Below are 72,089 nucleotides of genomic sequence, written 5' to 3'. Positions count from 1 at the left end.
TCTCTCTCTCTCTCTCTCTCTCTCTCTCTCTCTCCTCTCTCTCTCTCTCTCTCTCTCTCTCCTCCTCTCTCTCTCTCTCTCTCTCTCCTCTCTCTCTCTCTCTCTCTCTCTTTGTCTCCACTCTCCATTTATTTCTTCATTCTCCAGGCCATTCTCCGAGGAACAGTTACTACAGTGCTCATTTCGTTTGATTGTTTTTTAGCTCGATCAATCTCGAGAAACAGCGACACACATTGCATAGAGCCTCGCTTAGCAATTCACGCCATAACCGACCCTGAACGCTGGTCTAGCCGACTCGACAGAAGAATGAAAACACGGCACACTTTCCACCCTGCCACACGATGGAGAGCCATTTTCGTGACAAGTGTTCTCACTTGAGCCCTGCTGCGTCCCTGTGTATCTACGAGCGGGGATGTCGCGTCGACATGCGCCTCGCGATCACCGCTGCTTGACCGATGTTGACGCGGACAAACAGATCGAGGTGGGGGCTTCGCGCAATGTTTTTTTTAACAACTTGTCCTATAATACGTGAAAAAATGTGGTCACCTAATGTAGCATATACGCGGAAGACCTTACCTGACTGGATACTTAATCTTGCAACCTGATCCAGCCTGAGTCCCCAGGCAAGCTGGCTCCTAGGGAAAGCAGAGGTCGGAGCGGATTCCCCGCGTTTACCTGTCCTTATCGTCAGGGTGAAAGGCAGGTGACACCATATAGCTGCAGCATCTGAGCGCGGCGTAGGACCCCATTGACATGCCACTGATATGGCACACGGGAAATACCTTGACAGGCTGACGTCCTTCGTGCTTATTTTAGGAGCTTCTATAGATGGTTTGATTTGTTCCCGTCCACCCACAAATACGACAGTTACTTTTTCTTCTTACCCCGTGTTGTCCTCGTTCCCACCACCCTTACGCCTTGCACCACCTTCCATCTTCCCAATCTAGCCGAACCACCGAAACGAACGATTCAAGACGTGAAACCAAAATGCCAATGGACTCCGCCGACTCTGATTCAATTTGCCGCTAAAGCATCACGTGACAAACCCTCTCACGTTGGATTAAATGTTGCATGTAGCTTACTGTTTCCAGACATGTTGAAGCCCTTTGGCAGTTCAACACAGTAAAGTGAAATCCACATAACATATTCAGTTTGGAACGCATGTTCTTACCTATCCATGCATTCCATTTATGCTATTGCCGCGGAATTATCCTTTGAGATTTTCATATGTTATACCTGGGTTGCTCTAAATATTTTGTTGGGTTTACCACATCAATCCTTTCACTACCAAAGCATATCACGTCACTAAAAAGCCTGCACACCAAACTAAAACGTAGCCATTTATTTGTTACCAAATCATTCATTCCTATGAAAGTTCCAGGCAAACTGTCGTAAACGTTACACTCGCCATTATTTTCATTTTTCGTGATGTCCCCAATACCAACATTTCTCACAGCGTTTGCCATGTTACTATCGACCACGAGGCCATGGCAAGGACAACAGCCGGCCTCAGCCAACCCCTGCAGGGTGCGCACCCACGGCCTTGGCACAGGTGGTGCGGAGGTGGTGCAGGTGCAGACTCCACGAGAGTCTGCGCAAGCATCCGTGTACCACTAAAGCCCTCATTGCATTCCGCATGCACGTATATTTCAACTGTCTAACCCAGACTATGGCGATCCCCAAAGATGATCGATCGACGTGTGATGGAACATGGTGATGATGAACGCGATGCCCGGTGCATCGGGTTGTCCGCGATGGGACATGATGTCGGCATCGGTACACCGCGCCTGCAATCAGCCCGCGTTGTGACGCGCTACTTCGCGATGTTTCCCCGTCCAAGCGCGATGCAGCGGCGAGATGACATGTCTGTGGTTTGCTGCCGGACCTGCGGTAAAACCAGTGGCGCCGCGCCAGATTCGTCTCGGTGCTGTGCTACAGGGGCGCGGCATCCGCATCGTACATGACGCTGGCACGCGGCGTACGCGGTCTGATGACGTGGTGAGATGTTCGCGACGTTTGCAATATCAAGTGCATGATAGAATAGGGGTCACGTGCGTGAGCGTAGGGGCTGCGCTGAGGCTGGGAGGACTTCACGGGGTGGCAGGCGGTTTATCATGGACGCAAAAGTCGAACGGCGTATCTTGGATGGAAACTGTTAACGGTTTACATAATTTATCGTAAACCTAAGGGTGCTTTAATGAAATAGGCAACGGGCCGGGCTGGTTATGGATTTGGGGTTAACTTATGAGCATGGATTGGGGTATGTGTAAGACGTCCGCCAAATGTTGAGTGTATACTCCCAGAAATATGAAACAATGGTAGAGGTTACGCTTCTTTTGGTCATAACTGCCTCTACTCACACTGCTTTTGCAATTATGAACGCAAATCAGCAGACGGTGTAAACTTCCCTGGCACTCCTCAACAATTTACAACTGAAGTGCTGCGAAATGCGAACGGATGGGTAACCGGTGGGTACAAATGATTAGAAATGGGTAGCGGATGGTCGAGGGCCCCATGGGTAGCTGGTGGACTGTGTGGAGGAAATCTTGCCCGTTCAAGCCTCTAGCATGTTCATGGAGAAAACCTGATGTATGTCAAAATCTACGTTTTATTTTGAACCTTTTCGCTTAGAAGTTCAGATTAGCTGGTCCGAAGTTTTTCAGCTGATGTGCTATTCTTATGTCTCATATGATACAGGTGTGAGAGGCCGAAGTGCATCACCAGTAATGCTTTGAAACAGATTGTAAAACGGGAGGGTGATTTCCTAAAGAATCGCGGAAAACACGAAATATTTTCGCTGGAAATTGGTCGCAGCCAGCTGGTCTAAGCGCCTCCCTGTTTTTTTCTGCCGCACACCCCCTACCGGTATAGGTTGCAGGGTCTCGCATTCGAGCCCGTTTCCGAAAAAGGCAGACCGCTGACCGCTTACCAGTCGGTTCGTGCAGCACCCTTGGCGCCCCAATCGGTCCGACAGTGTTTCTGCAGCACCCATGGCTCCCTGATGGGTCCGGCAGTGTTCCTGCCGCATCCATAGCGCCCGATGGACCCGACAGAGTTGAGATCCGTCAGTGATTGGTAGGCAGTCCAGTCACCGCGCTACGAGTTCCACGTCTTACTCTGCTCTGGTCACAAAGGTCTTCATCAAGCTTCAAAAAGGCTGTAAAGGATTGGAACACCAGTGGCTCGTGCTTGGTCGCACGTGACGGGCCGCGGAGACCGGCCGACACGTTTGCCCGCGCGATAGTCTGTTGTCTGCTCCGAGGACCGGTGTCGGTCTCGCGTGTTCGGCTGTCCATGATCTCCTGATGCTCGCCGGCCTGTTGCGATCAGGGTCGGTTGCAACTCGCGTTGTGCAACCTTTTAACAGTTATAAAATGTTGCGCCCCCGATATGAGTAGAATAGGAAGGACTGCCCCGTTCACATTGCACTGTTGTGGTGAAATCCACCGTACGAAACAGGATGTATTCAAGTGTTGTTTTTTTTGCAGCAAAAAACTTTCCAAGCATTTGTATTTATGAACCTCGGTCATAAAATCACGCGTCCGTTGACGAAAACAGCATGGGTATGTGATCAACGGTTGCGAGGCCTCTAGAAAGCGTGACGGACGGGCAGGACCGGATCGGCCTGGCAGGGCCGCGAAGTTGTGAAAATGTCCTCACTGCCAAGCTGGCTCGGTCTGTAGCGTAAACCCGTGATCGTGTGACCATTGCTCACCCGAGTGATTGTGTGCGATCACCTGAGAATTCGAGACCGCCACCCGAGTGGTTGTGTGATCACCTGAGAATCCCAGACCGTCGCTCGAGTGGGTCGTAAGATCACCCGAGAATGAGAGACCGTTGCTCGAGTGGTCGTATGATCACCCGAGAGAATCATTGGTCATCTGAGCGGTCACCCGTCAGTGCAGCAACAGTGCAGCGGAGATTGAGGTGAAAGCGAGAAAGCTAAAAATAAGCCCATTGAAATGCCAAGGAGTCGACCAATGCATGACTGCATATCAGACGATAAGGGAAGAAAAGCACGCCATGCACCACTCTAGGATTGCCCAGCGGTCGCCGTCTCAGCAGAAGTAAAAGGTTTATAGAATCGGGCCACGGTGCCGGGAAAAGTGGGTGCCCGCTCAGGTCCATATGTTGGGAAGAGTTGATGGATGGATTCTCACAGTAGGTCGTTGTATGTGATCAGTCTCCCCTGCTTTGCTCCTTAAGAGGCGAGAGTTGATACCTTCCCATGTGCCAGGCCTGGTTGGCAGAAGGAGGGCGATACGGCGGCGGATGCTTGTAGAAGGCGGAAAAGGAAGGATACCTCCCCCTGTCTCAGACCTGGCTAGCAGAAGGTTATTATCTGTGAGCGAACAGATACTTTTAATACGGACGGGCAGATGCTTTTACACCGGACAGACAGATGTTTGAACACCGGGACGGCAGATGCTTTTAAACACCAGACAGGCAGATGTTTTAACACCGGGACGAACAGATGTTTTAATACCGGACAGGCAGATGTTTTAACACCGGACGGAGATATGTTTGAACAGCCGGACGGGCAGATGTTTTAACATCGGACAGGCGGATGTTTTAACACCGGACGGGCCAGATGCTTTAACACCGGACGTACAGATGTTTGAACACCGGACGGACAGACTGTTTGAACACCGGACGGGCAGATGCTTTACACACCGGGACGGGGCAGATGTTTTAACACCGGACGGAGATATGTTTTGAACACCGGACGGACAGATGTTTGAACAACCGAACGGGCAGATGCTTTAACATCGGACAGGCGGATGCTTTATCACCGGAAGGCAGATGTTTTTTTCCAGCATCTCCTGGTCGCTCATTGGCTTACCTTAAAAGCTGAGAGCACTGGATGCGCAGGCAGGGACATGGGTGCGCTGATCGATGTGAGGGGGCACTATATTTGTGCCGTTTTACACCTTTGTGTGATTTGATTGGCAGCATTACGCACTCGGGCTGAACTTAATGCATTTGCTTCTCTTCGCTCATCTCAAGACACTGTGTCTTTTGATATCGGTAAAATTAGGGCTTTAGGGTTGAATTATTGCATTAGTTTCTCCTCTTGCATCCCAAAACGGTGTTCTGTGACAAAGGGGAAGGGGCAAGATATCAGGTAGTTCTTGGTTGACCGTAACATGTGTTCGAACGAGTCGATTGGTCGATGCGACTTGCGGTAAGCCAAATGGGGTCATGTAAGTCAATCGAAGTGCGCACATATCATTTCTGGCCTGTGTCCGCTGGGCCACGCCACACAGATGAGCTGCACACATTGTCACGGACATTGGATTCATCCTCTCTTTCAACCGCTTTGTAAATATGTAGGACAAGAACTTGCCGAAGAACGCGTTTCAATCTTAGGAAGGGCATATTACATCATCAAATATGTTTCAAAACCCAGGAAAGTCTGGGCTAAATGCAAAAAAAAATGTTCAAGTTGGCTGATCCTGATTTCACGGTAGGTCTATGTCATCTCGAGGGTTTTACATGATGCAAAAGCAAGCGATCCGAAACAAACATTATTCACCATCAAAATTTAGACTTACGCAGGCGCTTGAAACAACCTAGTTTCTCTGAGGTACAGGATTTAAGAAGTTGAATAGATCACCTGCCATGTAATACGGGCCTGATTAGATATTTTAACCTATCAACGCCTAGCGTCCCCGCATGAGGACCGATCAAACCGGTGGCGTATCGCTGTGTGAGGGGCAGTGGTGCACCACGGCGCGGCACGGCGTGGCGGCGATCCACTTGACACGGTTCCAGTAACGCTTAGCCTTCTCTGGACGCAACACAGCCTTCACTAGGAAATAAGTAAATAACAAATAGTCGCTCGAGTGGTTCACGGGTCCAATCGTCATGAAGCTGCCCTCCGAGACGCCGAAGGAGTGCAGCGTCCGACCGCCGTACTTGAGCACAGCCACATCACCGCTGGTGACCTCACCTGCCTGCGGTCACGCCGCCCTTGCCCGTCGCTGACTCTGTAGCTTGTCCGCAGATGCAGGAGCACAGTGGTTTAAGGAAGGGGTGGGGTCTGTTGGGAGGGGAGGGGGGATGGGGCACTGCTGTCATCGCCCCCGATATTTGTGATATGGCAACTTGAATGGCCTGGCGTCCCTGCCCGGGATAACGCTGGTGTAGCTGACCGTCGTCGGAGCACAGACGCCTGCTGCCGGATAACGCTGGTATAGCCGACCGTCGTCGGGGCACAGACGCTTGCTGCCGGATAACGCTGGTGTAGCTGACCGTCGTCGGAGCACAGACGCTGCTGCCGGATAACGCTGGTATAGCCGACCGTCGTCGGAGCACAGACGCTGCTGCCGGATAACGCTGGTATAGCCGACCGTCGTCGGGGCACAGACGCTTGCTGCCGGATAACGCTGGTGTAGCTGACCGTCGTCGGGGGACAGACGCCTGCTGCCGGATAACGCTGGTGTAGCCGACCGTCGCCGGAGGGCAGGCGCCTGCTGCCTCGGCTGACCGCCGATACTGCGGGTCACGATCTGCCCCGACCCGAGACTGCTGACGAGGATAATCAATGTCTGCAACATTCTGATGTTGGAACGGGTGCGTTAATATGACTGCTAATGATGTGTGCGATGATCAGATGACCGCTGACGTAGGTGTCCTCAGCTGGATAGGTAAAACTATCCGCACTTCGAAACGTGTAGGAATTGACTCCCACACGCCCAAATTTATTTAAACCTTGGCGCGGGTCTCATGGGCGCTGTTAGGGCATACCTGGTCTGAATGCCTGCGCTCCTCTGTGATACTCATACTATAATAGCTATGTTACTCTCTGATAGCCCTTACCCGCCTCCATGAGTTCTTTTCATAAAAGTTGCGCTTTTGAGGTGGTGTCTACCTAAAATAACGATGACGACAATGGTAACGACAAATCATGCATGTCACGGAGATGATCAATTGCTGATGGCGATGGCAAATGGCCCAGTTGAGACATGGAAAGCGATAGAAAACGGACTGGCCCCAGCCGTTTTGAGATGATGCAGCCGGATGCATTGAACTCAGGCCAAAACCCAGTTTATGCCCTGTTCGGAGCTAAGTAGCAACACCGGTACTGTCTTATGGATGACTCTCAGCGTTATCTGTAAGTTCCATCAGGGGCGTAATTTCGCAACACATGTAGAAGGGCTGAGCGAGATAAGTTCGATAGATATAACCTCCAAATGCGACCCCAAAACGGATAAGCCCCAGGATTTGGCCCCACTTTTTCACAGTCGGGGATGGGGGGGGGGCTTGAGTCCCCCAGGCCCAGTCCCCAGCCCAACTGAATAGGGAACTATGTCCCCTGAATTATTTAGGAAGTAAGCTGTAGCATTTCTTTTCATTTCCATGCATATTTTGTCAGGTGCTAATTTTAACGTCGCAATATTTATGCAATGGCTCGTCTGCAACGTAGCACTATGAGAGCCCAGCACATTTAAATCAACCGAAGATCACAAGCTCAAATTGGATTTGTTTTGCTTTACAAATAGACCTTGAGTGGAAGGCTGCTGCCATGGATCACATTTTCTCCAGTTCATGTATGGCATTGATAGGAAGCCAAATCGCTCCCTAGGTTTCGATTTGGTGTTGAGTTTTGTTTTGAGTTATATTCGTGTCCGTTCGATCCTCATTGGAATACTCCTGAGCACTCAAATCTATGGTTGGTGTTGCATGCTACATGCTGCAACATGACTCAAAAACCAGGCACGAGGTGTACAAAGAAACAGACGGGCGCTTGAAGCCATCTCGTCTTTGCACGGTCCCGGAGTGGGACATCTGCGTCAGACAGGCCGATGCGACCCCATTGCCCCCCGCCGCGGCCGGCGCCACCCGCTGAGTCAGGCGGGCCCGCCGAAGCCCTTCCGAAATGTCAGCTGGCGGTTCCAGGAGGGCTCGTGACTCAGCCGACGCGTCACGCCCGCTGCAATGGCCGCTGGCTGAATCACCGACCGGCGTCGACGCGTCGAGCGCCGCGTCGGCATCTGACGCCGCCCCCCCCCCCCCCCCCGCACAGCTGCCTCCACCGACCTGCCCGCCCCGCACACGGCAGCTTGCTGCTGCCCCGCTCCGTTGTCCCGTGCCGCTGCTGGCCACTCCTCACCCCGTCACGTCAGTCATATGGTAATCAGCCTCGCCCAACCGGAGTAAGACACACATTATTTGAGAATATGTAAAAAGAGCACGGTGGCTGATTTAAGCCAATCTTCCTGTGTCATTCAACTCGGTCAGCTGCTGCATTCGTAGCAGACGACAGTAAGAGACAATCGACACTTGCTGAAGCATCCAGCAAACCGCTGAACAGGAGTGATTTATCGCCAGCGGCGTCAAGACATGCTGCAGTACATGAGGCTGCTGTTCACCAAAGCTCGATCAGCGGAGCACAGAAGATAACATGACAGATTAGCTTTCTGACCCATGCCCCCCAAAAAATAAAATGCACCGGAGAATGGGCACATCGGCCTCTACAACCAGGGATCAAGATAATTTTATCAACTAGCAGTTAAGGCTGCTTGAGGTGAGTTAGGTAACATATGCATCCATGAAAATTGTGGTATAACGCATTCTGTGGTATGTTTTCTATCTATACCACCTTCACACCTATTGCCCTTGCGCACATTGGACGCCAACAATGAAGTTGCATACCTGTGTTCTCCTGTAGTCATTTAAAAGGCCCAAGATACCCAACACAGAAATCCAGCAAACTAAACATGGATGGACACGGTACCATTCATTCATTTGCACCATCCATTCACACCTCAAATGAGGATTTGATAAAATCTGGAGTAGCCTGTGTGATCGCCAGAGCGTTTGGCACGTGACTAATACGTTTATGAGTCACATGAATATGTAAAGAGAGTCGATGCGAGAGTAAGATAGCATGCATGTAGAAGTCGTGTCAGATGTCGGATGAATTGAGTCGTACGCTATATATATATATATATATATATATATATATATATATATATATATATATATATATATATATATACTTATACATCTGTCTACCTTGGCAATATGTTCTCAATAAGGCAAGTTTTGCTAAACGCAAGGGCAAATGTACATTTAGTTAGTTTGTTGTGTGTTCTCGTTCGATTGCTCGAATAAAATATTTCGTTGTTTTCGGTAAGTCATAAATCAACTCGCCTTCAGTCATGCTTGTTAGTTTCAGCTAGCTAACGTTTCGAAGACATTAATGCCCCATTCCCAAAACAATGTAAGACAGTCGGACGGAAAACATTAGGAATTGTAAAATACGAGGCATCGTCTACGAGACATAATCATTGGTGAACCATCATCTGACAGATTATACATCCCATTGTCTAGTCAAATTACAAAACACACAAAAATACACCCACATCACTTTTCCAGCAAGTTAAGCGCCATGAAAAGGTAAAGACATCAAATCACCCTACTGTCACTGGGTGAGTGAATAGCTACAAAGTAATGCATGACTTAAGTTTTTTGTTAAGTCAGGCATTCTTTCTCTTGTGCGGATGGTTTCAAGAACCTGTAGATGGCGTTTGTTCAAACATGATTTTGTAATCAGCGTGTTTTTAGTCAGGTCAGAGCGTAGGAGTTTTTGCTCGTGGGTTTTGCGCATATGCGCGAAAGAAAGAAAGAATGCCTGGCTTAAACAAACGGCTTAAGTCATGCATTACTTTGTGTCTGTTCTGTCACCCAATGGCAGCAGGGTGGTTCGATGTCTTTACCTTTCCATGCTGTTAAGCTGGCTGGAAAAGTGATGTGCATGTGTTTCGACGTGTTTTGTAATTTGACGAGATATTCGGATGCATAATCTGTTATTTGATGGTTCATCAATAATTATGTCTCATAGACCACGCCTCATATTTTGCAATTTCAAGTGTTTTACGTCCAGCAGTGTTACATTGTTTTGAGAATGGGCAACAAATGTTCTTGAAACCGTAGCTAACTTAAACTAAGCTACATATATATATATATATATATATATATATATATGATTATAGGCTAGTTGATTTCTAGCTTACTGAAAACAACGAAGGATGTAATTAAAGGGATCGAACAAACGCACAAGAAACTGATCAAAGGTACATTTCCCCTTGTTTATTACAAAACTTAAATAAATATGTATATATATATATATATATACGAAAAATACTACACATACGACTAACTCTCCCATCCTGCTTTTGGAACATGTGAGAACTTTATATTTGTATGTGGGAAGCCTACGTTGCACGACACCCTACAACGAATAAATCACTGCACCTTCTAATAAAGTGTTGGGCTACCTCCATCAACGCGCTAAACACAGCAAACTGCGGATAAATTGGCTTACCATTGTCAATACATTTGACAGGAATTAGGTGTGACGCATGATTACACGTAAAAATAGCTAGCGTATTTTTTCCAGTGTGCGCAAAAGGGAGATCTGATAGAACCTGTTACTTTAGAAGTGGAATTCAAAAATGTCGCAGCTCTTTCAGTTCCTGGATGAAAGATCTGGGATCTCCAAGTGGGAAGCCGTGCACGTGGGTTACAATGTTGACGCGGCCGATAGCATATCAGGGTATAACGGCCTCAGTTATCGTTGCTTCATCAGTTGGTGCGTCCGAGAAATTAAACACACGGACGGTATCATATCTGGGGTGGCATGGTCGGTTTATTTATTCAGAAGGCGTTGTAAGTGGGCGTATCCTGCTCTTGTGAGCTGGTTCGGCTGGGGCGCTCTAGGGTTGTGCGTAAGCATATTGCACTTTAAAGGGCTGCTTCACATTTGCTTTTGAATTGGGACTGCCATTTTCAAGATTACTCCCTGCAGTTGACGCCTATGACTTTTCTTAAACTTCAAATCCTCCCCTGTGTGGGCCAGGCGTCTGTAAACTTGCGGAGGCTATTTCGCGCCGCATATATTTTCTATTTTTGCGTACTACCAAGACCTAAGAACAGGCGTCGCAATGGTTCCAGACTATCTACAGAGGCACGGGTGGGGCAGAGAGATTCTCCGGAGATAAAATCATCGCTGGTCGCGGTGGCACGCCATCTGACCGCGGACCAACAACAACACGCCGGCGCATCTGCTCTTCGGACATCCAGGCCAACAGATTGCCTTGCATTCGCGCCGCAGCGATAGCTTCCAACAGACGTGTGCGACGCGCTACCGGAGCAGGCAAATGAGACAGTTCGACTGCGCCATGCCACACCAGCGCGTCCACTGTCCCGGCCCCTACCGGGCACATGGGTTGACGACCAGGACTTCAACATTGGACGGAGATGGCACTGGCGATGTGGTGTGATCCGGTGCCGTCGGTCGGCCTGCTTCGCTAGAGGGCCAAATAACACCTCTGCTGGAGAAACAGGCGATTCCTGCGCTCGCACTGTCCGTTGGTGTCCGAGACGGCGCTGCCAACGGGACAGTCAGAGGAGCGGAGGAGGCAGGCAGCAGCGATACGGGACAGTCGGAGGGAGCAGAGGACGGCAGGCAGCAGTGATGATATCACCGTGCCGCCGTTCTGGCCCGGAGAGGGCACCGCTGAACCTTCGTCGCAGTGGGCGTCAGCGTACACCATGCCCACCTATCCCAGTGCGTGGGACTGACTCTGGCCGCGTTGGTCAGTTGAGGCGGATGGCCGCCTCTGGACGGCCACCGTCACGATGGGTTGCGGACGTCAAACAAAGAAAAGCTACGCACCGCCTGCTACACGGTTGTCCTCTGCAGCCCGTTTCCTACAGAACGCCTGCCGAGTACACTTTAAAGGTATACAAATAAAGTGTTTCTGCTCTCCTCGTTCGGAAAACTGGATGACACCTGTTCGTGTCCATGCACGTCATATGGGCACCACAAATTAACAGCGAATAGCAGCATTATGCCCGAAAATATCTGCTACTCACGTAACCTCTCCTTTGCACTGCCCAAAATGGCATATTGGCTCCGTTTACGCCATCATTTTGGCTTTCATCTGTTTTTTTCTCATAAAGTAAAGCACTTCTCCATTTGCTAGGCACAAACCCAAGAGATGTGTGCGTGGCAAACAGGTAGTAAATCCCATGTAGACAAGTTGTATTACCCCTGTTTTACATCTAGATACACTTATGAACCCTCAATTTTGATGTGTTACCGTAGTGGAATACTATCATCGAAATACCATGAACCATGCGCGTTCGCTGTTTCGAAGTCGGCTGATAAATTGGCAACTATATTGGATTAAGCATATGTTTGCGTTTTTGTCCCGTTGCTCCATTATAAACACTTGATTCTTAAACAGGTAGATGGTACCGATGGAAATCCAATAACACCTGTTTTTTTTATAATCGGCTCCGTGTCTCCCAAGATTTCTGGGGTGGGGGAGTGGGTCCGAGCCTTTCGCTCGGGATAGAGATATTAGTGTGTCCGCACAAGATAGGGTTACAGCACAGCTCTGTCGTGTATCAGCCGGTTGTGACATATAAAAGTCAAGGAAGAGAGTAGATATGTTGTATGTGATGAGATGGAGTAAAAACAAAGAATCACGGTTTTGTCTTCACTTCTTTTTAAATTCATCTATCAGCGAGTTTATCTCATGTGTCACGATGTCAGAAGTGTCACCGACGCATTGTACGCGCAACATTGGTACTTTATGACATTTAGCTAAAAAAGAGATCACGGTTACTCAATCGAATATGACTACATGATGGCAATCACGACGACATCTTAGATGACGTCCAAAATGACTAACATGCAATAAAAAATGATAACGAGACAGTGCAAGAGACGGTGCGGAAATACTTGAGCTAGGGTTGATGCACAGCGATTATTCATGACCACATATATCGTTTGCATATCGAATCGTGCGAGATGGAAGTGATCAGGATGGAGTCATCCAGACCTTTTGGCTCAGCCGTCTCTGTTCAGGGCAGCTCTCAGCGCAACATCGTGTTTCGGGCGTTCGAATATGGGAATTTGGATTGGTAATTACGTTTGTATCTTTTTATTGGTAGAATCCGAGCAGCTTTCAAGCATTTCTGTCTTTCACGCGCCTTGGGATTTTTTAACTTTAGTTCTGCTCAACCTTATTCACCCAAGACTATGAGCACTGCTTTGAAACGCGGAGTATCGTCACACCGTATGATGACGATTGCTTCATATCTTTGTCCAACCAGTGCCTCTTAGGACATTCAGGGCCTATTATTGTCAGCATAAGAACTGATAATGCCCAAACATTAGGACCGTACGAGCGTAGAAGCTAGTGGTCCTCTACATGAGCGATTTGCTGATATATAGTAAACTCTATCTACCATATAGACGCTCGTTCCAGCTTTTAATTAACGCTATTAACATGAACGAGCGACAACACGCATGGACAAGCGACGAAAGGCCAGCAGTCACTGCTTGACTTTCGTGTGCGAATTGCACTTACAAGATTAATCTAAAGCTTCTGCACATACAAATTGGCTTGCAGATAGAGTTCGACCCCAGCGTTTGAACACTGTTTCAACAACGTCGCTGAGCCCATCATGGCAGCCTCTCACTGGCTCCGACCGCCAATCTCAGTGAAAACGTGTCAGATCGGTGTAAAATGATGATAACGTTGCCTGCAGATAACAAAAACACGACTCGTTCCAGCGACTCAACGGCTGTTTTATGTAGTTGCAGGCTGTCAGTTCCGTCGTTGATGAAGCAAGCGCGCAAGCGTTTGCGCGAGCTATCTTGAATCGGCGGGAGATTCAGAACCTTGGTCTAGGAAGTAAATAACACTCCGCATTGAGCAAAGCATCATGGCGCAAAGACCTTTGCTTGCTTCTCATTTTCGTAATATGATACTCTCCGTCTAGTTCTTGCCATGCTCCAGATCAATGGCAAATGTGCGCGGAGGTGTAGCTTGTGAGGGATTTGCTGCAACGCTGGCAAATGCCGAGCTCCAATTTCCTGCACTCGCTCTATCACGTCATTTTCCCGCCACTACATCATTTCAGCACTTAAGATCCAACGTGAGGCAGGCGATAAGCCAACATCCATTGCAAGAACAGGCATATACTGATTCCGGCACCGAAACCAGCGTTGGTTAACCGAGGTATTACGTTATTGGCATCTGCTCTATATCCTTCCTGGGCAAACCAAAATGTCCGCACACACGATGAATATTTTTCAACACACGCTATGACATAAAATCCTAATTTAGCTAAACATGAAATGTGATTTCAGTTAGCCACGAAATGTGATTTCAGTTAAACGTTAAACCTGCTTTCAGGTAACCAGCAGGAGTAGTAGGTAACCTGACACTGTATGCGTCTAAAATGCCCACGATATGTCTGGGCATGCCTGTTACGACTGTGTCGTGATCTGCGCACTTCCTAGTCAAGAAAGTTGACCAAATGTCAGCGCACCTGGTCTGACGGTTTGGTGGTGAGATAAGAAAACCCTGAGGGTGTCCAGCCTGCCCCGATAAAGGGCTGAGCCAAGCACGGCAGTGTGAGACCTCTGGAACGCCCCTGGTCAGCCCAGTCTGTTATGGTTAGATCTTGGCCTAATTTGTTTTTAGTCAAAGCGCCGCCATGACGCGGGCGCTGACCTTGGCAGGCTGCTCTCTACTCCCTTGTTTGAATGTCAGCGAGTACAGCCTTTCACTCTGTGAATAATCCATCCAACTTGGGTACTCAGCTAGCCTCGACACAAAACTACTGTTCACATCCGCGATGGCATGATGTGCATTACTTTCTGTTTCAAGCATCAACTGGCAGTGCTCAGCAGGCTCCATATAGGACGTACTGGACAAGTCCTTGAACGGTCCGTCCACATCCCGTGTGCTACTGGGATGCCGAGCATGCGCCGCCAACATTCCCTCGCATGGACGTGCAGCCCAGCCCATCGGCACTTGCAGTCGAGTCCAAGGCCACGTTTCGGCGCCGCTCTGCGCACGAAGGCACACAGCTGCCTGCACTCGACGGACGGTCTTTCCCGGTCACGTCCTTGAAGCTCAATGCCACCACATCCAACGTCACCCCACTTGCCTCGCCCCGGCTGGGAACCGGGTCAACCACACGCTGCTATGACAACCATCTGCATCGCTCCCCCCTCCCCCCCCCCCGACTCAACACAATTGTGCGAAGCGAAACACGGAGGCGTGCGCACTAAGTGATGCAGAAAATAAGATATTTGCTATCTGATTTTGTAAGGTTTCCGGACTGATCTGAGTTACGTTGTTGAGTAACCAACACCACGTGAATACTGTTGGATGATGCGAGTACCCAGCCCCAGGTGGGAATTATTGTCAGAGGAAAATGCTGAGCCACACTGGCCCGATCAGGACCGCCCGGCAGCGCTATATCTAACCCACAACAGTCTCTAAATCATACTCATCACAAGTCATCTTCTAGAGGACTAAAAAAACATGTTTACCATACAACTTAGCTGTGACAAAGAAATCTTTCCTCACTTTTGAAGACTCAAACGACCTCAACCGCACGTTTTACATGTTTTGTTTTACATGTTTTACGACTCGCGCGAGGAGGTGCCTTCAACGCGGCGTGTGATACGGCGTCCACGGTAATGCTCGAGTGAGGTGCGACGCCTAAATTGCAACATCCATTGCAAATGTCTTTGGGCATGGCTGCAAGTGCACTTGCAGTTCGCAACTGCAGAATATCGTCCGCAAGGCTCGAAAAGACCCAAAAGTCATCAGCGTATCTTTAATGGCAATGACAACTCCCATTGGGCTTTCGCATGACATCTGCTGGAGATAGTAAACGTCTTATAGCACTGCAGGAAAGGCGTCCTACACTTAGTCTCATTTTGTATAAGTGCATAGGTGTCATGCGTACCTTTGATGACCACGAGCGATGGCGACCTTGCCTATACCATTGTTGGTCACGAGTAGTAGTGACATGCATGCCTTCGCACCTTGCCTATCATAAAGAGGACGTATTTCTCCGTCCATATCTGACGACACAACTTCTGACCGACGGGTACAGCCCAGGAATACCCTATTCGAAAACGTGTTGTTTTGTATCGTCAAGCATCAGCTACGAACTCTGAAGTAAGGGGAGTGTTTCACCTCTGAAGTATATTTTAAAAGCATACTCTGGTGAAACTGCAACAGCAGTTTTGCATAATAATAGCGCGAGGATAATAGCATATGATGACCAATAACAGCGTAGCGTTCGTGCCCGAAAGACATTTGGCATCTGGACATTGGCAAATGCAACGGCCAATTTCCAGTTGACGAATGAGCATATTTCGTTCTAAATCCGTCGACATAGCCAGCCCCAGCTGAAAGTGCACATGGGCACTCCCAGACATGGGCACTCCCACACATGGGCACTCCCACACATGGGCACTCCCACACATGGGCACTCCCACACATGGGTACTCCTACACTCCATGTGCTGTGTCCTAGACGGAGCGAGCTAACACCGTCAGACTTTTAGCATTATTGTTTGACCACAAATCTGAGGAAAGCGCTTGTCGGTTACTGCGGCCGGCGCATTACTCAGCTCGAGCTCCGATCTATGCTCAAGCTAACCACGACACGTCGGTTGGCATGGTCTAGGTGCGTCAGGCTGTGTTTGATAACGCTTTATAATACTCGGTGATCTTTCGCACTTGTTGGCTTAGCTCTGGTATGCGACGGTTACGTTGCTATCATGCTTTGAACCTGCGGTGGTCCTTATCTAATCGTGCAGATAAAAGCGACAGTAAGGCAGCGACAACACCATAGAACATACATACCTCCTTTGGGACGGCCCTGGCAGACAGTGCATGCTCATGCTCATGCAGACATGCTCTCCCCCATACGACACAACGCAATTGACCTATCTACCACCAGCCAAGCTCACAGAAAGCTGCAGTTTAAGGCGAAAGAGCATCCCGTTCACAGGGAAATGTGCACTTAATGGCAGATTGTCCACCCTGCTTTGGTCTGTAATGCTCGGCGTCACATTTCTCTGCGGTGGCAACTTCAGATCGGACCCCTCGCTGCGGAGAAGCTTGCGTTTTTTCTCTGATTTCTGGTCTCACCCCAGTGCTACGCATATTCTCCAACAGAGACCAGTAAAAATACTCCGCTCATCACCAGAAAGCGTTTCGTATTATTTCATATTGTCGCCTAGCGCCGATGACAACCGTGCTTCGTTGTCACATGCGTTAATTTGGGCGCTCGGGTTCACGAGGTTACGTGGCCACATGATTTGACCTCGAAGATGTATGACTATCTTTGGCTTGTTCTAACGTTTGCTATATAACACATCTTCCACCCACTGGGATCGTTGCAAACCATCGCACCAAACGTATCCTTTCCCATGAAGACGTCCCAGCGTGTTACTATCCCATTTTCATTTGATGGGAATCAAAAGTTTAAATATAGATACGACCCTCATTCCAAAAGAAGACGGCGGCAATTTGGCTCAAGGAAGTTCTCATAGTACAGCTGTGTTTACGCTTTGGCTGTTGGAAAAATATTGGTATTCATCATGCGTACCGCGCCTTGAGGCGTACAACCACTTAAAACATTTTGTTTTATAAAGTCACTGGGTTCACGGACACATCTACGGGAGCTGGGAGGACCTATGCCCAGCCAGATGACTTGATTCTGAGGATAAAGTCCGGATCTCACAGAAACATTCGATCAAAGGACGTTGCTTCTAGCAATTCCTTAGGGATCCACGCACATGATTGGAGTGGCTTTGATGATCACTGGCAACCGTGTTTCAGGGGGTTTTTCGGTGCCCGCCAGCCTCTGATCAATCGTATATTTCGGAAACTTCAAAAGTTCGATTTTCAGTGTTCCACGTCAGTCACATTTAAAGTGAGTGTTCCACATTCATATGGGGCTTTGTACTCAAATGGCCATCTTGTAGGTCATTCGGTACAGTTCTCAGTTTTGCCCTCCTTAAGGTCTAAATCCCTCTAGTTTTTGAGCTACACACCCACAAAGATGGTGGAGACTACTACCGGGGAGAGTATTTCAAGATCACCTCGGCATTCATGACGTCATAATAACGTCACTCAAACACAGCAGTTCAATAAGCCATGTGTCGGTTAAGGCAAATAAAAATATCATGGCCGAGTAGTTCTCATCTGGCGTTCAAGAGCACGATTTCCCAATATAACCGCTGTCAATTGACTCTCAATTAATGTTGTGCTAGGTACGATGACACTATCAAACAATGACGCATCGAGGGGTATATTTGCTAAACAGAAAAAAATTGTGTTGCGTAGAGCCATCTTTTTTCCTAAAAGCATATCAATAGTTACAAGTGAGCCTCTTTCATCATATCTGATGCTTGTTTCAATATCCTCCAATGTGAAACATCCACTTTAAAAGTGTGCAGCACGTGCAAATACAATATACCTAAAAACGGCATAAAGCCCAAAAAATTCGTTATGTCACGAACCTTATCTGCTTTCAGCCAGTCTTGTCTTAAAACACGAGTAAGCTCGGCGAGCACATTCCACATTTATGGACAGCCCGTTCCACGCTCGCATTGTGTGACTAAAAAATGAGCATCGACCAAACTCGACATGCGTGGGTGCAACATGCGATGCGTTGCGTGGGTATTGAGAGCAATGGACTACAATTACCATCCGGTAAATAGCACACCACCGGTAAGCTGAAGGGGTATACCAAATTGGCAAACCGTTTTGGCTAAATACTTAGCCTGTTGCGATTTAACGTAAGTGTTCACCCACCGTCCCTTTTTTTCGCCACGATTTCGCTTTTCACGCGGCAACGGTTATGCAATTTTTTGGACTTAACCTTTGCTTTAGAGGTACGTTCGAAGTATTGGCATTAACAATATCACGAGCAAGGCCGCAAACAGTGCGAGCCTTAGCACGCGTCCTGTTGGTGGATTAAATGCCCTTCGCTCGGGTGGCTGCGAATTTGACCCGCTGAGATTTCAAAATTTGTGAAAGTTAGGGACACCAAATTTACCGATTGGGTTTGCACATATGTGTGCTCACTTTTGTCAACATTTGCGGTCTCTAAATTAGGATCTTTGGATCAAATGAGGTCAAACAATGTGAAAATTCACCTTGGCTTTCTGAGTACTCAGAGACGTCCTCATGCAGTCGTCTTGAACCTAGATACCTGTTCTAAGCATAGGGCCGCTGTTTTTCATTTAAGGTCGGTGATGTGCCTTATCTTAAGTAGGTCATGGTAAACAAAATCCTCGGTTTGAGCTCGATCTGACCCTCATACCTGGCCCTAGTTCAATGGAATTTGCTGTAATTAAACGTCTAAGTTTTTTTAAGGTGCTATCTCAGAAAATTACGGTTCCGCCTAACACTTCGCCGTCACATCAGATTGAATGATTTCCTACAAATGACCTGTGCCGACAGTCATGGCCTGATTATGACCTGCCATAGGTCAACAACCTTAGGAGGTACATCTAATTTGTTATACCAAAAGATCCGTCATTCAATTGCCTACAGCTAGCAAAGTTTGGCGCGGCTACACCGTGTCGTTCAGAAATCATCCTATTGAAGCCTTCGGAAGGACGGTCAAATTGACCTCACCCCCCCCCCCCCCCACACACACACACCGAGGAGAACGTGAGTTGACTGAAGTGAGAACATTTGGAGCTGTAGCCGCCCAGGCCTAGCTCGGCCCGGCCGTCAACCATCCTTTCTAAAAGATAGGATCTCCGCTGCCACCGATCGCAGGCTCGTGCAGTGTTCAGCAACCTAAGGGAAAATTATTTAACACCTGCGCCGTGTCCTTTGTTTCGTATTCGGATCCAAGCTGCTTAATCAGACCAGTTTATCCTGAAACACTATGGAATTACTACAATTTCACCTTCCTATTAAATTAGGGGGAGTGTTCCAAATTTGTATTGGGTTCTGAGCTGAGGTAACTATTTTGACGTTCATTCAATGCAGATAACAGCCATGCTCTTTTTAATATTCCACGCCTCCTTTTTCTACGCTTGACACATGTCATTTTGCGCAGACTATTTCACGCAGCCTATTTAAAGGTCCCTAGACATCTCAATGGCCATGTGGTGCTCAAGGCCAAGAAAAATGAACATCAAATTAGTCGTGTGTGGCATACGTCAACACTATTCGTGACAGTCACAGACTGCAGTTGGTCTGCAACCAGTTTAATGCGTTATTGCAAGTTTCGAATATGAGTTGGCTATTTTGTTTATTGGATTAGAACCCTTTCGGCCGGTAATGACCATTTCCAGGCTATGGAATGAAGATGAATGCATAACGGTGGGCAGTAATACATACAACTGGGGACCGGTCCGCCGGGACTTGCTCGCACAGGAGCCAGTCTGCGTGCTTGACGTTCGGATGGGGCGCACTCCACGGAGCACTTCCGACCACTCGCGGCTGGCGCATGCAGCCTGCCCCGGACAAGCGGGATGACGCGAGGATGCGGAATGAAGCGGACAAGAGGATCAAAGGGGATCAAACACAAATCATGCCCTAGAGGTTAGATTGTTGTTTACCACTTAACTTGCGATCCAAAACTATTGAACTGGCAGACCAAATTTGCATTTGCAGGTTGCGTGTTGCGTGGAAATAGTTGTTGATGGAATCCCCGGGACGTCACATCCCGCGACATACAATCCGCATATGGTACAAGACGACGATATGGGGACATTGCTCTCTTATTTGCTGCTTATTACACTGCTCCTTATTTTATGTAACCTCAGCAATTGCATGCTTAGAGCAGTTCAAGTAGTAGTGAACGAGGGGTCAGGTATGGATTGCTTCATTGTTGTGAGAATTGACAGTGAAGCAGTCCTTGGACCTTATAGGTAGCAAACAATCTTTCACTGATTTTAGCAAGGGATGTAGAAATGTAGGATGTCTGTACCATGTCATATACTCTGGTTCCTGGCTGAGATTCGGTAAACTTGGTGCTGGATCAATAATGTTGTGTTTGCTGCTAAGAAATTGTGCTAGCAAACTTTGTGCTGATATTGCAAAAGTCATTATAAGTAATGCTGCTTGTTTTTCAATTAAATGTTTTGAATTGAACATGAACCAATGTTAGTTTGTCTGAGAAATGCTATGTTTCCTTATGTTGCCATTTCATTTCAGCCGTATGACTCACCGACACAGCATTACTAGAAATCTTCGGCCCACGATTCAGATCATGAAATTTAAAAAGAATGTGATTCGACTCATGACTTAAGCGGTGTTTTTCCTAGTGAAGCCAACTCGGCTCACGACTTACCGCAAAACGATTGACTCATGAGCCGATTCACGATTCAGTTCAAGCCAAACAAAAGTCTGGGTATTAGCTATGGCGGAAATGAGACTGGAAGTCGTGAGTCAGCCCGTCCGCTACAGTGGCAATTCACACATTCTATTCGGCAGCGATTCCGACATTATGCAAACGTTTGAAGACAATCAAACGAGGAAGCATTGAGAAGCAGTTCATTCACCTTTTAAGTAGTTCAGTAGAGAAACCGTTTGCTCACTGAACAAGTTTACTCATACGCGTATGCATTGTTGTTGAGCATGCACAAACTCGTAGGGTGTTTGTGCTCTAGTGGACTCAATACAGTACGTCAGAGGTCATTGCTAGGGATCGATATTAATCGTGGGCACCAAGGCAGATGGCGTGAAACCAGCCACACGGCAGAATTTTGGATTGCGACCACTTTATGAACGAAAGACGAAAGTGGCCACCCATTGGAAACTAATTTTTTCTAACGCTTATGGAAGAAATCGGTATGCGTGTGTGAGGTATCCCGGGCAGTTTCACCTGCACAATTTCAGATTGGCACTTGAGACGAATTAGCACGTTCAGCACCACGAAATGACGCAATGGCGTAATCTCTCCTTCTTCTCGTGTTACAGTAACCACTAATTCCGTTCAGATAACCAACTTCGAAATTGCATAGGAAAAACTCTTAGGTCACGAGCTGAAGAGAATTCCGTCCCACCCCGAGGTCCCTAGCGACTGCCATTCTGGCGATACGGGAACAGTGGCCCACTGGTCGGTACGGAGACCCTCAGAGGGATACATCATCCGCCGGTTCCCTTCCTGATGCGGTAGGCTCTCTGATCGGGACATCTGGTACTGGATCGATGCAGAGGTCGTTACTGACGCACAAGGATCCTTTACCGCCGCAGTGAGTCCAATAATTGGCACTGAGAGATCAAATTCAGCTTATCGGCCACTGGTTGAAAAGGTGCAGAAGACATCTTGTTCGGCAGTGGGGCCTTTGACTAACACAGGGCCTTTTAACTATCTTTAACTTAATTTCAATTTGGTGCCCGTTCGGCCTAAGGGGGGCATGGCGCCATACCATAAGCTTCAACTTGTGGACAAATTTTAAAACTCTTCAGTCGACGTGTTCATCAGCAGCCGACCGAAAAGGCGGGCCAATGTAACTTCTCCGAAACTTATCCAGAGTGCAAAAGCCGCGGCTTGAACCGAGAGATCTGGCCATGGACAATTTATTTTCGTTCGAGATTTAGCGGGATCGAATATTTGTTTTGGCAATCAAGTTTCCTCTCGCTCATGACAAACCTAAAGAAGAAAAACGCATTTTTGGATCCACTTGCTGGGTCTAATTGCCTTTAACTGTTTATCTGTACCACATAGAAACGACTAGCAAAGCTAAAACATTAAAAAGTACTTTAAAACACAATAGAAAAGCGAATTTCTCAAGGGATGAAACGTGGTCTCTGCAACACACTCCCGGACTGCTGTGCTGTCTCTTCTTCCCTGCGGGTTGCACATTTGAGCTCTGATATCCCTTGCATCATTTTCCGCCGATCACTGTGGGAAGGAGTTGCGTCAAACGACTGGAAACCGTCGTAGTAATTCCGAGTTTTAAGAAAGATGGTAAACACGACCCTCTATATCATAAGCCGGTGAGCTAAATTCATGCGGATCATAAATCTTTGTAGCACATGATTACACAACATCGACGTGCATTCTTAGAAAATAACGCTTTGTTAAGTCGAGATCAGGCTGGTAAGGATATCCGTTTGACCACCGTGAAGCATCTGGCGTCGGTTGATACTTAAACTACGTCGTCTGGTAGATCCGGGACTTCTGCTACAATGGATGTCATCATTTCTCCAGCACCATTTGGCGAGCCTCCGGCGGCCGAGCATTGCACCGAGCAAGAGAAGTCCTCGGTGGGAGTCCCTTAAGGTGTCGATCCTGCATTGGCCTTTCTTGGATCTCTTTTGAACGGTTCTCGAGTTATTAGCGGGCAAACTACAGGTTCCCCTTAATTACATAAGACTGGTTGGGAATCTCGGAGATGTCAGGTAAGCTAAGTAATTCACACTGCGTGAGAACGAATTGAGAAGGTTATGTGTAATTTCCTATCGTAAATTTGTTTGACTTATGTTATAACCATTCATAGTTGTACTTGTATTTAATCACAGGACGCGCTCCAACGACATTGTCAACCAATCTGAGCGCCGGGTACTTTGTCGACGACTGGCTCATCAAGGCAGTGCTCGTGCTCTTCGGCCGGTATCTAGTAGTCTGGAGGACCACTTGGTGGTCTGCCGTCTCGAATTGCTCCGAGCACATTTGAAGCTCCATACGCAGGGATCTGTCTCGTCGATGATCCCCTGCGGCTGGAAGACGCTGATCTACCCGAGGGCTTGGTGGAGATTGCAGCGTCGTCTGGTCTCGTCGTCGGCGCCGCCCACGAAACATGCCGTGACGAATGTACGCTTCTCATCCTGCAGGGGCGTCAGGCCTCCAATCCTGCCGAGGCGGTAGCCACTAAGTCTTGAACGTGTCGCGGGAGTCATGTTCGGTGAAATCTGTGAAGGGATCGAAGGAAGTCAGCATGCAAATGGCGATGCTCTTCCACACCTTGGTCCTGAAATGATCCGCCAGTGGCAAAAAGTCGCTGATAAACTTGGTCAAGGCCTCTAGTGGCCGCTCGAGGGCTTGTAGTTGTACCTCATCGCCATCGCAGTACATCTATCATCGGTGTTCCACCTGACCATTTTTTGGCTTAACAGAGCCAGAAAATATGTCCCTTCTGCTGACTGTGCTCTTGTCGGTGATGTTGCACGCCTTGGCTGTCTTATAGAAGAACGCTGCCTTGAGCCACGCAACGATCTTGCCAGCATCGCCAACTGCCAACGCAGTCAGCATCGACCGCAACCGAGGCAATTTGGGCAGAATTTGTTAAGAGAACGTTTTATAACTTTGGCCAGTAATACAGCGGATAAACATCACTCGCCGCAGCCTTTTAGAAACACCACCCAACTTCATTTTCGGGTGTTCTTCTGGTCGCTATATTCTTATTTTTTCTCAATCATTCTCCCAGCAGCTGACTGCCTTGGATCGAGTGGCACGCGGCAATTGACATTCTTTGCTGCTCTTTGATAAATTTTAAGCGGCACTAAGCCTACCGTTACGGCCTGCACGCCGATCATTTTGCAGCGAATTCCACGCGCAAATTCGCACCCTTTGAACACACACATATATCATGGATGACAACAGATAACCGGATCTCCGTTCCATTCGACGGCATGGAATTGAGGTACATATCCACGCTCCAGTGAGAGACATGATGTTGGTCTGACGTTCGCCGCCAATTACGGCAGTCCATACCAACCCGGCTAACCTGGTGGGGCGGCTTTGCTGGCGCCACACCATGCGCAGTGATCTGATCTGGATCATTACTGCATAAACCTTTTTCATGCATGCTGATTCAGATAATATTAGGTTTCGGTGGTCTAACGCCAACGGTTCTCGAGTTATCAGCGACTTAAGGACAGAATTTTAACTTAGGTAAATAAAACCATTTAAAACTAGCTGGAATGCCCGGCACTGCCCGGTTGATAAAGAGAGATGTGTTGCAAAGGAGTAATTTGAGAAAGTTCGATTTGGGTTTTCTCGTGGCCGTTTGCATTCGTTCTTTTTGAACACGCGCTTGGGTGTGGAGAGTAATTTGTCCCCCCCCCCCCCCCGCTTTCACCTGAGGTTTTTCCAACATAACTTATGGAACAGCAATGTCCAGCCACGCAAAACGTTGTATAGCTGTAGGCTATTCAAAAGCCCATCTGTGGATATAAGAAAATAAATAATCACATCAGGTCACAGACTTTTAGCAGTTCAGTTGGATCATGCCCGTCAGGGCAGGCAATTCCTTGCGGATCTGTTCAGGTAATGCGAGAACCGAGTGTTACATGAAGTCATACACCTTTCATATGGTTTCTACGTTGTTTCATGGTGCTCATTTCGAATTGCTTCAAGATAACGTCGTCGAAGGTTACTCCCTCTGACTTCGTTGAGGTCAGTAGAGGTCACTGGCCTAATGTGACCTCCATCAACGCTTTGCTTTGATCAACATGCCTCTCAAGACAGTTTTTGACGCCGATTGTGAATTCGGGTTATGTGTAATGAATGGAAGGCTCTGTCAGTTGGTATTTTCGGAAACAGGAACAAGTCCCGAAAATAATTATATAAAACGGGTAGATGTCTGTTTGCCGTGCAGAAAGTAGATGGTCTGAGGTCGGAAGCTTTATGCTCCATTTCCATAGATCTAAATATCAAAACAATTGTTCGTACTCCTAAGATGGAAAGACATGGATGCCAACTACATCTAAGCGTCCTTGTAAATGCCTGTTCAGAGCTTCGTTGTCACTGCTCATTCACCCTCCACTAGGCCGGAGAATACTTGCTCGGGACACCCTCAGAAGCACGATGTGGCAGACGCGTGATCTCTATTTTTCTGATCACACATAACAGACCCTCCCTTTGGATTCCGGTCGCGCATCTGCAGCGCTGGATATCCAAGGGATACTTTACTCGAAAATTTTCGGGGGAGGTGAGCGGGGCAGACAACATGCCGTTGGCGGGGGGAGGGGCGGTTAAATGCCCATGTGGGCTCTGAGCCCCGAACTTCTGATATGTGCGGGGTGCGGGTTATAATGGACGGAACTTACTGGGCACTGGAATGCATCTGACGGGAAGAAGTGCATGTCCGTTGTTGAGTTGCGGGTTCAACCCGTGCGTACTCGAGGTCATTGCCATGAAGTAATTATTCCATTAACCCCGTATCGATATTGGAAGCGTTTATTCAACGTGTCGTCAGGTGAGTCGTCAAAGAAGAGACACGTCCCCTCCCTCTTACTCAAACAGGAGGGGCTCGTCCCCTCCGAGCGAGAACGAAAGTTTAAGAAATTCATGATCGGCATGCAAGATCTATGCATGCAATGCAATGAATTCGTTGATCATTACCAACAGCGACAACGTAAACTTGCGTGTTGATTGATATTGCCTCCTTACATCCTTTCCGCGATAGCACAGAGCAAATTCAAAGCAATTCCATCGCACATGATTTAATGGTGCAACTATATATTACTCTATTGATGCAGACGACACTTTCTTACGTTCACGGGTGGCGTGAACCCACACGGAATGCCAGTCCAATTACTGTGCGCTACCGGCATTGCCCAAACGCATACAGACATAACACTAGTGACCATATATCATAATGTTGGTTGCAACGGGTTTTTGGACCATTGTTTGGGTGTCGATTTGGAACCAACGCAGTGAAAAGGACGTAGTTGTTGCAGCTGGCTGACATTAAGCAGGGCTTTCAAATGATTGAAGCTAAGTATGCTGAAGGAAAGCTAAGATTTGTCTCGTATAAGTAACAAGGCATTTACTCTGTCTGAATGCACGTTGGCAACAGGGCCTTGGGTCGGTATACAGGACTAGAATGTAATACAATACAGGAGATCTGGGGCCTTTTATGGTAACGATGCATCGATAGTGGATGAGCATTTGAACACTCAAATAAAACAATGTTTGTTATTCAGACGTCGATGGCGAGAGCCCGACTCATTGCAATTGCGCTCGTGTTTTAGTCTGAAATCGCCCTCTCAGTCATTCCGCGTGGCCCGTGCCAGTTTGAGGCTCTCTGGCTGGGTGCCAGCTGGCCCATGCATGTACACCACCCGGAGCAAACAATGTGGCTGTTCTCTGACCTCAAACCCGGTGCCGCTCGGTTAAAATAGCTCGCCATCTGTCCGCAGACGGCAGCCCAGCAGCGACATAAGCATACGTCAGAGCCTGGTCTATACGGCGCATGTATTCACGTTGATTGGTACCAAGGAAGGAGCTGAAATAGCCCAGTATGACAGTCGCTTCGCTCCGTATGTCGCGGCAATGCGCTGAGGTTTTGGTTGATTTGACAACGCGTGCACCCATCGGAATGTATAGTACTGCACTCGGAAATCGTGGCTGTCCCGAGACAAAATAAAGTTTAGCCCGCACACATCTGAGCATGCCGTTTATTACAAAGCGCTTTTTACATTCTACAGACAGCATGTCACAACCGTCAGGTGCAAGCGTATTTACCCTTTCCAGTCGACATGGACTGTGGTGGTCAGGTGCCAGGGAAAATACTAGATGAAGTCATAGTCCCAAAGAAAACCATATGAGAATGTACATGATACATGTCATTGATGACTGCCTTAACTCAAATTCCAGAGGTCTTGTCCGCAAGACGTATGATGGAGCGAGCAAAAGCGACCCAGACACACGAGATCCCTGAACCCCAGGCCGACTGGTTGCACCGTCATTGCAAAAGGCGGTAGACTGCTGCTTACTGAAAGCAGCTTCAGTCACACGAGTGGCATACACAGGATTACCCAATGTGTCTACACAGCTTAACAACTCACTAATAATTGAGGGTGGCACGCCACGGGTGTGCAATTTCTTGCGTGAGGAGTTTCTTGCACCACAGGCTCCGAGAAACAACTTGAGAAAGCACTAACCCTATAAAGCTGAGAAGAGCCTGCTATTGTTAGTGAACCAGAGCTCTCGCGACGCGTCATGGGATCAAGCAGTCACGTAGCATTTTCGTGGGAGGGAACCCCGAGGGGGATTTTGAGGATGCCGCAGGGTGGTACTGGGGATTCTAGAGAATGCTCGGCAGTGCTCGGGGCATTCTAGGGATGCCCGAGGACAGTCCTCACGGGAGTTCTAGAGTGTAGCAAATAAAAACGTCCTTGATGTTGTTATTTTTAGTATTTCCGAGGCTATGCCGTTTTGACGTTTCTGCAGAAAGCGGAGACACTAAGTGCCCTTTGGCTGCGGTTATTTTATGTTTTCCTTCTAACCCATGATGAGAGGGAAACATTTCGTAAGGATAGTGTAACACTTCTGTAAACCCTGTTAGCCCCTGTCTGCGCCTCTGGTTACGCACCACCACAGGCAGAGCGACGGCTAAATTTTTCCTGTTAGTTGGTTGTTTGTGATTACTTACATGATCGATACATTTCATTTCGCCTAACCTACCTGCCGACCTGACGTACGGATGTTGGTGAGGCTCTTATTTTCAGTTGCCCGCATGCGATGTGGCATAACCATTAGGAACAAGTGGCCAATTTTTTTTCTATTGCTTTGATACCAAAGATGGTATGCTGTTGGCCATGTGAACCATTATATCTACATATGATTTTCAGATGTTAATGTTTTGACTCAGTTATACGCACGTCCCAGGCCATCTCTCGCTTTCAGCGAAGTGCTGATTTCTGCTCGTCGGTGCGTACCAAAGCTAAGGGATCCACCTCGAAGGGACAGGCAGCTATTGGCTTTCTCAAACTTTAGAACCCCGGCGTGTCGCTTCATAAGCCTCTGACTAGGAGCAAAATGCGGCGAAAAAATCCGTAAATTAGCTTTCACCCACCACGCGTTACTTCTGTTGCCGTCATCAGTGCCTGCCGCATGACACTTGACTCGAATTTTTCGAATTTTCGACTCTCGAATTCGGGTTTCCCAGTGAGGACTTTTCCGTTCGATATCTTAAGACGCGAGGCGGCAACGGGCCCTGTCCTGCCTCTGGCGTTCTTCATCCCGAGGCGGTGCGGTCTTGCAGTAATACGATGCTAAATCGATAAGGGCGGCGTCTGGGGGCGGCGGGACGAGAGGTCGCATTCTCCCCTGCAGGGTCGGCGGGGGAGAAGCGAGCGAATCTCTCGCGATCAATACAGATGCGGCCATTTTGTAGGCGCAGTGCGGCTGCTGACGGCGCGCGCGCCTGCGCGGCGCACGCGCCCGCCCGGCCACCGGATTCCACCGGCGACCTACTTTCTAAACAAACAGGTCAGCGCACGGCCCAACAGCTTTGACCCATTTAGGTGGCGTGACAGGCGGCGACAGAGGCCAACGACCGCTGCTGTGAGTTCAGAGATCACTTTTTGCTCGCTTTGATCGAGGCCACTAAAATAATCGCCGCAGCGATAGGTCGGGCATAGCTGGATAGTAGGCGAAATTGGTCCCCTTCATTCCGTCACCGACAATTACTCTATGGCCAGCAAGGGCATTGCATTTGTGCACATGTCTCATTTCCGCGTCATGATTTCTGCACCGCGTCCAAATACAACCTTAACACGCCCACACGCGCCCAGGTGGGGAAGGGGTGTAAATTTACCACCCTCCTCTCAAAGGTCTTAACAAAATAATTTTCGGGTGGCGCGAAACACACTCACACTTTGCACAGTCATAAGCAATTTAATGGCGGGTCTTTTAGAACAAAACCTGGAATATGCCTTGTAAGGCCGCTGACCTATGGCAGGTCAAAGTCAGGTCATAGCTGTCATCAAGGCAATTTTTAGGGAATCGATAAGTCTGATGTAATAGTAGCAAGTATCGAAGCAATACATCTCTGAGACAGCTTTTTCAGGCACTAAAACAATTGGATAGCGACCAATTACGTTGACTCAAGGTCAGGAATGAAAGTTAGCCCGAGGTGAGAACCAACCTGCGTTTAAGTCGAAATTTTGCTGTATGGGGATAGTGTCTGGTGCTCATTTCGAATTATCAATAACAGTGGTCGCAACCGAAATATTCATGTAATTCTTCGAGGTCACATTAAGTCACTGATCTAACATAACCCAGGCCAAAATTGTGCTTCTAGTAGAATGTCATCAAGCGTGATCCCTCACGCATATTCAAATGCAAATACGAAACATCTCGTAGGATTTGGTCACCATGACCTTCTAAGGTGAAAGAAGTTCACTGACATGAAGTGAACAGAAACGATCTTTTGATTAGAACGGGCATCTGGATTAGAGGCGGATGCATGAGGAGGTCTGGGGGCACTGGAGGCCAATCTTGAGTTTGATTTTGTTTTACCCTACTGACCCAAAGTTTATGACAAGAAGACTCAAATTTTGGTGCAAGTGAGTTCACGCACAGGCTATCCCACAAGCCTATCTGGTGTCTCTAGCTTTCTTATTTTTTCGTGTCTCAAAGCGTCCAATTGACCCCCTTCTCGATCAAAGGGTACACAGCCTGCCAGCTGGGCGCGTAATAGCATGCCATGACACACTATAATACCGAAGGTGCGTCGTTTATGGTGGTAGGACGAAATACGAAAGAATAGCAGCGTTGGGCGTTATAAGCTGCCATCCCGCAAACTTATATTCAGATGAACGAGGAATTCCCGTAAACTGATTATCCAACTCAACGTTTTGGGCTCCTCGCCGGGGTGAAAAATAGTCAAATCATTTCTGTGCAATCCGCTGTAATCCATTTTCCTTCAGCGCTTTCCTCTCGAAGACACGGTATGCTTTGGGCGCTTTTGCTCAACCATGAAAGCGGACTCATAAAATTGGTTGGAAACAGGAGGCACGATTTTGCCCAAAGCAGCGGCTATTCTTATTCCTCTCGCTTTTCCAGTTCCTTTGTGGCATCTGGGTCGAATTATCAGTGGGCAGGGACAAACATTAGAGGTGGGACAAAGCCGCTTAATACCAATACCAAGTTTTACTAATAAGAATGAGAAATATACCTGGTTTCGGTCGCTGGTCGACTTGTCGGTGGCATAAACAGTACTTTGTGATTTTGTTTCCACTTATTCTAGATAGTTAGGCATTTTGATGTCCCACCTAAATCACATCGCACTTATTCGGAGGCCAGACGGCGACGGGATAGACGTCGGCAGTGTCTGGCTTCTCAGTTATCTCCCCAATCGTTATCATCACGCTAGGCCCATCCCGCCCTGCAGCGACCATGACAGATCCCTAAACCATTTTGAAACATAATCGGTGTCTCACGGCACATGGCTCGTATAATTGTTAAACACATCCCTCGTCCGTAATTTATATTCGATAGATTGCTACAAACATATTCTCGGCTGATTTGAGCCTGTTTTTCGATATCAGCAGCAGCATTTCGCAGCACGGGCATACCCTTGTCATGGACGCAAAACGCGATATCACGGCATTCTTTTGTTGCTTGAAGTCAGCCTCGCCTAGATATTTTCCTTGTTTTTCATTTCCCTTAAACATCCGTGCCCTTACACGACGATGTTCGAGAAAAGTGAGTTATGCCCCATGCCAGCCAGGGCCTGACTGACCTGTTCAGTGCGGAGAGAGAATGTCCCTGCGCACGGCGAAATCGCCTTCCCCCCGCAACTGACCAGATGCCCCTCCCCCCCCCCCTTCGCTGCCGTTCTACCTCCGTCTTAGCCCCACCACATAGCGCAGTCAGTTTGCGCCATCCTGTCGTCATCCTCATTTTTTCATCCTCATCATCATCCTTTCGTCGTCCTCATCTGAACGCAAGAATAAAGCGGCGTTTATCCGAGGAAAACCGGGATTTGCAGTTAGGGCAGGTGCATCCAAATTAACGACTCGCCATAATGCTAAAATGTCCTATCCCAAAATCCTGAAAATGGTCCTGATAGGAGCGAACGCCGCATCATCCGCCATATGGCGGCGCAGTCGAAGCGCCCGAAAGGCCCAGCGGCTTCATGGGCTAACAGTCAGATCAGAAAAAATTTCCACGAAGCAATCTGCAGTGCTTTCTTAATGTTGTACGTTTTTGTTCCATCCAAAATGCTCGCTCAGGCTAACAAAGGGTAAAGGAGACACACCACCTACGCTGAGAATATTAGATCCATCTTTTCCAGCCTTATCTCGTTTATAACCATACTGAGCCGTCCTAAGCTCTCCGAGATTTAATTACGAAATGTAGGGACCGCATCAGCTTTGTAAAAAAATAAATTTTGGCACGCGTGCCAGGCTTGGACCCTATAACAAATCAATGGACCTCCATCATCACCTAGCCTATTCCAGCAGACACTCAAGACCGAGTTGTACTATCCACCACAAACAATCCACCTGTTTTCCAGTCGAAAGATGGCAGACGAGCGATCACGGGCAGCGGATGAAAATAAAAGCTAAGGCTTGAGAACGAGGAGGGCAGAGCGCTCGTAAAGAGCAGTGGTCAAATTATATGCGGAAGCCCACTCCGAACGACGTCACGGGGACAATGAGTCAGCGAGTCAATGATTGGTGCATTTTTTATATCTATGTTACACTTATGAAAGATGCGTCGTTATACAAATGGGGGATTTCTTGAAATCTAGACATAGTTGAGCTGGGCGCAGACCCTTGTAGAAAACGAGAGAAAATATGATACCAAGATTATTTTACAGCTGGGACCCGCATGGCACACGCGCGCAGGGAGACGCTGCATCGGTTGGAGCGACACCTCCGAGTCTTAAGATCTGGTGGCCTGGCGGAGGCAGGTGTTGATGCGATGTGGTTGAGATCAGTGATCATCTGTTGATCCTATGTGGCCCTTCAACGGCACTCCATGCTTCTTTTCCTTCCTGGTACCCCACAAATCACGTGTCGGATCCATTTGTGGCGCTTTAGGAGAGGATCATCGACCTTTTTGCGTACGGTATGCAGTCAGCCGCTGGAAAAGCATGAGTTGCACTCGCATAATGGTCCATCGCCCATATCCGGCCAGAGCGCACAATCCTTATCTGGGTGTTTCGCATCCCAAAGCCACGTCAGTTTAACCTTCGTGCACCTTTTTTAGTGAAACTCGCCATTGACGGCCGGTATGCTAGATTGTCCTAGTATGGCATCTTCCGCCCTAATACGTCACCGTCGTGCCCTCATGTATAGATTTCAACGAACGATTGAAGCAATGAAAACACTCGAATGTCGTTATTACTGGCTACTGGTTTGTTAACACATTATTACTGGTTAAGTGTCAGGAGCTCAAAAAACAAATTTTGTGAAACAGCATCCTCAAAATCTAAAGATATAACTAGTTGTGACAATTTGTACAGTGCTGGTGCTCAGGAGGCATAGCAGAACTTCACCGGCAATGCTAACACAGGCATTTTACTCTACTGATTGCTCATTACTCTCATTGAATATTCTCCTCCAGGTATCTACTACGCTGACGTTTGTGATGTATTGCCCACATTGCATCGTACAGTAGCCAGCAAGCAGACAAACTGTAGTTTCTCCACTTGCACCATTGTTTCATTCAACTTTGTGATGAAAAGTCCATAAACGTAACTTGGTCTGCACTCCAACACGACTTGATTTCAACAGCGTCTCCCTCTTCCCCCTCTCCCGATCTGACATAGCCTATGCATTATATCTAACAATAATATCGATGCAATCTTATTGGTGCTGGACCAGTGTACAGTGGACAGCGGCGCAAAAGAAGTTGGGTGGGTAGAGCAGTGAAAAAATTACGCAACCCACCCTAGAAGCACGCCAACAACAGCTTGCTCCCCAGACTTGGCCCACTTTCTTCCAAAAGTTGGGGCAGGGCTGGACCTCAAGTTGGGGCTGTCCTCCCCTCCCCCCTCCCCCAACTGGACAGAAAACTACACCCCTTCCAGTGATGGCAGTTGGTGTTATGTATGTCTTATGCAGTGCCTGGGGTCAAGTGTGTGCCCCTGTCGCACACACGTACATTAAGATGCCTTTACATACCAAATGCTGGTACATTTGGAGATGTTACAAACAGACGATGACAGATGTTAGAGCAGATGATGAACAAGAAGCAGATGAGAACAACGTTACAGCCTGAGCATGCCAAGTGGGCTACACCATTAGCGCATCTTACCATTTGATAACTACCAGTGACATAGCCAAGGTTTTCCACATTGGGGAAGGGGTCCTTATCAGTGTATACTTCTTTCAAACCATTTTTTCAAGTCTCAGACGATTTAATGGCTGATATTTGTCCGCTCTAGGCAGCAAAAGGCGAGCACTGGGTCCTTCAGCCTCTATGCTTCGGTAATCGGTTGTTCCTGTTTTGCCCTAGACGATGGGAAGCAATCTCTGAGAGGGGAGGGGTGTCCCTCTTGCCCTCCAGGTAGTGGATGGTACCCTGCGGATTTCCTTTGACTTTTCCAGTGATTATCAGAACATTTAGTTGCGTTCAATCGACATTCAGTTGAAGTTCCCGGAAGGCTCAAATATTAAAATATAATGACAGGAAGTGTTTGTAACCAAAAATGACACCAAATAATCTTGCTGCTGTTCTTCATCCAGGCAGCCTACTATATCACCTGAAATTGCCCTTCTGCAGTCGTCAGCACCGTATGATGGATGCGTAAATTACCCCACTACGTAAATCCTGTTAGTTCCTTTGGAGCCAGTCGGCTCAGCTTCCCAACTGGAACTGTTTTATTCCTCCTGTTTTATGCCTTGAAAGATTTCCGTCCTCTTCACACCCCAAATATGAAGCCCGTTTCCAACCAACTTGGAAATATCAGAGAAATCTCATGAAGTCCTTCAGTGTAGAAGTAGGCCTTAGAGCCTACTTTAATTATCACCTTGAAGCACTTAATAAACAATTTGTAATACCTCAAGTCAATTTTAGAAAGCCTCACAATGCTAATGTTATCAACAGTTTTGTAGGTTACAGGCAACCTACAGATTTTCAACATATTTGTGTGTGACTTTCATTTTTCATGGGCTTCTGTAGTCCATGGGCATAGGAACTGGGGAGGGCTCCTCCTTCAACTTTTAAAAAACTGGCATTGGTCTTATGAGCGTTGTCTGAAAATAGATTACCAACAACACATAAAAAACACGTCGACGCCGTCAACTTGGGAACGCTTCCGTTCTCGCTACCAAAGACCTATCTATTTAAGCCCGTAGTGCCCCTAATTCCTCGCCACCACGGCTTGCCAGAGTCCGGCTGTCCGTTTTGACCTGCGGCAAACAGTGCAGCGCGGCTGTCCGTTTTGACCTACCGCGCACAGCGCAGCGTGGCTGTTCGTTTTGGCTTGCCGCACACTGCGCAGCGTGACGTATGAGCTTGCATTGCTGTAGCCGTGATTATTTTTATGCGTGTGCAGAAGAAATAGACCTAAAGTTAGCATTTTGATCTGTAGCATTAGATGACAAACTTCAGTTCTAAATTCCACACATATGATCAAAAGTGATCCAGGCAATGCTATCGCCGGCATTATTTGGAATCAGATTGCATCTTATCCGCCCGACCCATCCGGCCAGGGAAATTCCAGACGCCTCTCTTAACTTCGACAATAACCGCTGTCGCCTTCTCATTTGTGGTGCAATGGAATTTTTCCCTGCCATCGGCCTGCCCAGTCGTTTAAAAACCTGTCACCAGTTTGAAATAAATCGTACCTAGACCGGTAAGTTCGGAACGGCCGGAGACAGTAAGGGTGATAACTTAACCAAATGCTGGCAAACGTCACCCTTATGGGTCAAAACGTGGTTCAATGATAAGGGCTGGTGTTTAAATATGCGACCAGCCACATCTGTTTTAGCCCCGCACATGGCTGAGAGACGTGCTAATGAACGTTCTCAGACTCACTTTGCAGAAAGGAAGGCTTAAAAGTACTTGAAAGCGATTATTAAAAAAGCCGTAATGCGGTGCCTTCAACAAGTAATGCCCTCGAGCATCCTCATGTTGGTGTGATGTCACCGTGGGATTACCAGGCCTAGTCCCGACCAGTTGTATACCCTCCTGAGTGTAATTGTGCTGGGAGTCAGATACCTGCACAGCGATTCCACAAAAATCCGTGTGTGGTGCGCAACAGCCTTTAGAGGCCTACAGCTGCCATGTGCCGTTGCTGACAACAGACACTCAAATGCGTTTTAGCCTACTTATATTTGCTGCCCCGTGGCGAGCAGCAGTGACGTCATTGCTGGTCCCAGGTTGGCAATGCGTAAGTACCGAAGTGAGCCCCTGGCAGAGACAGTAGTCCTTAAAATGTGCATGCATGTGTGTCCCAAAATGTTGCATGCACAATGTTAAGGACATATTGCTGGGAACTTTATTTTTACATAAAGCGCGGCGCTTGTTCATTCTGACGGTTAGCAGCCTTACGGATTTCGTCGATCGTGACATTAGGATGAATTTGCACGATAGGTGACACCGTGAGTATGATGTTAATCCATTGTGACGGTCCCGTTATGTAATCCTGCTGATGGCATAATCTGAGCCGAACTAGGGACTAAAAGGCGCAAGTGTTTTCATACGCAGGAAACATCTTGAGCTCCCGGTTTTTCGGAATTTTGAGTTCAGTTATGTGTTCACTTGTGGCCAACGCAAAATATATTTTTTCGTAATGACTTTATTTTCCCCAAATAGTCACGTAAAATGGCCAATATAAGCAGTGAAATCAGCACATGCGATGCAGTACGTTCATCCTGTTAGCACGACCCAGCCGCCGCCCTCACCCCTACCCCCACCCAACACCGATTTTGCAGAACCACACACCACACACCACACCACTGCCTGGGACTACTCCACGGGTCCAAGAGCCCCGCCTACACCTAGAAGCGACTCCAGACCGTGACAACTCGACAATCTGGGACGGTGCTGCCGTTTAACAGCTAGGTACGAACGCACCGCCGAGCCTCGGCTCGACGGAGGACGGCAGCCGCTCCACGCGGGAGATCCTGCCAGCGCCGAACACTTCTGTACACCAGGACCGATCGGTCTCTACAGGAGTCCCTGGCGGAGGAGGAGATCCTGCCAGCGCTGAACACTTCTGTACACCAGGACCGATCGGTCTCTGCAGGAGTCCCTGGCTGAGGAGGAGATCCTGCCAGCTCTGGACACTTCTGTACACCAGGACCGATCGGTCTCTGCAGGAGTCCCTGGCGGAGGAGGAGATCCTGCCAGCGCTGAACACTTCCGTACACCGGGACCGAGCGGTCTCTGCAGGAGTCCCTGGCGGTGTGCACCAGGAGCGATCGGTCTCAGCAGGAGTCCCTGGCGGAGGAGGAGATCCTGCCAGCCCTGAACACTTCTCTGCGCCAGGCCCGATCGGTCTCTGCAGGAGTCCCTGGCGGAGGAGGAGATCCTGCCAGCTCTGAACACTTCTGTGCACCAGGACCAGTCGGTCTCTGCAGGATTCCCTGGCGGAGGAGGAGATCCTGCCAGCTCTGAACACTTCTGTGCACCAGGACCAGTCGGTCTCTGCAGGAGTCCCTGGCGGAGGAGGAGATCCTGCCAGCTCTGAACACTTCTGTGCACCAGGACCGGTCGGTCTCTGCAGGAGCCCCTGGCGGACCATGGAAGACATGCTCCACTGCCACCGTGTCGGGGCAAGCCAGAAGCCTCTGGCCACATGAACATTCCACGTTGGATGGGGTGGGCCGATCCGCTGGCCCAAATGTGCAGCATGCTGAGACCGACACCGCAGGCGGAAGAAGCGGATAACTGGGGGGCATGACGATGCCGTTGGCGTTAATATGGGTCCTAGAAAAGCAGAAGAGTTGGTGGGAAGGGAGAGGGGGCTATACACATCGACATGAAAGTAATCGCGGTCCTGACACAGCTGCAGTGCCCAGGGCCAATATTCGGTGAGGCGTGGACAGTCCGTCTCCAACGAAGCAACTGAACGTTTGATATGGTCACTAATATTTTAAATTACGATCATCGTCATGCTAGAGCCGTAACGGTTGTGTTATCCTTCGGGGTGGCTTGTTAAGAGCAATAAAGACCGTTGACACTGTGACGGAAGAAGATCTAAATCGATTGTTGTGGACCCTATAGAATATGTCCTGACCTCTCGTTCTCTGAATCGACGCTCTGATCACCTGATATATGCTTTTAAACTATCGGTCCACACATATTATTGTCTGCCGGTCGCCAGCGCTAAGCGTGAACCGCTTCTCACGTGCACGTATTCGGAGCGTCGGTTTTGTCCAACTACCTTATCCCTACCTGCATACCCTGTTTTCACCTGTTTTGACAGCCCGGGGTGCTAAAAATATTTTCAGTCGTGCCCCAGCGTGACAAGTTATGTATGCGTCACAATACCTCGTGGATTAAAATAACCGGTTAGAAGACCAAGCTTAAACGGCTGTTCCACATTTGTGTTAGGTTTTGAACTAAGAACGCTATTTTCAAGATTATTCGCTGCAATTCATAGTTGAGACTTTTTAAAGATGTCAGATTCTCCTCTTTCTGAGCTAGGCGCGCCCGAACTTGTGAAGGCTATTTCGAGCCGCCTGATTTGAAGTTACCCAGTGATAAATGACGTCATAGAAACGTCGCACTAATTTTTCGTTCTGTGTTGTGTTCGAGGTAGAGAAAAAACATGGCCATTGTCTAACTGATGTTTGGAATACATCGCCATGAATTATCGCATCAACGGCCAGCAGCTCGCCTTCAACCAGCTTAACGCGTTAAATAAAAGTTTGGAGCATAGGCCACTTTTCCTGAGGTATAATAAAGGCATTTGGGTAGTTTGAGCCAGAACGGAAATTAGGCTGGGAATCGAATAATTTATGAAGCGCACCCCAACTAAGAATACAAATGCAAGTAAAAAACATGTTGTCACGGACGGATATACAAAACACAACGAGAAGGGAATCAAGCACGCACATCTGCGATCATAGATTTAGTTTACGCGCATAAAATAGCGAAAAATTTTGTGACAAGTTGAATTAATACCAATGAGTCAGCCATTCCGCTACAATGGCAATTCTGACACGGCCAATCTGGCCGCGACTCTGATGTCACAAAAACGTTTCATGACGCACTGAAACAATGACGTATTGAGCAGTATATTGACTAAGTACTGAAATTGTGTTGTCTAGGACAGTTGTTTGCACCCAAGGCATACCAATGGCTACAACTGACGTGTTCGATACCATCTAGGGTCTGCCCCCCATATCTTCAATTGTTGAACATTCCCTTCAAATTGGAGCGCGTTTAATCAGATTGGCCGGAACCGGCTCCACACTGACGACCTATCACGTCTTTGCCCAACGTGATCTTGGGCTTGCAGCAAATGTTGATAATGAGCTGACTTCTTGTCACATTCAAATTTAAGCTACGGTACATTTTGTTTCGAACCTGAAGCTGGGTCAGTCCGCTGCAGCTCCGACGGGAGCAAGGCACCAGCTAGAAGCGCCCACTGGAGGGTGAAGGCAGGGGAGAAAGAAGAACAAGCACAAAACTGGCAACGACGCTGCGTGTCACTGCGTTGGAACGTGGAGGGTCCTTTGGCTTGCGGATGACATTAAATAAGAGTGCCCAAAAGATGTTTACTTGCGCATTTTTCACTACTGGACACCGCGATCGGGCATCCAGGTGACCCACAAAAATACAAAACCATATTATGAGTGTCTCCTGATGTCGTTCTTCAAATCACCTCCATGGTGGTCCTTTTGAGTCTCCTGAGGACAGGATCCCTGCTTACAAACTGCTGTGTGCCCGCCTGCTGCCAGCCGGATCCGCATGGTCTTCGTCAGCCCGCCCTATTTCCAGGATGTTTCAGCCGTCACTTTTGGGTATGGGTTCACTTCTGTGGGTGTGACATCACAAGGCGCTCTTCTCACAATTGCGATTGGAGTGGCATTTGGTACCTTCGGAGCAACACCGCTTGCCGCAGCACAGAACTGCCAGTGGAGTGTTCCTGCCAACCTCTGCCAACGATTTCGCGGCTGTGCCGTCTATTTCCTGTCTTACGTGACGCTTACAGCAGCCCGTGAGGACATGAGGACGGTCTCCGTACCTGAGCCCCGAGCTGGTTTCAAACCGACGCCTCAAATGTTCTCTACCCGCTGCTCTCTCCACTGTTGATAGACGTTTGGTCGTGCCTCTCCTGAGGAACACGGCCTACGCTTGCATCGATATGTTGAACGAACAGCACCCAAAGCAGGCGAACGTTGGCAGTTCGCAAATTTGATAAGCGCAAAAGGCTTCCGTTGCAAGGTTAGCGCGCACGAAAGTCCATCGGGCGGCGCTAACCTGATGATCAAACAAGGAAATCTCACGTCTGGCCACCACACATATCACTTTTGCACACACCACAGGCTACGTAACAAGTGGGCCCCACTTCAGCAGTGTTCGGGCCTATGGCATTTCGTTGATCACTCGCTGATAACTCAGCGCTAGTGGCCTCCAGGAATGAAGTTTTCTTACCCGAACCGCCCTACCCGCGCGGTCGTACCCGCATCCCCGTCCGCCCATTTACCCGCGATTTAAAATAAACATTTTTTTTCTGCTTTCGCTGCAATCAAACTTGCCACATGGTTACGCAAGGTAAACGAAGTATTAAGTTTCACCTTCTCACTAGCACGCGAGGTCTGTATTTTCGCAAACATGGAATGTTACAGATAAGGTGTCTGAAGTTGTCTGATGGTGGGTCAAGCATGTTAACATTCGCTCTGATTCGCCGGTTTTCATAACGCGGACTGAAAGCGGGGGTCGATGCGACCCCCGCCGTTTCCGAACTAAGGAAGATAGAGCTTGGCAAAAACAACAGATGTCGTCGATTGGTCTCAACGATATCTCGCGATAGGCAACAAGCTTTATGTGTAATAATTATCCCCAGTATACCAGGCCAAGGTTCAAGTTTTCCCGGAAACCCAACGTACCACTATACACGCTTATAAGCAACAAACCTCATATTCATGACGTGTGGCTAAGTTACCGCAACAATGTCGGTCCGCGCGGCAACAGCGTTGCGTGGCATCGTCTACTGTCGCCTCCTGTCCGCGCAGGCCGCTGATCGCCGTGCAGTGTTCCTCAAAAGCCACAGCTGCTCTGAAATCAGAACCGCTAGTGACGCGTTTCTTGAAAGGTCTAGGGTGTCTCAACAACAGCTGCGTGTGGCTAATCCGTGAAATTGCATGTTCTAGTGGCATGTGCTACAGGGACGATATGCGCTTTAGGTGAAATACGATAGTGGCCATGGATGGATCAATCAAGGCATGTGCCAAGGTCCATCCAGGTTAGGGTCACAACAAATTCAGTTCAAAGGGAAACAGACGTCAAGCTCCCCCTCATCTCACAGAATAGTATGACCAACCGACAGGTATCATGGCCGGCCTGCCGCCACCAAACACGCACGCCAGCGCACCGCCAGCCGCGGCCTGGCGACAACGGGGTTCGCCGCTGATCGCAGTGCGGTCCAGCTGGACCGGGGCGTGCAGTCCAGATCGATCCCCCGCCCAGCGCCTGACCTTGGCCAGGGGGAGGGGGCACGGCCTTCGACCTTGGGGTTGCTGGGCTTGGTCGCCGTTGACGCTTACGGGCTTCGTTCGCGTCGTGGCGCGATGACAGAATAACGAATGGAGAAGCTTACTGACGGGTGCGATGTTGACCGATGTTATTACGTGCTTCGAAGAACGTCAGGATTTCAAGTAACTTAATTTCGTCCACCTATCACCCACACGTCTCATATTGTGGCTCAGAAATACTGAATTGCGTCTGTAGGCACCTGGCAATGAAAAAAGTGACAGGTACCAGCCTCACTGACCAAACAGGGCACCTGTCTTGCCTCACCAGCCCCAGCCGCCGCACAGTGCACCGGTCTTAGCCTTACCGAGTGAAGATCACCCGACTATCATGCTTTTGTGAGGCGCTTGCAGAGCAATTCTTCTGCGAAATGTCGTTTTCTCCGTATCAAAATTGTCGGGGGTAAACCAACATTTGGGAGGCCAACTCATGGGGGGGGGGGGTCAAGGCCCCACCAAAGAATGGGAATGGACACTCTTGTGCATGAGGGGTGGCTTAACATAGCTGTATTTGGTATCAGTACCACGGACACACATGAATACAGTCATTGCCTACGTCAGTTCACGACTTCCTCCCTCAGAACGCAGTACAGCGCCTGCAGCTCCGTGACGTGGCATCTCACGTCGCATTAAAACTCGGGGCACGCGCGTTCCAAAGCCGCCACAGGGCGGAGGTCATGGGTCGCCGGAACACAATTTGCAGGCTGCTGGGAGAATGCATTTGGGTCATGAGAAAACTCACCGATGATGTCACGTGGTTCTCCCTGATCAAGCGAATCTTACCCATTCTGAGTCACGACGTCGACGGCGCGAGTTAAGCAAGCGCACGCGCACCAGCGTTATCGTTCGCATACAGCTTTACGGCTGACATTGCTTGGAAATGGGTCGATTTGGGCCTGGTCAGTTTAATTAACCTGACATTTGAGATGTCTATTGCCCACACAAACTGGGCTAGGCGCCTATGCATTTTTCAGGGCTAACCGTTGTCGGTTTAGACCACAGCATGCTATAGTCAATGCCAGCGTCGGAAAGGGGGCCATTGGCCGCCTTCCGGTCTGTTGCGGGCGCACCTATGGGTCAGACAACGGCGAGACCAATTAGTCTACTGTATATGGCACACTCACCTACATCGTGCAAATGGTTTCGCGTCGGTATGTACCTGGGTGTCCGAAGTCCTACATCGATCCTTACAAGCGCTCCCAAAACCGACGAATCTACGGTTTGAGCTCGCGTGCACGCGTGTAACTGGCTGCATTCGTCCACTCACACTACCGCCAATACAGCCCCGTGCTCTCCTGCTACCTAACTCAATGAGTTCGTGTCCCCGAAGATCGCGGTCGAGGACTCTATCTGGGTTTGACCCGTGCTTCTCAGCCTTACCGCAATTTGAGAATTTTGTGTTGTTCGTGCTAGTGGAATGGGGCAGGCAACATTTGGTGACCGTGAAATGTAAGAGAAATCTCCGACTGATTAAAATCTAGCATTGGTTGCAGAGATCAAAGCGGTAGCCCGTCAGAAGTGTGACTGGGTGCCGGGACCGCGTGTCAGGCCAACAAATTGCTACAATATTTGCCCAAATTCCGGGAAGCCTGCGTTAAGGCAAGCTTGGCCCACGGACCCGTGTACAGTAAAACGACGTGTCAAGTGCAGACTACTGATCATGACAATGCTAGGCACCTTTCACGCTAATTGGCAGGAAACAATGTCATCCCGTGAGAAATGCTACCACACGCCATCTCAACGCCCTGAAGACCCTCTTCAGACGAGCACCTCATATTCTTCACAAGCGTTCTTAGCACAAAATCTGACAAACAGTTGTAAAATACAACAGGTCCGCCGTAATGGGTAGCTGAACGAGATCCCGCTAAAAAGGCAAACAGGTAGGAATCAGATGGCTCAGAACTATTGTTCTAACATTTGAAGACGCCTGGGACAAAGGGGCACGCTTCATTTTCCAATAAAGCATTCGTGACAGGCTGCCTCAAACCTTGAAAATGGAAACTCGACTCCATGATTAACCGACGAACTTAACAATTCATTAGGTCTCTCCTCCCTCTCACACACACACGCATGCACGCACGCACGCACGCACACACGCGCGCACGCACGCGCGCACCTAAGGTGTGGAAAATTGTATAAAATAAGACAGTTGGGTAAATTGCCGAGAAAATGGCTCGTTGATATGGCGACCACGCTATCAAAGTCGGTGGTGAAAAAATGCGTTGACCACAGCAGGTGACGCCTGATGCGTTTGACGTGTGTAACATATGTCATCGGCATGACGCTGAAACTATTTGCTGCGTCTTGGTGTCCACTGGGAACGGCAGGGGAGGGCGTCGAAAAGAGCCGAAGCACTGGTCCTCAACGCGCGTGCCGACCGAAGAAAACCTCTACTGTTGTGTGTAAAGGGATGTCCGCTATGAGTTCCGCCATCCATGTGCTCTGCTCAAGCGCAATAAGTTTGAAATTTCAGCCACCCTCTGAATACCCCATTAACCAAGAACGTGGTTTAGTCGCTTTTCAGCACCTTGGAGCCCTTCCAGGAGAAGCCACACGTCTCGTCGGGACTTGCTTAGCAAGTGCGACAGCTGATGATTGCAAGGAGCTCAGAGGTGCCCCGCGAAGCCCTGTTCAGGCGAGCGGCGCTGCGCCCTCGAGCTTCCTAAGCACAGCTTCGCTATGCGTTGGACACGCTATCCGGTCAAACACTTCGAATAGACCGGAAGGCGAGGAACTGCCCGTCTGACCAAGTACCACGCGGGTCCAGTCAGCTCAAATGCGCTCTCAGCTAAAGCCAAAGAGCTTGATAGCTCCTGACAACGCCACCCTCGTACAGGTGGTGGAAGCCTAAAAGCACGAAAGTGTGACTGGTCTTGATCAACATAGGCCGCGCCCATGCATCTCTGGCAGGGAATGCGGCGTAAGGTTTGTATCGCCAAATGCACTGGTGTTCTGCTTCAAACGCGCGGTGGATAGATAGGCGTGCCCCATCGCATCCTGTGGCTCGGTTTATCCCAAGCAACAAAAAAAAAACTCCGCACAGCTGAGCCATCTCAGTTCTGATGCATCTTCTGTGCCCATCAAAAAGAGAAATCCACCAAAGATGATCAAGAGAACCAGGGACAGCGGGGGAAGGGGTGGCAGGATTTTCAGGGGCCTCCTGAACAAAAGGGAATCTTCTCACAGGGTTCCTCCGGGGCAGTGTCGTATTTAAACGGGATGAGCACCGAGGACATGTAACCCGATATCAAATTGTTACGTGCATCGCATCCAAGTAAATATGTGCCGGTAGTTGCGCATTACGAGTGGGGGCCTTTTGAGTATCCAGCAGAGGCTGTCACTGTCCTAACACAGCGTCCCCTGTTCCAGAAAAGAGCTTCCAGATGCATAAAGGGGCCTCCTAAACCAGAACAGGATGCATCTGATTCACGAAAGGGCTTTGTTATCTCAAAATAGTGCATCTTGGTCTGGAACCGCACCCATCTGATGCATCAAAGGGTATTTTGCCCCAGAAACGGGGCGTTCTGGATAAAGAGGTGCCTCCTATCCCAGAACAGACGCATTCTAGTTCGTAACGTGGGCCTTCTGAGCCCACAAAGGGCTCAGAAGGGCTTCCTTAACATGACATTGTGCATGCTAATCTAGAGCATGGGTTTCCTCATGCATAAAGGTGGCCTCATGATCCAGAAAACGGGCCTCTTGGAGTAAAAAAGGGTCTTCTGAGCCCGACTCATTACTATCTAGCTCACTTATGAGGGCCTTCTAGACCTAAATGTTGATAATCCTTGGGTACCTGCAATGCCTTCGGTTTGGATAAGAGACCCCCCAAAAAAATTAAAGGAGATAAACATACTCTTGCCCCTTGCCTGCCGGCACGGGGCGGGGGCAACTCCCCCCTCTGCTGCCTGCCCCCCCCCCCCCTCTGCTGCGCCAACCCTGAAGAAAATTGTATTCCAGATTGCCTTGTTGTGTAGGCTAGTAGATAAAGGTCGTTTTCTGTGGCCAGCCAAGGTTAAGCAATGTTCTCGGTTACCGAACGGACTCTTCGGTTAAGCAAGGCTCGGTTGGCAACCACTTGATGCAGGTTGTTGCCCTTTTTGCCTGAATTATTTGGAGACTGGAGGTCTGCATGGACAGAAGCCGTTTGTTCACCTCAAACAAAATTCGGGGAGTAGTTTAGCACGGTCGGTGTTCTCTATCCCGTTGGAAAGCTCCTATATTTAGTAAAAATCGCAAATGTTTTGTTTTTTATATCAATGCTTACATGCTGCTATGGAAATTGTCTGGACACATTTCGAAATAGTGATGTTGCCGCACGTCAGTGCACGCTTTTTGTGGCGTGACGCAAGGTAGGTGAAGTCACATGGGGTCAGACACACATAGGTATTTGCATTAAAGCGAATTAAGCATTTGGGCATGACACACATGTGTCTTATGAATGCTTTGGAATGTCTCTCTTACATAAGTGATGCGGCCAGATATGCACTGCCGTTCTCGTTCAGCCCTGAGAACGTTACCGTTTAAAACTTAGCTGGCTCTCGGCTTAGCTGGCGATGACGAATGTATTGGGTAAAGCGCAAACATTCTGGGGGGCTTTTGCACGATAATGAGCTGTAATACGCGACCACGCAGCCCACCTGGCCTGAACAGACAACCGACAACAACCAAGCCCAAAATAAGAAACGACCATGTCTGAGAGTTGGTTGACAGGGCCAAATGGGTCCGTCAGCCGCGGTCCGTGCCGTTTCTGTCGAGCCGATCTCGCCGCTGTCCGTGCCCATTACATGCTGCCCACGCTGAGCCCTTGCAGATATCGAGCCGCGATGACGTGGCTCGCCCGGCGAACCTCCAACCGCAGGAAGTGGGGAGGGGCTAACATGGAGCGCAATCGGCTCAAGGTGACCTTGGCGTCTCCTTTCAGCGCGCGCGCCAGGCAAAAAGCGCGGAATGCAACGCCAGTTGAGCACACACAAGGTCACACGCCGCTCCGTGACGGGCGATGGCGGCAGATGGCCGCAACAGATGTCGATTGTAGCGATAATATGGGACATGAGGTTGTCGTACGTGGGTCATTTTAAGTTGCCAAAAAATACACCAAACCATGTTGTCGCTTCGCAGAGATCTCCCTAGTTACCATGATTTTCCCTGTTTCTCAGATGGTCCCCAGTCACCAGAGCACATACGTCAGCGATTAGGCCACGAGGCCTATTAGACATTGTAGCCGGTGGAGGAAGCTGGTGACCTTAAAGCGGGCGTATGGCTCGCCTAAGGACAAGGCCGATGGGTAACGACGTCTGGATGCGGTCAGACATGTCTCATTTATTCTGTTGAAGTGGAATCGGTTCCGGCTCAGACGCACGGCATGTGCAATTTTAACAGACTTCGACTAAGTGGCACTGTTTAGTTTGGGGCTGACCCCATGCAGGACTAGCCTCAAGAAGATGAACCTCATTTTAGGTGTTGACTGGGGTTCAGTTTATGTAACACCAGAAGAAAATACAATACGTCAAGAGCTACACAATTGCCCCTTTAGAACACTTACCAGATGTCCAACACACGAACCGTGTTTTTATATACCTGTGTATGACATGCTGTGGCTTCATAACAAGCGTACCGTATATGCTAAGTTCAACGTTTTTTATCTTTAATATTAGTATCGCATTGTCAGAGGTTCAGTGTGCTGCTCCATCAAGTGAATGCCTGAGGCGCTGTTTGGGGATTGTCAGTTTTCCTCAGGGGCGCAACCCAGCTGTGGAAGACGGGATTTGTAAAACGTCTAAAGCACCTTTGCTTAGATTACGAAAGCGGGCAGCATTGTCTCGCACTTACGCATGAAGCATCTGGGCGCTCCAGCCTGTGTCGCTTACCACCAGCTGATCGGTGATTTTTTACAGGTATCTTCCTGGTTTAGATGCGGATAAGCATTCGCCGCCCCTGATTTCGTAGCACATGGTTGTAGGTTTTGTGGGGACGGTTTTTGCGCCTCCCGTTATTTTCTTCAATCCGGGATGGCTTTCACTTTTGGATGGTGTATTTGTACATTTTGTATATTTTGTTCTTGAGTTCAGGGATTCCTGAGGATGTGGAAATGACTGAACATTAAAGAACGGACCAGCCGCCTTCCCTTCCAAACCGCGCATTTAGCCTTCTCTTGGTCCTTTAGGCGGTGCGAAACGTGCTATCTTTTCGAAGCCGTCTCCTGTTACCTTTGATGCGCGTTTTCCTTGCAAGAATGCCTCACACTTTGTCAAGCACCGTGATTTTCCAGGAAGATCTGGTCGTGTGCCAGATGGGCACGCCCGTCGAGTGGGCATATTTTGGGCCTGCCAGTAATCGCCGCCAGGCAAGGTTATGGTTGATTCTGCTGCAGTGGAAACGGTTCCGGATACAGCGCAAGGCACATGGAGTGGGTTCCTCTCCGAGCAACTCAAAAGCCACTTCGAGTCGACGCTGATTCCGGCTCAAGAGATTACTTAATGCTATCATTAATGCTGACTAAGTTAATTTCAGAAAGGACAGCTTAGGAGAACACAGTTTTATTAACTTCGCGGAGCTCTACATCTTAAATAAATTTTGGTAATATGCGAAATGCGTGGAGCTTCTTTAAGTCTCCCAATGACATTTCACGTTTTTGTCAACTGCTCTGTGCTCACATTTGTGTTATTTAACAGCGAAATAATGTATGCGATTTGACGGTATGGTTTCCTTACCACTGATATGGTTCTTTGTTGAAGGAGAAGCAAGAGTGCAGCATAATGTAGTCCACATTTTCCCCAATATATACGGTATTATACGTAATACCGGAATACCATATTATACGGCGCACTCCGATGCGAATACTCTCACGAAATCGCAGAATTCTTTAAACTCGTCCTCATCGTTCTGTGGTCTACGGGCAGAGCATCGGGTCGTTCTGTCGCATTCTGGCGCGGTACATGCGTCACGTGCCGCACTCTGGCGCGGCACATGCGTCACCGTCGCAGTGGCCTGAGCGTGGCCGGCCCAAAGATGCGCACTGACAACCAGACCCTGATGGATGTCGTGGTTGACATCAGAGAGGGTTGCCGACCTAGAGCGCATCAGATCTCCCGGCAGCGCGGTGGATGCCGCGGTAAAACGGAGCGCAGCCGAACGCCTGATGACCCGCCGCATCATCCCGCCGTCACGTCGCCCGTCGCTGGACCCGTGAGGGCTGCGCTCGTGTTGATTCGCGTCCAGCGCTGTGACAAGGGCAACCATCGAACACTCTTGCAGGTACTGACTGGAGAAGCTGGAGCAGTGTTCCTGCTGTGTGTCATCACACACGCCGCGTGTGTCGCCCATGGCTGGTCCATACGACCAAGGGTGTGGTGGAGAGCATGGCTAGTGCGGTGCGAGAAGTGTTTGGGATGCATCGGCTGATGAACCATGCAAATGCGACCAAAGAACCGCCGGTTTGGTGGAACGGACCAGAACCGTTCCAGGCAAATGCACTCATCTGCGCTGCATCGCGAAGGCTAGTGTCCAACTGTTGTCGGCAGTCCTCGAGCGTGCGCCACGTTTATGGACACAGTAGTCACGAGGCACAATATTGTGGTCTCCAAAATGGTTCTTTTAAAATACTGAGCTTTATGCAGAAGATCTTTATGAATCTGCCACTGTCCAATCTAGTGTAATTCATCACATCTTAATCAAGTCTAATCGGTATCCGTTTTTTTTTTAATTTTCAAAACCCAGTTCGATCCAAGGTCTTCGCATTGTCGAACTGATCGCAGAAATCAGTCTAGACTAACTCATGTTGTCTTAACGTTTCGCTGTCCGATCCATCGGAATTCTGTTTCGTAATCTATATCTGTCTCATGATTTTTGTGTCGAGGCGTGATGAATTCTTCTGCTTCTCAAGTATCACTTGTCGTATACACTGAAACCACCCTAATGACATGACGCAGCGTGTGAGTGGCTACATTCACACATTAACTTGATGTCATTGGCTAATGTTCACACCTATAAAGCCGTTTCATTGTCTACGTAGCTCACGGCTCCAATGATACCTAACTATGTCGATACGAAACAGCGGCGACCATTTCGCGGTGCAGCGCCACTAGCGCCACCACCGGTGACAGTTGGAATTAAAAATTGTATTGCTTATTGAATTAAAGTGAAGCAATGATTTAAGCAGGAATGTGCAGCCTCCAAAAGTTCATAAATAAGTATCCTCCACCTTAATAAAGTTCACGCATGCATAAAACATCGGTAAGCTGGAAATTTACGGCTTAAATGGCATGCGGCAACCCAAATTAAGCAGCATGATCCCATTATAATAATCAAATTAAGTGAAGGTACAAGAAGAAGCAAAAATGCCCCACTGGAATATGAAAAAGAATAAAGCAAGCTTTCTGCTGAAGTAATTGGATAGGAGCGGAATGATGGATTAGTCTGCTTTTTGAGTGATAATTCACTAAGCGGCCAGCATTTTATTGTGTCGTTTGACCTGCAAGTGTCCAACATTGCAGAAATGGACATTACATTGATAATGCTCCACCGAAATGAAATAAAGCATTCAATTTTTAACCTTTTGGTACCAAACGCACACCAAAAAGCTTTCATATAAGCTGCTTTTGGGGCTAATACCTTTTTCATCGTTATTGAGTATGGTGGCACCCACTGTGCAGCATAAGCCAAAAACATTTCTGGTATTCGAAAGGGACCGTTAATTACAAAGGCCGCTACCTAAATAGTAAAACACGTCTCGTTTGACACATATTAACACAAATGGCTTAAGAAAAGCACTGGCCTAAGATGGCTAGTGGCATAGGCAATTAATTTGACTTAGTGCATGGAAAAGCCTATCGTCAATCAATGAAGGAAACTGCCCAGGTCATCTGGACGTGATTATACAGTAATAGTGTCCCACTTGAATATTTAATTACGTTTTACAGCTTCTTGCTACCAAATTGTCTCAATGGAATCCGGTTTACCGGCTTTTAGGCAATGTTTACGGTCATGACCGATTGATTCTCCAAATGTTTGGTAAAATCAGGCATCACCAAAACTTGCTGAGACTGCTCACAAATGTGGCCGTCTGGATACATTTCATTAGACATCTGTTCACTTTTGGTACCTACCACGTTTTGACAGGTCAACGGACGGTCAATATGTGGTATATGCGAATCAAACGGACTTTGATTCCGAATATTTGCGAAACTAGTCCATGTGGCTCTTGGAGCTTCTTATAAAAACAATCAGCAGCTCATCAGTAACATGTAGAGCAAAACCTACGTCCAAAAAGCCAAAAATACGTGCTTTGCTTACAACACAGTCATCATGACATGGTACGTGCATATGCATGCGCATACGTACACACATGATGATACATCACTTCAGATTATCAGTGGCAGCTAGCAGCCGACGGCCGTGCTGTAACAGGATTTGCCGCATCCCGTCCTTGAAGTTGGTTGCGTGATAGCAAGAATTGGTGACTGAATGGTTTAGTTTTTCAACCTGCTGTTGAGAAAACCATTGCAACGAACCAACTTGACCAATGATATCCCAAGCATGAACAAACAGTATGTGAAAATAAGGTGTGATCATAAAAGATTGGAAGACTGAAAGGAACATTTTCAGCAATGTCGCAGTCTCACACTGAACAGCATTGATGTCGTTATTTGAGGCGGCTAGATCCATCACTTCGACAAATTTCAGAAGCGACAATCGCATCTGCGTGCCCCTTTGCCGTCCGAGAAAGTCTACCAAGCGTGCCGACGAAGATAAAAACGCAATGATTTTCTGGCCATCCGCTTTATCTAAATTACTAAACTCTGCCTTGCCATCTCGAATGGTGATTTTACCTCGGCGCGAAATTTTACTCCGAAGTGCGCTGACAAACTCATGAACCCTTCTCTCAGTAATTTAGCGTTGGATGGACAAAAGGAGTTTGTCTGAAGTCCGGAGATACATATGTAGTTCATCGATAATAATCATATGCAGCGGGATCGCGGGTAAGAAGTTTTCACGCGCCACACCAGGCTGACATGGAGACAGGGCGTAACGCGCCTTACCCGCCTTGTAAAATTGACACTGACATCACAAAAAACACAGGCATGATTACTGCCCGCGGCCCGCATGCCACACACAAGGGGGATAAACTTGTAGTCTGCGCCTAAATAAAAAGTGAATTATACAGAAGGTCCACCGATATCAAGACCTTCATTTTGGAGAAACTTGATTTCAGCATTTAGATCTCTTAATTGCTTCTAGAGCTTCGTATTTTTCTGTCGCTGAGCTGATGCCGGGCAGCTGTGGTCGGCGCAGCGCTGGAGTTGGCTCGTCAACGAGGCTCACGGACAGGTTTAGGAAGTTCCCACACTTCCCCACCGAAGCACCAGCTCTTGTAACGAGATATTCGTTCGATCAACGTTTAGCAGAACTTTCTACACTTATTTTGCGGCAACTTTGTTAGATACTTAAGATACTAGACACTAGATAAGGCAACGTTACATGCACAGACAAAAATATGGCCATATTAGCCACGTTCAATTTAGCCGAAATTACTGGCGTTAGCCGAAATTACTGGCGTTCGAGCTGCACTGCCTAAGCTATGGAGCTACAGCAGCCCGCCTGAACCTTAAGCTATGCTGTCTAACCTGTGAAGCCCCAGCCTGCCTGACTTTGGGCCGCACTGCCTAATCTGTGAAGCTCCTGTCTGCCTGGCCTTTGGGCCGCACTGTTTAATTTATGAAGCTCCAGCAGCCTTCCTGGCCCCTGAGCCGCACTGTCTTATCTTTCAAGCTATAGCCCGCATGTCCTTAGAGCCACGCTGCCTGATCTGTGACTGTTAGGATCATCTTCAGAGTGATATGGGCCGCCAGCAATATCGTCGCAGGTGACTGAAGTGCACGTATGGCGGTAGCGATCTTGGCACGGTCACAAAATGATCCTTCAGACACCCGCTCTTTTCACGATGGCAAAAGCCATCTTTCTCCAGGAGCCCTTAAAAGGAACTCCAGTGGTCATGTACTGCTTTGGCATCATCTGAGTGCTCACAGCCGGCCCGACTACAGGGAGTCATAGGCTCGGTCACGAGTAATAGGACGCTAAGAATGAATGGCGCCAATTCCTTCTGTCTCTCCTGCACATGACACGGGGAGCCTAAGCGCCTGCGAGTGTGCGTGAAAGCGCTTCATCCCTCGAAGGAATTCGATGATAAAGCCCGATGACTTGCTGCGGATGACCCTCAGCGAGCGGGCCCCCGCAGGCGGTACTGGACCGTAGAATATGCATGCCAGCGGATGCTTCGCACATTCCGGCTCTTCGCATGTGCAGCAAAGGTCGTCTTCCACCAAGCCAAGGCTGAAAGTGTCCTGCAGAAGCTCTCGCTGTCTGGGAGAGATTACAGGGAGATTGCCGATATTTCCGTTTGTCGTCGGCCGCAACGCTGTGGACTAAAACACTGCAATAGTTAAATGACACGCTTACCCCCCCCCCCCCCCTCTCCCCGTTCCTTAAGCCCTGTACTAGGGCTGGAACTTCACAAAACTACTGTAGCACGCGGAAACGAGTCATCGCGAAAAATAAATATGTCATGTGCTTTGAGAGACTTAGCCGTGGCTTTTAACTTAATTGTATAGGCCAAAGCCTTCTAACTAGCGGCAAGTGAGCGTGAACTGCCAACCTCCTTAGCTTGAGTTCAATATTTCTCATCATGCACAGAACACATTGACTACACATTGAACACATTGATCACATTGACATTGACAACACATTCACGTTGAACACATTGACATTGAATACATTGTCGCTCAATTAAGTGCAAAAAATATGAATAGGCCCAAAGAGTATCATATTTCGTATGACAATCCTTCGCCGGGTGACTAACCACGGGTTATTGGTTCCATCCAACGAACAATAAATCACGAACGTGATATAGATTACCTCAACACTTAACAGTTCCAAAATTTACTAAAATATCCTTTTCACTGAAGGGCAGGTAATATATTTGCTGCATACAGGATAAGAAATAGGATTGGTCACGATTGCGATCCGCGAGCACGGCAAGAACGACCGCTTCATCATTTTATCATTTTGATGACGGTTTTAATATTATTCGACATCAAAGACAGACAAAAGCGCTTCTTCCGGTCCGGATCAATACAAAAGTGGATGGATGTTAGGCAAGTGCAGCCGGGCGAGCTGTGACAATGGGAAACTGATTGAGTTCGCGTTCAGGCGCGATGGAGGCGGCACGATGAAGGCCTGATTAAGACGGCGCGACAAAAAATACCAGTCGGGTTTTCATTTGAGACTGTAGGCCCTGGGACCTGAGCAATCAATCTGAAAGTAGCATCTGAGCTATTATGCACCGAAAGCACTTTGTCGCATCTCATCACTGACGCCGATGCTGAACTTCTCAAGAACACTGTACTGTTTGTTGCATGGCGGTGCTTTGATTGGTGACCTGTGGTTACCTGTGTGTAACGTCTTTCGGCAGGGTATTTGTAATATTTTGAAGGCGATTTCATGTTGTGGATGGACCCAGAAACGTGAGTACGGCGGGACGTCGGATGGGGGGGGGGGGAAGACTCTGTGGCCGATGGTGTCTGCTCTCACGACGCTGATGGGACAGCAGGGGTGCAATCTCCTGTACATTTGGCGGCTCCCCTCCCCCTCTCACCAGGTTTGAGAAAAGCAAGTAAAATCCTTCGAGGCACTGTTTCTGTTTGTATATTTTGAGAGCGGGTTTGGCCATTCATCCCCGCATGCCACCAGCGACTTGGCCCGCGAAACGACGCCCTTGTGTGACAGCCTACAATCTCGTGGATGAAAGGATTTTCACTATCAGTAAAACAGGTAAGGCGGCTCGGGGAAACAGATAGCAGTTGCTCATGCCCGCAAAGACTTTTCATTCCCACGGGTTCCCATTCAGCGCCGTGATGCCTGTCTAGACGATGATGCAGCTGCTTGAGCGTGACGTTAGTGATTGTTCATGAAGCTTTGAGCACACAACAGTGCCTGAGCGTGTGAGCACACCACGCTGCTTTCTAATCTACATTTCATCCACTCCATCTTCGAAAGGTCATATGTGGGTCTGTTATTTTACCCTGAAAGCGTATGTTAAGTGCATGCAACAGATATAATCGTACTTTGATACAGATCTGAACAGCGAACACTGTACAACTTCATGGCCAGTTTACTTGCCTAATGCCTCTTGTGGAAAAATGTTGTGCTCAACGCGTCCCAATCAAGCTTTTCATTGCCACCAATGATTTCACAGTCATTCAAATCCAAATTTACTGTGTTTCAAGCGAAGCCATTCACCATTGGCTAATGAAACCCATTCACTTTTCCCATTTGGTCTGGGACAGCGTTACCTGCCTTATATGTGACGTCATTGCTGAAGCTCTTTCACTGCTGACCGAGGGACTAAATCCGTGCTGTATGCCGTGGTCACGCGTGTGCATAGCCAACGCCCGACAGTGGCCGGCGCGCGCTGATGGCCGTTCGTGTCGGGTTCATAGGTGGTGCTCGATCATGGGCTACGTGTATGACCTGATGAATGGTGATGCATCGCACACAACAGCTGAGAACAGCTGCGTTCAGTGGCTATGTGCGGCTGTGCGTCCCTTGCGTTTTGCGTGCCTTCCCTTGGATGAAACAGCTGATTCGACTTGCTGCCCAAGCTTGACTTGTAGCCGTTCTCACTGCGCGCGGGAGATGTCGGTCTACCGTCAAAGGTAATTACCTCAGCAGGCGGCGTGTGCTTATGAAAAATGGATTCATACTTTCTGGTAAACTGTGCAGCATTTTAGCAGCTAGCATTTCGGTCTGTCGTAAGCCAGTTTCACAACAGTTGCGAAATGTCGCTGCAATAGGCCAGTTTCATAACTGTTGCTAGGTCACGTTCGGACCCTCGGCTGAGGTAAAGTTTAGCTATCCACCTATGTCATCACAAATGTCAAACGCCCATCGAATTATGTGACAGGTAGCAGCCTAACGCACGCCACGTGGACCCACACACCAACTCAAAACGTGGCAGCCCATACTGAAGCACCCAGCAGCACTAAGGCAATCCCGGTTACATCGCAGTTGTGATGGAAACAGCCACTCCTTGGTCCTTCATGCGCAGGGTATGCGCAGGGCTTAACAAGCCTGTTGCAGGCCTCGCACACAACACATTTTTCTCGCGCGTGCAGGGGAGTGCCTGTGAAGCATTGTGATAGAATCGCCATATAGCTGCGCGCCGCCGCGGACTTGTCGCTTATTTACCCTTTCTAATCCTCAAGGTGAACGAACGGTTCGTGCCCGTCCATTTTTCACTCCGCGCCCAAGGCCGAATGGAAAGCCGTATGGCTCACGGTGGCTTGGTCTGCAGCATGGACGCTCCGCCGTGACGGTGGAGCTGTACACGCCATGTGCATTGTTCTCTCCGAAAGCCCTGGCACTGCAGGGATTGCGTTGCAGCACTCGTCGCGTGATTCCGACGAGGCTCATCTAAGCGTGCGCAAAAATCGGCCCGAGCTGGTTCAACGTGCGCCTGGACTTTTTCGAAGCAGCTCACCCGAAGTTGACGGACTAGCCGAAGCAAGCAGGAATGGTCTCGGGACCAGTGTCTGCGCCAGACATAGTAATGGAGACTCTTGCCCCACCATCCGAGTAGAGTAACTCCAGATGGTGTTTAGCGTTTGGAGGCGCGTCGACTACGTGACCACTTCGCGACGATTCAGACAGAGACAGGTGTCGGCGTAGCGTCTTACGTAATGCTCGCCTGCGGCCGTCCTGTGGTAATCTGACTCTCGTGCGTCCAAATACAGGGAAACTGTATTTGATAAGAGTCAAATAAGTAACGAAATTGAATAAATTAAATAAAAAAGCAACAATATCTACCAGATACCGTATTTGAAAAGCCAGGTCATCGGGTGTTATTTCTGTGACTGAAACGGACATTGCACCATCCTTGCGGCAGGGCGTTTAGGGCTGTTGCCAGTTCAACCACAAGGGACTGCATCCAATAAGATAAAGATACATGTCGGGCCCAGATCTCTGAGCAGGCGCCACGATTGCATCGAGCCGCGTCGCACGTCTCGCGGCACACGAGGCTCGACTGGGCGGCACCAGGGCTCGGGGCTTGTGGTGAGATGATATAATGGTGACCATTCAGGCAGGAGTCATATGTATGCGTATCCGTAATGCACAAAATGATGGCAGACACAAACCATAACTGCCTTAACACGCGCTCGGGTGGGGGGTCAAATGCTCCCCCCCCCGAAGGTTTTTTCCAGAATAGTTTCCGAACGGCGCGGCGTAGCTGCGCCAAATTTTGCATAGCTGTAGACAATGAATATCAAATCGTCTGGCATCAAAAAATTAGATGTACCTTGTAAGGTCGCAGACCTATGGCAGGTTAAAGTCAGGCTATGGTTCCAGCGAGGGCAATTTCTAGGGAATCGTTCAATCTGATCCAACAACGGGGTGTTGGACGAAGCCATAAATCTTTAAGATGCTTTCTTAGGTAGCGCAACAATTGAATGAGGAAATTACGTTGACCTAAGGTCAGGTATGAAGGTCACACCATGGTCAAAACCAACTTGCGTTATTACTCTCGGGCTTGCTGTATGAGATAGTTTCTTGGGCTCATTTTGAATCTATTGATTGCAGAACTGCATACTGCATCTTCATTGGACTCCTTAGAGGTCAGAATAGAACATTGACCTAAAATGACTCAGGTCAACATTTCATTTTTAGAAACATATTCCCTAGCGTAATCTTTGTTGTTTATTCCAATGCAAAACTCAAAGCAGTCTTGTATGATTTTAGTCGCCATAACCTTCAAGAGGTTGAACAAGGTCACTGACCTTAAATAAACATGCGACCTTTTGCTTAGAAACAGTTATCTAGGCTCTGGAGGCACCTTGAAGATCAACCTGAAAGTTGACCTTGTTTGACCTTACTTGACCCAAAGGTCATGACCAAGCAGCCTCAAACCTGGACCTAAGTGAGTTTACGTACAGGTCAACACGCTCTGTAAATTTGGTGTCTATATATTTTTTAATTCCCGAGCTCTCAGGGTGGTCAAATTGCCCCCCACCCCTACCCGAGAGAAAGGTATCCAGCTGGCCACCGGGGCGCGTGTTAACGAGACATTTTTACCTGCGAGATCGAAATTTCACTGTGCATTTATGCCGTTAGCTATGCACGTCCAAACTGAATTGTACAACTTTTCCGAGTTCTTTAAGAGCATAAATAGTACCTTTGGAAAAAGAGAGTTCCGCCATTCTTCTCATGCGTACAGGATTGGACTCGTAACAAGCACTATTTCAAATATTCAGTTCAAATCGATGGGGATTTTCAAGATTAATCGCCAAGACAGACCTATCACGACAACCCTTCCTGATATTGACCAATTTTAGCACTCTTGCTTTACTACATCTGAAATTGTACCTATACGACTTTTGGGTTTCGTGGCCACATGGATACGAGATAAATGTCATGGAATTTTTGTGGTCGTCTGGAATGTTGGACCACAAAATCGGACTAAAAGCTTCTTCTGTCCCATTTTCTACAAAGACCACGGCGTAGGACGAATTAAATGATATCCATCCTTGCCACATTTTGGTGATTAACTCAAGACCGCTCTATGTGTTCTTCTCAGTTTCTACTTTGTGCATTCACATCACCAGAGGGCGAGTATTCATTTTATGTCCACATTTAAACTTAAAATCTTGTTGTTATAAATTGGTATAACTGCGATGAATCTTGTTTGATTTACGAGCCTTCGTTGTGGGAAGTGTTCTAAATCTCATTCGGTATGGAAGCAGCCGGCATGTTATGCCGACTTCCAATTCTGAAATTGTTCGTTAAACTGGAATGCGATTGTGTTGGTACAGAACGTGAGTAGCTCCAAGATGTTGCTTATTAGTAGGCGTGTTCTTCCCACGAACGTAGATGCTTGTCGACGTTTAATGCGCATTTTGAGGTATTGGATTGTTGTGTACTTTTCTTTTTGTTGCGATCACGCGGCATGACTAATACTTGCTCAAACACACACACACACACACACACACACACCCACACAACACACACACACACACACACACACACACACACACACACACACACACACACACACACACACACACACACACACACACACACCCACACACCACACACACACACACACACACACACACACCACACACACACACACACACCACACACACACACACACACACACACACACATATATATATATATATATATATATATATATATATATCTATAATGTGCATGATGTGTATGAATGTGTATTTCATAGATATAATGTGAATATTTAGGTTAAAAATCACCGTTTAATCTCTGCTGTGGAGGCAATGATGATATCCTCGTCTGGCATTTCGAAAACCATGGATTGGTTTGATTGCATCACTTCAGTTAAAGGGAATGTTCCACATTTGTGTGGCGTTTTGAACTGAAATAGCCATCTTGAGGACATTTTGATGCAGTTTACGGATATGCCCTTTTAAGACCCGAAACGCTCTGGTTTCTGAGTTACACTCCCAAAAAGTACGAGAAGGCTTATCTACAGTCAACATCAAAATTGCCTTCTGATTAATGACGCCATAGAAACGCCATTAGATCCCCGTGATATTACAGGGTGTTTTTTGTTTATGGTCAAAACAGCATGGCCGCTGAAACATTCGCAAAGGCGATGATGCTGCTCACGTGGTACAGTCCGCGGAAGATGATTGGCTGTCAGTAAGGTTTTACTGTTGAATGCGTGTCGCGAACACAAGCGTGAGCAATTTCGGGTTGTGAGACACCCGTCGTGTACGGGTCATTTTTCCTTATTTCTAGGTCATAGGTCGATGTTTTAAAAAGGAGCGCCGCTGTCTGCAAAAAAGTACGGCACCCAAAAGAATGGGCACTCTCCCGAAGCTATTAAAAAAGAAGACGCGACGGCAAATCTGTCTGTTTTCTCCTGCTGCCGTTTTTTTTCTTCTTCTACTAACGTATCTCTTACAGACAGCTCGGTTGGCGCCTTGTGTGCCGAAGCACAGAACCTTGCACGGGTTTATGGTTTAGCAAGGCATTATGACATTAGGGAAACACTACAGTAATTTTAGACATATTTGTCCAAGTGTTTCCCACTTATGGCACGACAAATTAAAATCTTGAACAAAAAATTGTGTTTTACAAGAAGAACCTCTTGAGCCTCATTACCATGAACCCCGTTGGGACTTTGTTTCGGAGAGAGTTCACGGTGAAGTCCGGTGTTGTGACTGAAGATCTGTGCGGAAATTGTGAGAAAACCTGCACTTTGATAGTCCCGTGAGCTGTGCAAATGTGAGATCACACTTATTTGACAAAAGAGCGTGAATCGGGGGCTCGAAATGCGTGTGATCACTGGTGGTGTGTGCCAGTGGCTTGTATTGATATTGATGTGATGGGGAGTGTGCGCGCGAGTTTTGTTCTTCTGAGAGAGAACATTGTTTTGGTTTTCTTCAGTCTACCAACTCCCAATAAAGTGTGATATGTTGATGCCTGATATATTGAAGCCTATTGATATTGATGCCTGTCTCTACCTTTATGTTTGTATTTGAACATGACAAAGGAATGCTGGCAAACTGAGAAAAACACTAGCACTTCTGTATTGCAAGCGTATACAAAGGCAAGTACTGGTACTGGTGCTACGTTATGATATTGCCAACATTGTGAACCTATTAAAGTATGACAGCATGTAGTTAACCCATTGCATGTCATTATATCAGCAATTATTTTGGCAGCAGGGGCTGGTGTATGCAGCTCATTAATGGACATGCTCAGTATAGGCTCACATTATATGGCTTTGCAAAGTTGTCTTTCCCTAAAGAATTCTGAAAATATAGTTTTATTGTTACTGATGCACATTGTACTGTCTTCACATATCTTGTGTGCAGACGAGCATTGTTTCTGAGCAATCAATGTCATAGTCACTGGAACTTGCGTGGGATCCTTGGTGCTGAGAAAAGTGGAAAAGTATTGCTGTTGGTGTCTTTGACAGCATTTAATAGTATGTTTATCATGAGCCTGGTGTGCACTGGCAGCTTCATCACTTCCTTGCATTTTGCCCATCCAACCATGCATGCAATACATGCATGCACCACTACATGCTCTTGCCATGTCTCCAGCCTTGTGCAATGTCAGCATGTTTGCGATGTCATGTCACCACATGTAAAATGTTCCTGTTATTTTTTTCGTAAAACAGCCTGATGGCTGCAGCATGTTGCGTGACCATGAAAGTGAAAGCACCTGTTTGTGTCTTTCTCACCTGCGTTTTCTTGATTCCCGAAGCAGTCTGAGCACGTGATGCCACTTATTGGTTGTCTGCTTTGCTGAAAGTGATTTGATATTGTACCATGTGTTTTTGGTCAGTCATATGTTAGATGGGAAGCCAATACAACCGTGCATGTTTGACCCACCTTTTTATGCTGGAATTTATTATGAAAGCGGCATGGATTGCAGTCGAAAAAACATATTATTGTTTATTATGTCATGCCACAGAACAGCACCGAGATAGTGCCGAAATGAAGCTATTGACCAGTGTCATTACACAGTGTACCACATTGGTTGAGTACTCTTTGTCAACCCTATGAGACAGCAGCTTATAATTTATGAATGACTGGTAAAATTTATTTAACAATGTCAAAGGACTGTCTACGGCAAGAATGTCGTTGCACCACAATGGTTATATCAGGGTTAACTATTAATTGCATGAACAATCCTAAGCAAAAAAAAACATTCTTGGTAGCCCAACCTTACCACCTTTACCATAGCAATAGCACAACAGCAATGCTTTGACGATCAATGCATGGCAACGTTACAAATTTATTAATTTTCGCATGACACCACACTTCCAGTTACAAACAATGAAGGCAATGTACAAATTTATTAATTTTGGCACGGCACCTCATTTCCAGTTACAAACAATAAGGACAGTGACTGCTGTACACTTCACATGATATCAATGGCAGGATTACAGCACTGCGCGCGATGATGGGTCGACGATAAAGTATTGACAAAATCATCAACAGCAAAGCAGCAACAGCAGCAGCACAGCACATCGTGCCGTGATATCGTGCTATGATATAAATAATCTGCCATAAAAGCTGGCGACCGCCACGTTGCGCATGTGAAACAGTCCACGAAAGCTTTTCTTACAGCCAGCACCAATACAAAAATCCACAAATAACCCACCCACTAATCCGCCTCCGACACAGCCCTCGCGACGAGAAGGGCCGGTTGGCGTCAGCTTTCGTGTGTTTCGAGGAATTCTTTAGGCCTGGCTGCCAGATGCTGCCAGGTTTTGCTGTCGTCACAAGCCCATTTCATGACGCCATCAAACATTGACGTAATGGGGCCCATTTTTATAAACTTTGAAATTTTGCTACTTAGCGTCGTTTCTGAACTTTGAAAGCTTACCAATAGTTACAAGGAAGCATTCCCCACCATATTTGATACCTAACTCAACATTTCCAAATGTGGAACATTCCCTTTAAATAGTTGGGGGTGACATGAGGACCTGACATGCTAACCTCTCACATTCCCAATTGTGTGTTTCTCAAGGGTGCTGTCCGTTGCATGTTGTTGAACGGTAATGTGTGCCCTATATGTTGGCATCATTTGTTAAATAGCCATGTGCTGGAGCAAGTCATTAGTCAAACCTTGTGTTTGAGCAAGTTAGTAGTCCGACCGCGTGATTACATTAACCACCCTAGGAGTTCGCAATTGTACTAATTGGTTTGTAAAGTACCGGAATTGTTATACCCCTTGTGATACGTGTATGGTGTTATTTTATCTTTATGCTGCTGGTATGCCCTGCTAATGTCATGCGTTGGTTATTTTCCGTTGCTTGCCGTCAGCCGTTATCGGGTGCCGAACGCTATCACTCAGATGCCGCACGCCGGCCATTGTCTGTTGGTGTGCGCCGTGCACTGATGCACTGATGCCGCACGCCGGCCATCGTCTATTGGTGTGCGCCGTGCACAGATGCCGCACACCGGCCATCGTCTATTGGTGTGCGCTGTGCCCTGATGCCGCACGCCGGCCATCGTCTATTGGTGTGCGCCGTGCACTGATGCCGCACACCGGCCATCGTCTTTTGGTGTGCGCTGTGCCCTGATGCCGCACGCCGTCCATCGTCTATTGGTGTACGTCGTGTACTGATGCATTGATACCGCATGTCGGTCATTGTTTATTGGTGTGCGCCGTGCCCTGATGGCACACGCCGGTCATCGTTTATTGATGTGCGCCGTGTACTGATGCACTGATGCTGCACGCCATCCATCGCCTATTGGTGCACGTCGTGCACTGATTGCACACGCCGGTCATCATCTCTCGGTGCGCGCCGTGCACTGATGCCACATGCGGGTCATCGTTTATTGGTATGCGCTGTGTACCGACGCCGCATGCCGGTCATCGTTTACTGGTGTGCGCCGTGCACTGATGGCACACGCCGGTCATCGTTTATTGGTGTGCTTCGTGCACTGATGCTCGTTCATTGGTGTACGCCGTGCACTAGTGTTACATGTCGGCCATCGTCTATCGATGTGTGCGCCGTGCACTGATGCCGCAATCTGCGGCACTGGCGCCACTCATTAGCGCGCCGCCCCATTGGTGCCGCCCGTTTGCCAGCCGTCCCTGTGTGGCGTCGCATGTCCGAGCTATTCCTACAGTGTTAGTCATGGCGGTCGTTATAGCGGTTAGCTTGCCTTGTCCACGCATATTGTAATAAGCTCTAGCCGACCTAACGCACATTTGCCCAAGTTCTAGACGTCAAATTACATAGGCGCCGCCACAGTCGCAGTCATTAAGAGGGACGATAATGCCTCGCGACTGCCTAAGTTTCGCTGGAAATGGAGCTTGCTGTAGGATTTACACAATTTTACAAGATGGCCTCCTGACAGGGTATCACGCAAAATGTTGTCCCGTTGGCCTCAGATTTAGAGAAAGCGTGTTTTGGGCATCACACTGAGATGAAGTTTGTCAATTCGCCTCAGATGCGAGAAACAAGCGTCCGGCGCCATAACGAGATAAGACTTAATGATAGTATGTTTCAGAAACTCCTCAACTCGCGATCTCAAAATCGCGTATTTTGTGTTGTCCTCAGTGTTAAGGGCGGTGCTTCGGTACTATGGTGACGTCACGCTTGAAGAGCTGCCAGAAACAGGAAGAGCAGCTGATAGGGGTCACTTTGCACCGATGATGCCAAGCGGAGATCGACGTGACGTTGTCTCTCAGTTACAGAAAAACTTTCCGCGTTTATTGGGCAAATAATCCATAAACACATACCAAGCTTTTAAAGTCAAAATCAAGCTGAAGTTGAAGAATGGTTCAACGTCGACAACCACATGAAACCTGGCCAAGCTTCAAAAAACAGCAAGGACGAAGCCCACCTGACAAGTTTACAATACAGATACCTAAATCGACGTCACAGGTAACTGCCACATCTGTGCTGGCTACCGAGCACACACAAGATTATCGTATCGCAACGTATCCACAAGACCTGTCGTTAGCTGCCGGGGTTGAGCTTGCCATCAGCTGAGCCGGATCATGTTAACGAACTTAAGATAATCGGTCCTCTAAATGGGAATTTGCGTGTTACGCGAAAAACTCGGCCCATTTCGTATCGTTAGTGCAAGACGTAGGTCCAACACCTGGCACACAAATAATCAGCCTTAAAGAGATGAATCTGTTCGTCACTGTACCGACACATGAAGCCTCAATTGTTGTGCGAAACAGCTTGGAAAACCATGATACGCTCATGGAAAGAGCAGGCATCTCAATAAGCACCATGGAGCTTCTCACGTTGTGTGTCAACACAACCGCGTTTCAGCTGAACCAACGACGCTTACATGGAAGCATTGCTCGTTCGAACAATGCTTCATGAGATGCTTTGCGATGCAGTGCTGGTGAATGAACAATACTTCCGAGGAAAGGGCCATGGGATGACCGTCACCGGTGATTGCCGACATCTACATTGCCATTTTAGAGGCATGACGATGGAACCGCACCATCAAAGCCCTCAGTGTGGCTGCATCACGTCGACAACACCTTCGGCGTCCTTGGCAACACCTGAAAGACGTGGCGGCATTCCTCGACCGCATCAAGAGCTTGTGATCACCCTCCAGTTCACTATGGAACGCAAAGACAATGACGACCTCCCGTCCCGAGACGTACAGGCCGAAAGAAAAACTTCAAAAGGTTCAGGTACATCGGCGTATTGGAAAGGCAAAAATTAACAGCAATTGGTCGCTACCTGAGCTCCAAGCCGCACTCCCCGGGCCCAGCCAAGAAAGGCATCATCAAAAGGCATGCAGCATCGTCCAGATGTTATCAGTGATAATGACACAATTAGGAAGAGGGAATCAAACCATGCAACCGAGAAGTTCCGCAGGAACGGGTGCTCTTATGGAAATGCCAAATCATTTGAACATAACCATATAAAAATACGCTATGGCTGAAAACAGCCTGCGCACTGGCACGAAGTCACCAGCAGCTCCCATTGGTCAACTAAATCCGTAAAATCATGACCGGCTCTCGAAGTGGGAAATGACCGAGCAATTACAATGGAAACCGCAAGGATGGCCATCCACAAAGCACTATTCCCATCCGTCTTAGCTGCAAAAAAATTGGGGCCGCGTGGGGCTGAGGCAGGTGTCAATTATCACCCAACCAAAGATAGCAGGAATACAAATTAAATTTTTAGAAAGTCGTCACTACCCGCCATTGATCACGAGCGTTTTTCAAATTTCACGGATGGAATAATTGTTGGGACTATCGTTCCCGCCTGGCGTGGTATTTCCAAGGACAAGTTTAAAGGTACAACACTAAGTTGCATCGCGGCGATCGCCCGTACCCAGTCAAGGTCAAGCTCTTCTTAAGCGGCCCCTCACATATCTAGGCTATGACTCGAGTTGAATCGGAAGTCTGGCACACCCTCTGCCCTGAAGAGTTGTAGAGCGTCGGCGAGACGTTGCTGTTCACCGTTGCTGGCGGGGCTCCTTCTACGCACCAGAACAGCACCGTGCAGCGTAGACTGCTGGTTTGCTGTGCTCGACGAGCTCCCGCCGCCTAAGAAGGGGTCAACGTCTTCCCACACACAGCTCAATCCATGTCAGTCCCGATACAATGCACCAAGTACCAGGTTAAGTCATTGGACTGGCGTCGCACGCTTCTGGCACTGCCGGGAAGCCATCAAAACGTTCCAGATCGTAGCGTCCAGTGATCATATCATCCAAAATCGCAACACCCAGCCTTCACAACATCCAAAATGTGTCCAGTTCCATGCCCATTGGCTGAGTTTATAGCATCCAAGCTCGCAACGTCCGAATTTGAAGCATCCAACGCACTAAACATCCAGTGATCACGACGTCCAGTTGATTAGCTTTGATTGACACCGTTCTCCAACCTTTCGACGTCATAAACGCTTGATATTACGAGATTTGAATATTGCAGTGTGGGATGCTGCGGGCTTAGATATTGCTATTCTCTCCTGTCTAAAGACACTGGACGATTTTTGGATGTTTTGAACGCTGAATGCTGTGATTTTGGACGTTTTGACCATTGGACGTCATGAACTCTGCATGTCTTACTACGCATCCTGGCTGCATTCTTTTGTTTCGCTAACGTGGACGATTCTGTTCCATCCGGCACCGTATCGTCGCTGGACGCTGAGTTCGCGCCGGCACGACCGGCAGTGTCCGTGCACCACTACGTTGCGACCACTGGAATACAATAGCAGTCGGCGGTCCTTTGGACCGTATGGACCAGCGTCAGCCGATCATTGTGCAGCGAGTGGCGCGAATCATCCCACCGGCCATTCTTGGCGACCTGCGGAAAAGAATTAACCGTCTTCCAAACCCCGGATGTCCCCATCCAACCCTGCAATGGCAAGTGCGACAGGCACGTTGATAACACCGCACAGGTGGTAAACAGGCATCCTGAAATATAATGCATGGAACGCGGTTTCGGAATGCATGGAACAAGCTTAGCGTGATATTTACGCTGAACAAAAACTACCTGTGCAAACGATTTTGATAATAAATAACCAGGAGCGAATCCAGAATGCCGTCTCGCAGGGCATCGCTGGCTTGGAGGCCAAAGCCCGATTTGTCGTCTTGAATTTTTAAAAAAAACTCGTGTTTTGCTTGCTATTACCTAAAGAAGTGTTCTTAGCCGAAGTCCTCTGAATAAAAGGTAGTTAGAAGTTTCTTCAAAGCTCCGAAATGTGTCACTTTCCCCCAACTCGGGACATCTGGAGAGGGGGAGGGGGCATGGCCAAGTTGGCCCCGTTGAATCTATCCTCGTAAGTAGCCCATTTGGAGTGTTCACACAACCAATATGCAAATGGCAGCTGGGTTCTCCGGAAGACAGAGTATGGATCAACAGCAGAAATTCTGGGAGTGTGGACGGAAGGGTAACTCCATCGTCAACGTGGCTATAACAACACGACTAATACATGGCCCCATGACTGGCGAGCACACCCTTGATCAGCTGATAGTTAATGTGGCACAATTACTCTGGATATTATCAAATGAACAAATGCTTAGACACAATCAGTGTTCACTACGCAATTTGTGATTTTGAGTTGACCAAATTCAGTGCAGCACGATAGTTGAAAGCAGTCCGCTGTTCCTGTCAGGCGCTCACACCACGCTTGCGGGATGTTTTACAGAGATCATACTTAAATGACAGCAACGGTATCATCACCATGCACGGGCTTGCCAGATAGGAGCAGGAGGATCTGTGGACGTTACGGCATCGGGCCAGTCTTCAAAAGCAGCTTAACGCTCCGAAGATCTTGTCAAAGTCAGACCACCGAAACGTTAAGAACGCGCGAAGAGCTGCACATACGACTTAACGTGTAGCTGTGGCAGGTGCTACAAAGGCGAGACAAACCACGTCATGTCGCCTGGGCTGGAAGAGCACAGAAACGCCACCATCCGGGGTGAGATTGTGGAGTTTGGCGCTGCAGAGTATGCATGGTCAGGGCGATCACCGACCGACGTGAATGGAGCAGGCAACATCATCAACAGGGAGTAGCGTTGGAGAGTGATACAAAATTTAAAAGGTGGCATACATGACAGTGGCTAGCAGCCCCATCAGTTGATTTTTTTCTTATGACGAGTAACACGGTCGTCTAGACGCCCGTCTAGACACATCTGGCTCAATTTGGAGCCAAACGGACGTGACCTGGGATGCTACCCTTAAAGGGAATGTTCCACATTTGAAGGTATTGAATATGTGATACAAAAATTGCAACTCACCTGCAGCACTTCAAACTCGTTGAGAAATGGCAGCACGGGCTGGACGCGTTTTCTGAGCCAAATGTCGTTATGAGCTGTGGTTTTGACCCTTCCTCGTGGAATTCTTGCATATTTATCCGTGAGCTTAACGTGCTTCCTTCCATTCACGTGCCCTGTCATGGCTTTACTTTTTAGTTATTCAATTAAGAGCTTTATTTCTGTAATAAGAAGCAAGTGAAGAAACCAGGCTCATCTTCTGTAGCACAAAACGCGTTTCGTGATTAACGCGTGCATACTTTACGCGATATTATTCGAGAGCCAATCGACGCCTGCTGTCATCCGAAATCGCGTTCACGAACGCCAGATCTGGACGGCTGGACGATAGCATTCCTTCTGGACTTGAACGCCACATGGCTTGTGGGGTGGCAGAGTTTGAATAACGTTGTTTTGTCGTCATGAATGGTTGAATGGCATTGAAATAAGTTGAACAAGAAAGTACGCATATCTTCGCTGGCGCGTAGCCCAGAAACCGGAGGATTTTAGGTCTTCAGAAGGGCAAGGCTGTGAACTGTACCGAGGAATGTCCAAAATGGTAATTTTAACTAAAAACCCCACACAAATGTGGAACATTCCCTTGAATAATAATACATAACCAAGGGAGGAGTTTTTCTTCCACTGTAGCCAGCAGAGCGTAGGAGACTGAAAATTGGCCAACACGGATGATTTTTTTCATGGACGGTTCCAATGTCTTTCAGATCATTATTTACTTACTGGCAAACTGGTAATTTCGCGTACAAATAGGGAGTGCACGTAGGCAGTGTGTGATGGGCGCACCCAGCCGTGCACACCCCGCTCGTCGACGCCATTGACTGAGCCTCGTCGGGGAAGAACCCGGAGACAAGCAGCGAGCACCCAGCCAACTGCTAACTCCAACAACGCCGGAGATATCCACACATGCATGAGAGTGGAAGCCGCAAGTCACGACAGCCAGCGAGAGTTGCCTGGCACTCGGCCAGCTCAGGTCGACAGCACCTTGTCGATTGCGTGGCCCGATGACAGGGCGCGGGGCTCCGCCGCACCAGCGAATGCGGAGGCATCTGGCACTCTGCGCGCATCTGCCACGGACGCTGCCAGCTGAACTGTTCAAACAGTTCTGCAGGCCTCCTGTTCCGTTGCGTGCAACCTACCATTGGCCGTCCGTGGGTTAAAGTTAATTCATCCAACGTTGCCTAGTCACACCGCCACACACTGAAGTGCAAAGTCCACACGCAGCGCGGTAGCAGGAACTAAACTGCTTCTCATGCACGCTTGACGTTCTTTTCAGCGCAGGAAATGTTCGCACCAATACGTTAGATATGGATGTAATATTCGTTATTCATGAGATACGTTGAAGTCTTTTATATATATATATATATATATATATATATGTATTATACGATACGTCTTTTTCGTGCTTTGGCTGCGTCAGCCGAAGCCAAGCGCGATCAATTCCAGGGCAACCCACCTGCCAACTATGGGCTCCATGGCTCCTGAAACCCACGGGGGAAAGTTCGCTAGAAGGGCAATACAGTTTTATCCAGCAATTCAGAGCATATGCAGGTCGGAAGTACTGGAAAGAATGTTATGCCACATCAAACGTAAGGGCGATTACTTCTTTCCGACTCTGCTGCTCTGTGCTCTGTTGTCCATTGATTTAATGAATGAAATAAAACCCGCTCATACCTGTGCTCACCATTTCCTGGATTACCCTCCGACCACGCTCGCGTTCTGAGTACCACACCGCGCTGAGCTCACGTTATTGAAGGCTGGGGCTTTGCAGCAGGATTCTCGAGGCATTTCCGACGTACGCCATTTTTTCTTGGCGATCCTATCTACAGTGTCCATGCCAGATGGGACTAGGGCCGAGGGGACATAAGGGCCGAATGGTTAGCGCCTTCGGCTCCCTGGGTCTCAAGGCATGGATCGGCAGGCCCAATCTTAAAATAGCCTGAGGGAAAGTGAAATGTGCAAGTGAAACAAGGGAACATGCTATGCTTCTTGTCTCAACAAAACTGTCTTTCCCCAAAGTATTCCCCTTACTTATGACTAAAAAACAGGTGTGTGCACGTCAAGCAAAAGTCAAGGGACAACTAGCCAGTGTAGATGGATAGAACTCAAGATGTAACGTTTTGTCACATCAGGTCAAAAGTCACACTAAAATCAGTTGCAAAGGTCTGGAACATTTTAAATGAGCATGAAATGGCAAGAAAATTACATGTCAAGCTCCCGTATAATTGCCAAGTGGATCTGCTCAGTACAACACAATAGAAATCGGAAGATCCTGGGTTCAATGCACACATGCGAACATTAAATGACCTCTGACCCTGAGCCCGATATCACCTAGATCCACAAATATGTGCCAGATGATTTGCCATGGGGTGATCCATATCCACGGAACTGAAATAAATCCGTCGAAATAGATCGGAAGCGGTGTTCACGGTCCACCGGCCCCATGTGGAATCCCCGTCTGTGATGCCTCCTGATAACTACGTCACCTCCGTCTGGCCCAATTATTGTCATTTACAAATTTCGGACCCATCAAATAACAAATAATGGCCACTTTCCTTTGCCCCACTTTCATCCAGTTTCCCTCGGCAGTGGACATGCCGCTTTCTGCGTAAATTATGTTAGTAGTTGATCTCCAGTGGCCGGCGCAGAACGTTCATTCATCAGGGTAGGTGCATGATGGACCGCCATCAACCTGTACGAAGTCACGGAACGAACGGACCGGCCGTCAGCGGACCGGGCATGCCTGGTTGAAGGGAAGGCTCCACGTTCGAAGATACTGAAGCAGGCATCAGATATGATGAAATAAGCTCATAACTATTGGCATAGACTTTTAAGCATAAAAGACCGCTCTAGACAACACCATTCCTCTGTTCAGTAAATATACCCATCAATACGACGTTGGTTGATAAGGTCATCATGCCTCGCACAATGTGGTGTTCGTGCTCGGGTTTAGTGACGTCACGTGTGGGCAGCCCATCCTGCCGTTCGATATGCCGATTACGGCAAACTTGTCTGTGAGTAATGGATGCGCCAAATCGGTGTGGAGTGCACGTGTCCAGAGAAGAATACATCGTTTAATTGGTTTAATCGTGTGTGCCAACGAACCAAGGACTTGACACACAACACTGATTGGGAGCCAATTGACGGCCGTTATATCTCGAAATCGCGCTTACGAATATCAAATATGAACGACTCAACATTTTGCATTGACCTCGATCGCCGCATGGCTAATGGAATGACAGGATTTGAATGACCTTTATGGCGGAATGGATGACTGGGTGACCTGAAATAGTCTCCTCGAAAGTCTGCACATTTTCCCAGGTGTGAGGCCAGAAAGTAGAGGCGTTTAGGTCTTGAGACGAACAGGGCCGTTAACTGCACCGAATGACCTTCAAGATGGCTATTTCAGTCCGAAACCGCATACAGGAGTGGAACCTTCTGTGTGATGCGCACGTCGTCGCCATAGGTGATCACACTAAAAGACGTTTTCTACCTTTTGGGATGTTCTTCAGAAGCATGCTCAGGTGAAACCTTACGACTTGTTACGTCTAATAATAGCACCGGGTAGAGCTGCTCCAGCACCGTTATGACATGTCAAGGAAATCGATTTTGATTATTTTTGAGTCCACATTACGCTGTTAGCACAATGCAGAAGCCTTAAACTTCCCACGCATTGCGACCACCGTCGTCATAACAACCGCCATGCGCGCCCCTACTGGTGCAATGAAAATAACTTTGTGATTAACCCAGCGGGTGGCAAGCGCCTGTTACCGAGAAGCGCACCGGTTGAAGTTGCAGCCATTGCGTCACTATGAACCATGGGATGCTCACATTTCCAAATCCTTTCCCTTTGGGATCCCACAAAATAAGGCTTACTGAAACAGTGGCAACTGCATTTTCATGAGTTAAACACGTGGAGGTACATTGATAATCGTTGTGCGCGCTCATGTTAACTAATGATATCGCTGGAATATTGCTGACACGCTGGCTGACTTTGGCCCCGGTTAAGCCTGACAGTTTGAATCTATACAATAGATGATTTCCCGTTGATATTAGCCGAAATGAACAGCGCTACGCGTCTATTTAGATTGCACGGCTCCATCTCTGTTTAGGCCACTGTTTGTCTTCTGTTTAAGCCACGGTTAGGTATCTGTTTATGAGTTAGGTATCTGTTTAGTCCACAGAGTATTGTAGGTGAAGCTGTTTGTTGCGAAAAAAGCGATATTTGCTGTTTTTTTTGTCTGTTACGGGTGCACCTTATGGGTCGGTCATCAGTGAGATTGTCGAATTGTTTGTATGCTGCACGTTCGCCTACACAACCGCTTTTCCTCTTTTCTCGCTCTGCCTGCCGATATCTGAACAAGTCGTAGGAACGAATAAAAATAGGCGAATTCAGGATTTGCCCATGCTTGCAGTGATTGTCTGCACGTACTGACTCACATTTTGCCTGTGGTGTTGTCCATATTCTCCCAGTCAGTATTAGTCAGTCTTGCATTACCGCGGCGTCTGTTTACCTAGATCTGGGGTTTTCTGCCCCACATTCTATAGACTTTTTTCGCAGTTTGAAATTGTCGTGT

Source organism: Pollicipes pollicipes, unplaced genomic scaffold (assembly GCF_011947565.3).
Source record: "Pollicipes pollicipes isolate AB1234 unplaced genomic scaffold, Ppol_2.1 Scaffold_7261;HRSCAF=8764_pilon_pilon_pilon, whole genome shotgun sequence".
Classification (NCBI taxonomy): Eukaryota; Metazoa; Arthropoda; class Thecostraca; order Pollicipedomorpha; family Pollicipedidae; genus Pollicipes; species Pollicipes pollicipes.
The sequence above is the reverse complement of the archived record's forward strand: the minus strand, read 5'-3'. Positions refer to the sequence as shown.